General features: G+C 39.8%; 1 protein-coding gene across 1 annotated transcript; it reads left to right on the forward strand.

The window, feature by feature from the left end:
* Positions 1-44,836: 44,836 nt before the first annotated feature.
* dll4 (delta-like 4 (Drosophila)) lies at positions 44,837-57,389 on the forward strand. The gene is made up of 11 exons (XM_022203284.2): positions 44,837-45,310; positions 45,445-45,705; positions 46,076-46,133; positions 46,754-47,017; positions 50,750-50,810; positions 52,936-53,066; positions 53,236-53,405; positions 53,494-53,713; positions 54,187-54,916; positions 55,164-55,272; positions 56,185-57,389. The coding sequence occupies exons 1-11, from the start codon at positions 45,257-45,259 to the stop codon at positions 56,188-56,190; spliced, it is 2,064 nt and encodes a 687-aa protein (XP_022058976.1). The 5' UTR covers positions 44,837-45,256; the 3' UTR covers positions 56,191-57,389.
* Positions 57,390-63,923: the final 6,534 nt, after the last annotated feature.

Genomic DNA, 63,923 nt, shown 5'->3' on the forward strand with positions numbered 1-63,923 from the left:
TAGCACTCACCACGAGTGTCTACAGACCGAAGTGGTCTGCGGTACCCACCAACCCAACCACACGTACCTACAGATCAAAACTCATTAAAATGCAATCAAATGATCACACACAGAGGCACCAGGGCGGACTGATCACAGATACCAGCCGCCCAGACTAATGATGTGGTTGCAGGTATATAGCCTGCAGGTGTGGTGATGGCTGCATCTGGTTGGTCAGAGGTGGAGGGGAGCTGGAGGGTGGCCCAATCAGGAAGGTCTGAAGGTGGGGAGAACCGGATTGCAGTGCAGGTCGTCAGGTCTGGTGTCATCAGCTGGGGTTCCAGAGACTCTGGAACAACCACAGCTGAACCCACACATGTAATTTTCCCCCACACAATGGCCCAACAGGACATCACCCCAAAAACCAGACGGCACACCAACACTGGTGGCCGTAACAGCATTACTAACTGTCTCTTTCACTCCCTGCAACTGAGATCAGTTTTACACAAAATAAGCTGTTCTTTTCATTTGTTATATAGACACATTACACATATTAACACCAGCAGCTTTGTGAAGCTTTCAAGGAATTCATATTATGCTTTGTTGGTTCCTTCTTTGCTTCAGCTGCTTTTTTGTGCATCTTAAATGTCTGCACCCTTAGCAAATCCACAGTAAAGGGCATTAATGTCAGAAAACATTGATCTTTAAGTGTCTGAAGTTCCTGGTTTGAAGTCCAGGTTATTTTCCTTTACTTATCTTCATCATCATGTCACATATTTGCATAATGCCAAGCTAGCAGCTAATTTGGCCGACTAGTCTGATATTATTTCTTCATTCAAGCTACTTCTGTAGGAAATGCATCTTTTTGTATATACTCAGAGATCTGAGGCTATTAACCAACATCTGACTTTGGTCGGGCCGACTGACCAATCAGAGCAGACAAGGCTTTCCAGGAGGCTGAAACAAGGCGTTTTCAGACAGATGCTGAATGAGATGCTGCAGTAATTACACTATGAGAAAAAAATAATGTGATTTTGACCATTAAAGCATGAAAATATGTTCGAGCAGACCCCAAAAATAAAACTACAAACCTGCAAATGAGCATAATATGGGATCTTTAAATGTAAAAACAAGAAAACGGCTCGAATTGTTCTTTTTAAAAGTGAAAAAATGCACCTTTGCGGTTTGCAGACTCACACGTTTGTATTCTGACACTCCTGAGCTGTAAATTTGCTTGCACCTCCCACCACATATTAGAAGAACATTCATACAGATTTCAAACTCAGAAAGCACTGATGTCCGTCAAAATAATATTTACAAGTTTTGTTTAACAATCGCTAGCGGGCTCAAAATTACAAGCAATTGACATGAAGTATGCGCTAGAAAATAAATCATAAACTTGATCATCAAAGGAGGATGTGGTCAGCTGTCTCTAAACTGCAGTGAAGTGTTCTCAGTAAACACACCGGTTGTTTATGGGAAAGTTGGAGATACCAGATGGAGACAGAATCTCAGCAGGATTTAGACTTGGAAAATAAACTGATCAGCCACAACATTAAAACTGTCTGACTGACATTGTGTTGAACTTCAATTTCGATTGGTCAAGGATTTTACAGACCTCTAAAAGTGTTTTTTGGTTTCAGGCACCAAGATGTTTGCAGAAGATCCTTAAAATCGTAGAAGATGCGAGGTGGGGCCTCCATGTACTGGTGTTTAAATTCCAGAACATCCAATAGATGCTCAGTCAGACTAAGATCTGGGATTGTGGAGGTTGATGAACACCTTAAACTCTTTGTCATGTTCCTCAAATCTTTCCTGAACAATTTTTGCAGTGTGGCAGATAGTATTAAGGCTAACAAGGAATACCGTTGAGATGAATGAATGTAGGTGATCTGCAGCAATGTTTAGATGTCCAAAGAACATCCGTGCGAATGCAAAACTTAAGGTTTGCCAACAGAACATTCATCAAAATATCATACTAACTCCACTGGCTTGCTTTTCTCCCATAACACATCCTGCTGCCTTTTCTTTTTCAGCTCAACAACCTGATAAAACAAGCATGATTCATCGGACTAGGCCATCTCCTTCCATTGCTTCATGGTCCAGTTCTGATGTCCATTGCAGACCATATGGACCAGCCTTCGTTCTCCATGTCAACAATGAGTTTTGTGCATCCATGACTATGTCTCCAATTCACTGGTTGTCCTTCCTTGGACACTTTTGGTGACCATTGCAGACCAGGAATACTCAACAACACCTTCTGTTTTGGAAATGCTTCGACCAAACTGTCAAGAACCAAGAAACATGATCACATCACTCCTATTTCTTTACACTGGCTCCCCGTTGTTTCATAGGGATTTTACGATTTTACTGATTACTTTATGGTCTCTTCCAGTTATAATTCTGACCTTTTAGGACTGTATGCATCATTACACTCTGAAATTTTAGGGCAGAGATCTTTTGTCTGTTCCAGGGTCTTGGCTGAAATCAAAAGGAGACAGAGCGTCTGCAGTCGATTTGCCCGAGGAAATCAAAACACACTTTTATCGGAGAGCCTTTCCTGATTTTATTTGAGTTATAATTTCCTTTGAAGGGTCTTTTATTTCCTTCTATTTCCCTCAGTAAAATTTCCTCTCAATTCTTACAGTGTGGTGGTTTTATTACACCATGTTTTGTTGATACTCAAAACGCTTTACAACTTGGATTTTGTAAGACATTCTAAAAATACGGATTATTACTGGTATTATGGGCTTCACAGTTTGTCAAAATCTCTCAGATCCTCACACTGCACAATTACTTCCAAGAATTTACATTTTTGGCTACAGGTTAAAGAGAAGAGTGAATAATAAAAGGATTAAACGAGCAAATGGCAAAATTGATTGTTAGACGGTGCATACAGATGTTCGGTGGACATTGCTTCCCTCCCACAGTGATGCTTTATATGTATAAAAAAAATACTACAGTTGACTTTTATAAGGTCAGGGGTTAAAAGACGGCTTCACCTCTTGGTAAATTTAGCTCACCTTGGTTCCCACATCGTAAACAACCTCGTGATGTCAGGGATGATCCCAGGGCCAGGACGAGGGCAATAAACAGGAAGTGGCTCAGCAGCAAGCTGCATCCCATAATAATCAGGGCAAAAACAATCCCAAATCACCACAAGACACAAAGTGACAGATAACACAGACAGGCGACCCCAAAACACAACACAAACTTACAACAACCCCCAAAAGCAACACGCGAGAGGAACACAAACGTTCCTGCAGAGCGAGAAAACAGAACTTCAAATGCACCAATCAAAGGCCTGCAAACCCAAACAATCAGGAAACAAGCAGAGATGCGTGCAGAGAAGGATACAAACAGACATAAACAGAGGATAGTGTGACAAACATTGTAAAACCAACTGTGAGCAAACCTCACATCTTTCATGTCAGACTTGAAAGAGTGATCCTCTGATTTATCATTAGCAAATATGTCACTCTGCAGCATCGTTTTCCATTTTATAAGGAGCCAGCAATGGTTAAGACCTGCCTTTGTGCTTCATTTCAACAGCAAAACTCCCTCTGTAGCCACCTGATCTGTGTCAGGACCCCATAAATCCATGTGGAAGCTATCGCTGTGCCTGTAAACACATGGAGACAGTGTTTTAATGTGCTGCAAACACACCGATAGGAACATACTGTAGGGAATCCTCTACTCTCTCCACCCTGAGGATGACAGCAACCTGACAGAAACCATCTGCGCTGTTTCTTTCTGCAGTAAATGTTTCCATCTTAGCTTCTCTTCATCTCTAATTTATGAAACAATATCACAACCTGATCTGTAACTTAACAGCTAGCATATGAAGTTACTTTCTACAACATTGGAGGTGCAGTGAAACTTACTGATCGCTGTTTATGCAATCAAAAACAACATTTTTATTGTGTTACTAACTGTTCTGCTGTGCAATGGCAATCTGAGAAGCCCACAGCCTTGACTTAAAAGCATAATTACTATGACTACATTTACATAATTATCAAATGTTAGCATGCAAATACAAAAAACTAATATGGTAAACATGGCATTCTCTCATTTACTGAGAGCACGCCAATGTTAGCATTTAGTGCTGCCATGTCTAAACACAACCTCGCAGGATACTATTAAACAGTTTGCAGTCAAATGCAATTTGCCAAAACCACCAGGATGTCTTTCTACTTCCGGTTGCATTTTGAAGTTTGCAAGCTAACGTGTTTTTGTAGCCATTCTGACCCCCAGTGCTCTGCTCAGACCACAGACTGCAGCGAATATGAGAGCAAAATGGTCAAAGATTAAAGGTGTATACTGCAGTAATTTGTAAGCAGGGGAAACGTAAAAGTATGCAATTTGCAACGCAGCTTTAAACCTTAATTATACTCTCTTACGGATGCTCACACAGACGGCTGCAGTTTTACTAAATTATATTTTGTCTTTACATGTGCAGTACGTCATCGTTGCACACTGCCACCCTTGTAGTGTCGCTGTACAGACACAGATTTTGTTCTGTTTTGTTAAGATTACAGCTTGTAAAAATTACAGAAGAAAAGTATTAGTTTACATGTTGACTGTACAAAAAAAGATCTTAAACTGTTGTAAACAATGTCCACATTGAAATTTTTCTCAGAATGTTTGATCATAAACTTACAATATTTTTCTGTATAATATTATGTATAATATTTTTTTATGTTTGCTGTTTCTTGAAGGAAAAACTATGGATCAAGAATTAAAAACTGATTTTTAAAATATTACAGCTTCTCCTTGCTTTGTTAGTTTCAGATAATAACAAACATTAATTGTATTTACATGTTAACGATGAAAAAAACGAGCCAAAACTGTAAATAATGTCTACATCAAAGATCAGTATTTTGACAAATATTATATATTTTGACAAATAGCATTTTCATTCTTTTACAAAACTGGCCATAAGACAGGACAATATATCTGTCTACTACACTGTTCAAAAAATTAAAGGAACACTTTTTAATCTAAGTATTGCATCAAGTTAGTCAAACATGTGGAATACTGATCTGGTCAAGTAAGTAACAGAGGAGGTTTTTAGTCAGTTTCAGCTGCTTTGGTGTTCATAAAATTAACAACAGGTGCACTAGAGGGGTAACAATGAGACAACCCCCAAAACAAGAATGAGTTTACAGGTGAAGGCCACTGACATTTTTTTCCTTCCGAATGTTTTCAGACTGTTTTTCACTAGTTTTGCAGTTGGCTAGTCAGAGTCACTTCTGGTAGCATGAGGCGATACCTGGACCCTACAGAGGTTCCACAGATAGTCCAACTCCTCCAGGATGGCACATTAATACGTGCCATTGCCAGAAGGTTTGCTGTGTCTCCCAGCACATTCTCAACAACATGGAGGAGATTCCAGGAGACATGCAGTTAGTCTAAGAGAGCTGGACAGGACCGTAGAAGGTCCTCAACCGATCAGCAGGACAGCTATCTGCTCCTTTGTGCAAGGGGGACCAGGATGAGCACTGCAATAGCTCTACAAAATGACCTCCAGCAGACCACTGGTGTGAATGTCTCTGACCAAACAATCAGAAAGAGATGTAATGAGAGTGGTCTGAGGGCCCAGCGTCCTCTAGTGGGCCCTGTGGTCGCTGACTGGCACCGTGGAGCTCGGCTGCCATAGAACACAGGAATTGGCAGGTCCACCACTGGTGCCCTGTGCTTTTCACAGATGAGAGCATGTTCACCCTGAGCGCATGTGACAGACATGAAAGGGTCTGGAGAAGCCGTGGAGAACGTTATGCTGCCTGTAACATTGTTCAGCATGACCGGTTTGGTGGTGGGTCAGTGATGGTGTGGGGAGACATGGAGGGACGCACAGACCTCTACAGGCTGGACAATGGCATTCTGACTGCCATTAGATATCAGGATGAAATCCTTTGACCCATTGTCAGACCCTACATTGGTGCAGTGGTCGTGGATTCCTTCTGGTGGACGACAATACCCGGCCTTATGTGGTAAGAGAACTCATGCAGTTCCTGGAGGATGAAGGAACTGATACCATTAGCTGGCCCCCATGCTCACCTGACCTGAATCCAATAGAACACCTTTGGAAAATTATGTTTTGTTCCATCCGACACCATCGGTTTGCTCCTCAGACTGTCCAGGAGCTCAGCGATGCCCTGGTCCAGTTCTGGGAGGAGATACCCCAGGACACCATCCGTCATCTCATTCAGAGCTTCTCTCGGCATCATCAGTCATGCATACAAGCACATGGAGGCCATACAAACTACTGAATACCATTTTGAGTTGCTGCCAAGGAATTTCAGCAAGATGGACCAGCCTGCCACATCAGTTTTTCACTTTGATTTTGGGGTGTCTTGAATTTAGCCCTCTTGGCGGTTGATACTTTTCATTTCCATAAAACAATGTGGCATCTTTTCATTCCTAACACATTATCCAGTCCATATCAATATACATATTCAGTTTGTTTTTCCCCACATTGAAATAATGATGTTTTCAAAGTGTTCCTTTAATTTTTTTTGAGCACTGTATTTTACACATTTTTGACATTATTTGTAACAATTACATTGACCTGGAAATGATAAGGACTAAAAAAAAGTATTTTCTAACTGTTATCATACAGATTTTACCTGTTTTGTTAAATTACAGTCAACATATCTACCTCACAGAAAAAAATATGAATGTGCATGTTGTCTGGTAAAAATAAAAGGCCAGAGCTGAAAATAAGAATAAGTAGAACAGCACTCAGAGAGTGCAGTACTCCACTAAGGCTGCTCGGTTCACTAAAACATCATAGTTTAGACATGTTAAACTATGATGTTTCTTTACACATTTTGGACGACAAACTGAATTATGACGTTTTTTCCAAAATTTTGGACAACATACTAAACTATGAAATTTTTTTAAAAGTTGCTTTTTTGGGGCCTTTTGTAAGTTTTATTCAAAAGGTAAGTAGAGTGGAAGATGAAGTAAAGGGTCACAAGTCTGAATGGAACCTGCGTCCCTGACAAGATTCTGTTTATGGGTCACCTTCCCAGTTGAGCTGCCTGGACACGTTTTATTCAAATGTTGAATGAACATATTAAGTATGACGTTTATTCAATTTGGAACACATACTGATCTATAACCTTTTTTCATATTTTGGACGACATACTAAACTATGACGTTTTATTGGTATTTTCGACGGCATAGTAAACTATGATGTTGTTGTCAGATTTTGGATGTCACACGAAATGATGACGTTTTAGTAACATTTTGGACGACATAATAAACGATGACGTTTTTGTCATATTTTGGATGACAGACTACAATATGACGTTTAAGTGACATTTTGGACGACATATTAAATGATGAAGATATAGTCATATGTTGGACGACCTACTAAACTATAATGTTTATGTCACATTTTGGATGACATGCAGAACTATGACGTTTTTGTCATATTTTGGACGACATAATAAACTATGACTTTTATGTCAATTTTCGGACGACATACTACATTATGACGTTTTTTTGTCTGTTTTTGGATGACATACTAAACGATGACTTTTTTGTGCATTTTCGGACGACATACTAAACTATGACGTTTTTTTCTCAATTTTCGGAGACATACTAAATGATGACGTTTTTTTGTCCATTTTCAGACGACATACTAAACTTATGTTTTTTTGTCCATTTTCGGATGACAGACTAAACCATGATGTTTTTGTGTATTGTTGAACGACATACTAAACTATGACCTTTTTTTGTCTATTTTCAGACGGCATACTAAACTATGACGTTTTTTGTCCATTTTCGGACGACATACTAAACTATGACGTTTTTCTCAATTTTCGGAGACATACTAAATGATGACGTTTTTTGTCCATTTTCGGACGACATACTTAACTATGATGTTTTTGGTTATTTTCGGACGACATACTACACTATAACGTTTTTTGTCCATTTTCAGACGACAGACTAAACTATGACATTTTTGTCCATTTTCGGATGACATACTAAACTATGTTTCTTTTGTCCATTTTCGGACAAAAAGCACGTTTTTGACCATTTTCGGACGACATACTAAACGATGACTTTTTTGTCCATTTTTGGACGACATACTAAACTATGACGTTTTTTGTCCATTTTCGGACGACATACTAATCTATGAGGTTTTTTGTCCATTTTCAGACAACTTACAAAACTATGCCATTTTTGTCCATTTTCTGAAAAAAATGAGATTTTTGTCCATTTTCAGATGACATACGAAACTATGATGTTTTTGGCCATGTTCAGACAACATACTAATCTATGAAGTTTTTGTCCATTTTCAGCTGACATACTAAGCTATGACGTTTTTTTTACATTTTCGGATGACAGACTACACAATGATATTTTTGTGTATTGTTTAACGACATACTAAACTATGACGTTTTTTGTCCATTTTCGGACGACACACTTAATTATGATGTTTTCGTCCATTTTCGGACAACATACTACATTATGACGGTTTTTTTTCTGTTTTTGGATGACATAGTAAACGATGACTTTTTTGTCCATTTTTGGACGACATACTAAACTATGACGTTTTTGTCCATTTTCAGACGACATACTAAACTATGATTTTTTGTCCATTTTCTGACAAAAAATGGCGGTTTTTTTTGTCCATTTTTGGATGACATACTAAACTATGACGTTTTTGTCCATTTTCGGATGGCATACTAAACTATGTTTCTTTTGTCCATTTTCGGACAAAAAGCACGTTTTTGCCCATTTTTGGACGACATACTAAACTATGACGTTTTTTTGTCCATTTTTGGACGACATACTAAACTATGACGTGTTTTGTCCATTTTCGGAAGACATACTAAACTATGATGTTTTTGTCCATTTTCGGCCAAAAATCACGTTTTTGCCCATTTTCAGACGGCATACTAAACTGTGACGTTCTATGTCCATTTTTGGACGACATACTAAACTATGACGTTTTTTTGTCCATTTTTGGACGACATACTAAACTATGACGTGTTTTGTCCATTTTCGGAAGACATACTAAACTATGATGTTTTTGTCCATTTTCGGCCAAAAATCACGTTTTTGCCCATTTTCAGACGGCATACTAAACTGTGACGTTCTATGTCCATTTTTGGACGACATACTAAACTATGACGTTTTTTGTCCATTTTCAGACGACATACTAAATTATGATGTTTTTGTCCATTTTCGGATGACATACTAAACATACTAAACTATGACGTTTTTTGTCCATTTTCGGACGACATGCTAAACTATGACGTTTTTTTATCCATTTTCAGGTTTGTCCATTTTCGGACGACAAACTAAACTGTGGCGTTTTTTGTCCATTTTTGGACGACATACTAAACTATGAAGTTTTTCGTCCATTTTCGTACAACATACTAAACTATGATGTTTTTTGTCCATTTTCGGACAACATACAAAACTATGCCGTTTTTGTCTATTTTCTGACAAAAAATTACAATTTTTTTCCATTTTCAGACGACATACTAAACTATGACGTTTTTTGTCCATTTTTGCTCTACAGACTAAACTATGACGTTGTCTGTCAATTTTTGGACGACACATTAAACTATTTTTTTTTGCCCATTTTCAACAACATACTAAACTCTGACATTTTTGCACAACATGCTGAGTTGTGACAGTGTTAACAACATACTACACTTCGGATGACATTAGTTGTCATGAGCTGGAATTGAACCTGCGTCCCTCATACAATCCTGTTCACGAGTCACCTGCTCAACCAGTTGAGCTACCTGGCCACCCTCTTTCTGCTTGTTGGACAACTGACTAAACTATGACGTTACTTTTATTCAGTTTGGAAGACATACTAAACGATGAGTTTTTTTGAAAATATTTTGGACGTAAAACCAAATGATGACGTTTTTGTGAAATTTTGTACGACATGCTGAATTGTGACAATATTAACAACATACTGAACTTCAACATCTTAGACAACATTAATTGTCATCAACTGGAATCGAACCTGTGTCTCTCACACACTCCTATCGATGAGTCACCCTCTCAACCATTTGAGCTACCAAGCAACCCTCTTTCCATGTGTTGGAAAACTTACTAAACTATGATGTTACTATATTCCAATTTGGAAGACATACCAAACGATGACCCTTTTAAAAAATATTTCGGACGTCATACTGAACTATGACGTTTTAGAGATATTTTAGACGACATACTAAATTTTGTCGTTTTTGTAATATTCTGGACAACATACTTTTCTCTGACATTTTTGTCATATTTTGTACGACAAACAAAACTATGAATTTTTTCTCATATTTTGAATGTAATACCAAACGATGACGATTTTGTGATATTTTGGAGGACATAGTAAACTATGATGTTCATGTCATACTTTGGATGACATGCTAAACTATGACGTTCTTGTCATATTTTGGACAACATCTTAATCTTTGATGTTTTGGTGATATTTTGAATGACATACTAAACTATGACTATTTTGTCCATTTTCGGACGACATACTAAACTATGATGTTTTTGTCCATTTTCGGACAAAAATCCCGTTTTTGCCCATTTTCAGACGACATACTAAACTATGACGTTTTTTTGACATTTTCTGACGACATACTAAACGATGACATTTGTTTGTCCATTTTCTGACAACATACTAAACTATGACGTTTATTTGATGTTTCAGACGACATACTAAACTATGACGTGCTTTGTCCATTTTCGGATGACATACTAAACTATGATGTTTTTTGTCCATTTTCAGAAAACATTAGACACTATGACTTTTTTTGAAAATATTTTGGACGTAAAACCAAATGATGGCGTTTTTGTGAAATTTTGTACGACATGCTGAATTGTGATAATATTAACAACATTCTGGACTTCAATATCTTAGACAACATTAATTGTCATCAACTGGAATCAGACCTGTGTCTCTCACACTCTCCTGTCCATGAGCCACCCTCTCAACCATTTGAGCTACCTGGTGACCCTTTTTCTGTGTGTTGGAAAACTTACTAAACTATGATGTTAATATATTCCAATTTGGAAGACATACCAAACGATGACCCTTTTAAAAAATATTTTGGACGTCATACTGAACTATGACGTTTTAGAGATATTTTAGATGACATACTAAATTTTGTCGTTTTTGTAATATTTTTGACAACATACTTTTCTCTGACATTTTTGTCATATTTTGTACGACAAACAAAACTATGAATTTTTTCTCATATTTTGAATGTAATACCAAGCGATGATGATTTTTTGATATTTTGGAGGACATAGTAAACTATGATGTTCATGTCATACTTTGGATGACATGCTAAACTATGACGTTCTTGTCATATTTTGGACAACATCTTAATCTTTGACGTTTTGGTGATATTTTGAATGACATACTAAACTATGACTTTTTTGTCCATTTTCGGATGACATACTAAACTATGATGTTTTTGTCTATTTTCGGACGACATACTAAACTATGCCATTTTTTGTCCATTTTCGGATGATATACTAAACTATGACGTTTTTCATCCATTTTCAGACAACATACAAAACTATGCCGTTTTTGTCCATTTTCTGACGACATACTAAACTATGACATTTTTTGTCCATTTTTGCTCTACAGACTAAACTATGGCATTGTTTGTCAATTTTCGGACGACACACTAAACTATGTTTTTTTGTCCATACCAAACTCTGATATTTTTGTGCAACATGCTCAGTTGTGACATTATTAACAACATACAACACTTCGGATGACATTTATTGTCGTGAGCTGGAATCGAACCTGCATCCCTCACAAAATCCTGTTCATGAGTCACCCTCTCAACTAGTTGAGCTACCTGGCCACCCTCTTTCTATTGTTGGACAACTGACTAAACTATGACGTGACTTTTATTCAATTTGGATGACATACTAAACTATGATGTTTTTGTCCATTTTTGGACAAAGAATGACGTTTTTTGTCCATTTTCCGATGACATATGAAGCTATGATGTTTCTTGTCCATTTTTGGATGACATACTAAACGATGACTTTTTTGTGCATTTTCGGACGACATACTAAACTATGACGTTTTTTCTCAATTTTCGGAGACATACTAAATGACGACGTTTTTTTGTCCATTTTCAGACGACATACTAAACTTATGTTTTTTTTGTCCATTTTCGGACGACATACTAAACTATGACGTTTTTTGTCCATTTTCGGACGACATAATAAACTATGACTTTTTTTGTCCATTTTCGGATGACATGCTAAATTATGACATTTCTTGTCCATTTTCGGACGACATTTTCAGACAACATACTAAACTATGACTTTTTTTGGACATTTTCGAATGGCATACTAAACTATGACATTTTTTGTCCATTTTCGAACGACATACTAAACTATGACGTTTTTTGTCCATTTTCGGACGACATACTAAACATACTAAACTATGACGTTTTTTGTCCATTTTCGGACGACATGCTAAACTATGACGTTTTTTTATCCATTTTCAGGTTTGTCCATTTTCGGACGACAAACTAAACTGTGGCGTTTTTTGTCCATTTTTGGACGACATACTAAACTATGAAGTTTTTCGTCCATTTTCGTACAACATACTAAACTATGCCGTTTTTGTCTATTTTCTGACAAAAAATTACAATTTTTTTCCATTTTCAGATGACATACTAAACTATGACGTTTTTTGTCCATTTTTGCTCTACAGACTAAACTATGACGTTGTTTGTCAATTTTTGGACGACACATTAAACTATTTTTTTGCCCATTTTCAACAACATACTAAACTCTGACATTTTTGCACAACATGCTGAGTTGTGACAGTGTTAACAACATATTACACTTCGGATGACATTTATTGTCGTGAGCTGGAATTGAACCTGCGTCCCTCACACAATCCTGTTCATGAGTCACCTGCTCATCCAGTTGAGCTACCTGGCCACCCTCTTTCTGCTTGTTGGACAACTGATGTTACTTTTATTCAGTTTGGAAGACATACTAAACCAGGGGTGTCAAACTCAGTTCCCGGAGGGCCACTATCCTGCATGTTTTAGATGTTTCCCTCTTCCAACACACCTGATTCAAATGATCAGCTTATCATCAAGCTCAGCAGAAGCCTGATAACGAGCCTGATCATTTGAATCAGTTGTGTTGGAAGAGGGAAACATCAAAAACATGCAGGATAGTGGCCCTCCAGGAACGGATCTTGACACCCCTGTACTAAACGATGACTTTTGTTGAAAATATTTTGGACGTAAAACCAAATGATGATGTTTTTGTGAAATTTTGTATGACATGCTGAATTGTGACAATATTAACAACATACTGAACATCTTAGACAACATTAATTGTCATCAACTGGAATTGAACCTGTGTCTCTCACACACTCCTATCAATGAGTCAACCTCTCAACCATTTGAGCTACCAAGCAACCCTTTTTCCATGTGTTGGAAAACTTACTAAACTATGATGTTACTATATTCCAATTTGGAAGACATACCAAACGATGACCCTTTTAAAAATATTTTGGACGTCATACTGAACTATGACGTTTTAGAGATATTTTAGACGACATACTAAATTTTGTCGTTTTTGTAATATTCTGGACAACATACTTTTCTCTGACATTTTTGTCATATTTTGTACGACAAACAAAACTATGAATTTTTTCTCATATTTTGAATGTAATACCAAACGATGACGATTTTGTGATATTTTGGAGGACATAGTAAACTATGATGTTCATGTCATACTTTGGATGACATGCTAAACTATGACGTTCTTGTCATATTTTGGACAACATCTTAATCTTTGATGTTTTGGTGATATTTTGAATGACATACTAAACTATGACTATTTTGTCCATTTTCGGACGACATACTAAACTATGATGTTTTTTGGACATTTTCGGACGACATACTAAACTATGACGTTTTTGTCTGTTTTCGGACGACATACTAACCTATGACATTTTTGTCCATTTTCGGATGATATACTAAACTATGACATTTTTTTTGGAAATTTTCGAATGACATACTAAACTATGACGTTTTTGTCCAATTTCAGATGACATAGGAAACTATCATGTTTTTTGACCATTTTTGGACGACATACAAACTATGTTTTTTGTCCATTTTCGGATGACATACTAAAATGTGACGGTTTTTTTGTCCATTTTCGGATGACATACTAAACTATGACGTTTTTTGTCCATTTTCGGACGACATACTAAACTTTGATGTTTTTTATCCATTTTCAGACAACATACTAAACTATGACGTTTTTGTCCATTTTTGAAGGACATACTAAACTATGACTTTTTTGTCCATTTTCAGACGACATACTGAACAGTGATGTGTTTGTCAATTTTCGGACAACCCACTAAACTATTTTTTTTGTCCATTTTCGGACAAAATACTAAATTCTGACATTTTTGCGCAACATGCTGAGTTGTGACAGTATTAACAACGTACTACACTTTGGATGACATTAATTGTCATGAGCTGGAATCAAACCTGTGTTCCTCACACAATCCTATTCATGAGTCACCCTCTCAACCAGTTGAGCTACCTGGCCACCCTCTTTCTGTTTGTTGGACAACTGACTAAACTATGACGTTACTTTTATTCAATTTGGAAGACATACTAAACGATGACTTTTTTAAAAAATATTTTGGATGACATACTAAACTATGATGTTTTTGTCCATTTTTGGACAAAGAATGACGTTTTTTGTCCATTTTCGGACGACATATGAAACTATGATGTTTCTTGTCTATTTTCGGACGATGTACTAATTTATGACGTTTGTTGTTAATTTTCGGATGGCATACTAAACTATGACGTTTATTGTCCATTTTCGGACGACATAGTAAACTATGACATTTTTTGTCCATTTTCGCTTGACAGACTAAACTATGATGTTTTTTGTCCATTTTCTGATGACATACTAAACTATAACTTTTTAGGCCAAAAAAAGTCTTTATTTTTACAGACAATAATTTTATCTTTCATAATGTGTGACCATAAAATAAACTGTTTCAATGTATTTAAATGAGCTAATATATATATATATATATATATATATATATATATACATATTTACAGATATTTGTCATTATTTATTCATTACAGTTCTTTTAATTCATTGGTTTTTACAGATTTTAAAAAAATGTTTATAGTGCGCGGCCAGAACTTCAGGCACCCCATCTGAGCGGATTCTTCCTCTTTGGGTCTCGGTGGTTTCTTGCAGTCATGTTTCTCATTTTCTCTGTAAAATAAATTCCACCGGCAGACCTCTGTGGTGGTCTCTGGTTATGATATCGAGTCTGCACGAAGCAGATGTTTGTCTGGGCCGATTCATAGCTGCTTCCTTCATCTGCGGCCTGCTGCAGCTGTTAATCCCTCCCATCTCCGACTGCCGACTGCCGCCGTCATCACACACACCAAGGGAAGCAGGACTTGAAAGGCAACCTCGGTGACTGTACTTCACACCTATTTCTCTGCTTCACACACACCTCGTCTGTCTCGCCTCTTTTCACACAGACAAACACGCAGCTGCCTGGATGCTTAAGATAAGGAGCTGCTGGAGGACGGAGGAGGGGGATGAAGTGTACATGTTTGTGTCTGTGTGTGTTTTGTGTGCGCTCGACAGGACGTCCTGAGAACGGGCCAGAAGAAATACAAATGAAACACCCCCCGAAGGCTTAAAAACGCTCCATCCATCAAAACAGACATTAAATATCAATAAGTTAATGACTGAGGGGATGTGACAGTTAAATCTCCATTTGGCAGATATTCAAAAAGCAGCTGTTTTTATGTTAATGAGGAGCGGGGGATATGAAGCCAAAGAGCATCGGAGGGCCTGGAGACGTTTTTAGCAGCAGGAGCTTTGCTGCCGGAGCTCCATTTCCCTAACGATGGCCGCCATAGGAAGGAGAAGCAAGGTCTTCTCAGCACTGATTTTCCTCCTGGGTCTGGGTTTGAGAGTGAATGAGGATCTCAGCAGCAGCCTTTCCTAATGGGATGTGTTGTATACAGGCAGAGGAGGAGGAGGTGGAGGAGGGGGTGCCTGGGAAACAACAGTGTAACCAAAGGGAAGAGCAGAAGGAAAACAAGGACCCCTCCCTGTCCGAGTATGGGACAAACACGCTCACACATTAACACACTCCTTTCAGGCCCATCTGGAGCGCAGCCAGGTTTCCTTTTTGGACACTTCTCGTGTTCGGTGGAGGTTTTTGATGCGGCTCGGCTTTAAGTTTCAGATCGATGGCTATCTCTGCGTACACTTGCTTTTCATCTCGCTCATTGGCTGACTCGCCCCGCCATCCTGGGAGAAGTCGTCCAATGGCGAGGTGGGGATGGGGAGCTGGCACGGTGCCCCGGCGGAGCAGGTGCAGCCAGAAGAGGAGATAACGGAGAACATGCTGACAGACCTGACGGTGGAGATCGAGACGGCGGCTGCGAGGTTGTTACCCGCGTGGGCGTGGGTGGCCCTGTTTGCGTGGGATTAGAGGAGGAATAGTGCTGCTGCAGTGCCAGGGCTCCTGTGCGACATCGTGGAAAATCCTCCTCAGCAGTTTCCTGTGGGTCTCCATTATCAGGCCTCGTTGATAGACCAGCTTTTCCCCCCTACTTCCTGCCTCTCTTCCTCCCCTTCCACCCCACTTCCCCTCCCACACTCTTCTCGATCACATGAATCATGGAGAGGGCGAGGGGCTGGCAGCGACTGTAAACCACACTCACAGATTAGTCGGTACACTTTTCACTGTGCACTGGGCTAATTTCTCTTCCTTTGACACCAACGTAAAGAAACGCCAGTTAGCCGCTCACACCGCTGCATCATTCGGGGACCTAATTTTGTTATCATGCTGCAATCACTGACATTGTGGAAGAGAAATTACTTCAGACAAATGTTGAGTCATTTGAACATGAGGTCATTCCTCCCCTTCCCTTCCCTTTGGATGTGAAACCAAGATGCCAGTTAGGTTAGAGTTTGCATGTTGTACGTTTTTGGCAAGCAATAGTGTAGCACAGTCTACCAATACCAGGAAAGTGTTGCAATACCCTCCTGTTATAAACAATACTATGCCTCATTTTTTTAGTATCTGTACTTTAAAAAATGGCCGTGTTTTCAGGGAAGCTGTATTTTCTGCAGGTTGCATCAATGTGCGACACTCGGGCATTGGTGTTGCAGCGCTCTGCTTTCACTTTCTGCAGATATCAGTGAACACAAGCTTTTTGTTCTCTTGTATGAAAACTACAGCACTACTGCAAGAAAGTTCAGAAAGTAGATGCACAAAGCAAAATCTAGCATTAGTTTGCTTACAGTTAAGAGCCATGTCGAGCCCACAGACATCACAAAGCAGTCTGTAAAAGATGTTTTACCCAAACAAACCAAGAGTCCACTTAAGACGTGTCTGTTTTCCTTCAAGGATTCAAAGAGCTGCAGGGTAATGAATGTAGTAAATAACATAAGTACACCCTGTCGTCCTCAAATATAAGTTGCAATAGTGATTTTTTGTGACACGTTAATTTTTTTCACCATCTGAATTCAATGAAATGGTTAAGAACAATGGCGACTGTTTCATTTACCAATGTGGCAAAGATCTCTGTGCGCAAATGCAGCTTCAAACTTAAAATATTAACTAATTTTACTGCAAGCACCCAAAAATCAAGCCTCATAATCTGCAGATCAACAACAATACATAAATTCTGAGTTGTACTTCTGCAGAAAGAGTGAAAATAGGATATTAAAATGTGCACTCAAGTTCTACTGCACCGGATCTCTGCAAGGATTTAACTTTCTATAGCTTTAATGGACAGGAAAATGTTCCTTATGATTATTTGCAGCCATTGTTTAATGGCTTCTTTTCACATCTTGCCCTACCTTGCATTGAAGCTGTAAAAATGTTTTTTTTTACATTAAAACATACTTTTTTCAATTAATACATACACAACTAATTTTAAGTTCCATGTTCTGTTATTCCATGATTTGTTGTGACGTTTTAGGTTTTTCCTGTGGAGTCGTGTCAATATGCGTATTAAAATTTGGCAAAAAATGAAATGCAAATTAGGCTGGTTAGCGATTTAGGGCTAAACTAGGCTGAGCAGCTTTGTCAGAAGGTGTTGCTAGAGTCTCTGTTAGATATGGCTTTAAAAACAAAGCAGAAGAAGCAGAAGTTTTTCAATTATGAGAGAAGTCTTGAGCAATTGTTTAATTATTCCGTCATGTCAGCTGGTACCACTTTCATGATGACTGAAGATGAGAAACAGCTGATCACCGTTGTGAGGTGAATGTTTGCGGCATCAGAACTTACAAATGCATTCACTTTGAAGAAAAAGTCCCAAAAAATGCACCAGAAAGAGCTTTTTTTTTGTCGGTTTCATCAACTTTTTCAGATGCAATGCTTAAAAAATATTCCTAAAAATGCATTATGGAAACACAGCTGCTGCTTAGTCTGATCATCCTGACTGCGAAGCCTTAAATGTTGCAGTTTGAACATTTATTCTCTCCTGAATCCCCTCTGATCAGACACTTTGTTCTTGTGAGTTGTGAGCATTTTGGAAGCACAAAGCTTCGGGGGTCTTGATGCTTTTCAGCAGCAGCCGGATGACTCTTGGCAACCCATGTTGTTACTAAGACAACATCAACAAACACAGTCGTACCTGATGATGATGGCGGCTGAAAGACGGCTGCAGGTCAATAAACACACACAGACTGAGTCGAAACGAGAGCGAGCTGCCAATTTTTTCTTTAATTTCAGATTACTGGGGGATGGAAGAGCGAGGAGGAAACAAGACGAATGCTTCTGTAAGTGAGTCGTTGTAGGTGGAAATGAGAAGGAAAAGGTCTGAGAGGCAGCAAGAGCATGACTAATCTTGCTGTCTTGTAAAATACGCGCATATAAATCTTTCTGCAAGCTTTCAGTCATCTCAGAGGATTGATGTATAGCAGGGTGATCGTGCCTTCCAGGGAAGGCCGAGCTGTTGTTTGGCTACAGGACGTGACACAGAGCATGTGTGGGGGGCCTGATAGAGCTGCAGAGGCCGATGAGAAAAGGAAAGAAAATAAAGAGAGGGAGGAAAGGGAAGCACTTAGGTGTGCTTGATATCCTATCAGCGTCCAATACCCATCACAGGCATGGAAAAACACCACGAGTGTCCAGAGTGGGATTCAAAATTCGGTTAAAACCACAGAGAATGAGCGCTTTTCGGGCCCGAGCGGAGATCAAATGATGGACGGATAAAAGCCTGGAAACAATACCCAGCTCCCCGTGTGTCCCAGAGCCAAATACGCAGCGGCAATACAGTTCCTTTTTGTTCTTGAAAATGCTCTTTAGATGTTTGACGCAGAGTGGAGATGGAGGTGGAGGGGAGACAAAACAAACAGCAATTAAGGTAGTTTGTGGATCCGTTTGAAAGGCCTTGTGATCCATCCTTTAGGAAACATCTGCCATATTGATGTACGAGTCCAGGAAAAAGACGAATTCCTTCTATCCCAGTAAAACAAACCTCAGAAGTGATGAGTATTTATCCATTTCCAACCTGCACATTTACATGCACCAGACTCCAACACAGGGTCTGTTTTTTGCTACACTCCAAAATGTATCCCTCATAAACATTTACAGTCTAAACACAGATAACAGCGCCCCTATCACTTCGCTCTCTGCTGGAAATTCCAGACAGCCGTCCGATAGGGAGAGGGGATAAGAATGTGTGTTTTGAAGCAGAAAGAGGGAAGAAACATTTTGCAAAATCCCCACAAAATGTTACAGAGTTTATCTCCCGGCTTGATAAAACTGGAATGAAAAAGTTCAAAAGTCCCTGAGAGGAAGCAGACAAAGAGCAAACTATGAGATTTGCTGAGCAAGATAGACGAGAAAGATACATGAAAATAGTTTCCAAGCACGAATGACAATAAAAGTGTTCGGGGAAATCATTGCCTTTGCATTCGTCAAACTGTAAATCTGATAAATGAGGCTGCTTAAAGTGAAACCAGAAGATAAAAATGTGACCCTGCGTGTCCATGTCACTCTGCATTCACAGACAGAAGTCAATATCGGAGATGAAACCTCATCAGACAGAGGAAAAATCCAGCATGGCACTGCTTTACGTGGCTTGTTGTGCAGTAAACAAGAGGAGCAGGCTGCAGTGTGCCTTTGTTTTCATGTCAACACTGAGCTGTTCATCCACACACACACTTATACGCACCTTTCTTTGTTTTCCCTTTGACCCATGACAGCTACTGTAAACGTGGTAGAAATAAATGAAAGGATTAGTTTATTTTGGAAAATATGCCTCTTGTTTTTGCATTCTTGGAAAAAAAATGATGAGAAGACACTAATACCTGTTTAGCAAATGTGAGGCTACAGTTAGCTTCTGGCTAACTTAGCTTAGCACAAAAACCTCCAAAGAGAACAGTGGAGATCATTAAGCTTTATATTGCACTACCTTACTATAGGAAAAATAAAGGTATCTTACAGATTTCCCCTGTTTTGTTGAATACAGACAGTATTAAGCAAAGTCAGAGAGAAAAAAAAAGTCAAGTTAAGCATTAGAATGGCTCTAATAATAAATTCTACTGTCCAAAGTAAAATAAAAATAATGCACAACTTAATCAGCAACATTAACCAGCAGCTATGGCAAATTTTAATGTGTATAAAAAAAACTAAGGTTACACTGTCTTTTTGCTAAATTTCTAGCATTAAGTAGAAACAATGGAGGGAAAAAACACATTATATTGCATGTAAACCCTAAAAATCAGGGCAAAATTGTAATTAATGGTCACTTTGAAAGATTAGTATTTTTTTAAATGATAATTCATTCTTTTACAAACATTTGACCAACAAAAAAAATACAGTCTTTGTATTTAAAACAGCAGAAAAAGCTCATTTGACAGATATTTGCTGTTATTTGAAAGAAAAATTACAAATATTTAGGTTTGGAAAATAGCAAAGATTTTTTTTAAACTGTTTTGCAGATTTCTTCCTTGTTTTGTTAAATTAAGGATGTAATGATCTTACAGTGTTCTTATATATCTTTAGAGTTATACCTCTTGGAACTAAAGAAAATTTTGCACTCGAAGCATCACAAGAACTTTCTCAGAATGCGTTTAGAACAAAAAATTCTGGCTGAGCAGTTGTCTGTATACTAACCTAAGCTAACCAGCTGTTCGGTGATATCTTCATATTTAGTACTGATCTTATTGTAGCTTTTGGCAAGACAGCTATGAAGCTGTTTCCAAAACTTTTTTTTTTCTCTCAGGTTACCACAGTATTCTGTAAAAACATTTTACAAGTGACTAAATGTGCATATGGTTAATACAAACTTCCTTTAAGAGGGCAATCAAATAAAACTTTGAAAAATCAATAAATTAAACAGGAAACATGTAAAAGAACAATGGAAACAATGAATAAAGCATCACATGGCAGAGATCCAGCATTCAAAGAAAAAATTCATTTCAGCTATGAGTAATAAAACCTTCTTGACTGAAACTCAAACACAAATTCGGCCGTACTTTGTCCTAAGTTGTGACGCTACAGAGTGAGTCATGTTTTATTATGTTTCTCTGGAAAGGAGAAATCTATCAGTGTTTGTTTATAGGCTGTAAAAATAAAGAAATAAAAAGAAGCCTGAGCCGCGGAGCTTAAAGAATCCCAGTTTTTGGACTGAAAATGCATTTTTGAGCGAAGCTTTTCTTCTCCCTGGTGTTTACAGTAACATCCAGCAATCAAGATCCGAGCTCACTGCGAAGAAGCTGGACGAAGCACCGAATTTAACGCTGTAAACATTCACAAATGGAAAAAAAAATTCACACAATAACCCAAGAAAATGTTGTTTCTCTGACCTTGCAGACAAATACAGATTTTTGGACAACTTTTCCAAAATGCAGAGTTTATGAACCAGTTAAAAGCACTAAAGGTGGACATTTTATTTGACGTCTTGACACGTCAGATAAAAAGCTTTATTTATGTGGAATCAACATGTGCGAGTGCGTAGCGACAGAACAAAGCCGCCATGTTGTTTATGTGACGCTTCTTTCTTGACATGCGATCACATTAAATTACATTAAAGTAAACAGCCAGACGCTCCAGATGCTCGATGTTGATCATATATAACGTGCGCTTTAGCTGCAGATCTGTGCGCATTTTTCTTTTCCTGCAGCTCTCTAGTTAAAAGCGGGTTAATTTACAGGAAAAGATGCAGAGTAATTTGGCTCGCAGCACGACTGTACAGTTAGATCAGAAGCCAGACGACGTTGGCCAAAGCAAAGATCCATCTGTCTGTTCCTTGCTGAGAGGAGCGTGCAGGGCAGGGAGTGCATGCACACACACACACACACACACACACACACACACACACACACACACACACACACACACACCTCCCATCGCCAGCTGGATCAGAGAAAGCAGCACTTGGGGAACAGTTGACACGCTGATCTCTTTAATGGTTACATCCTCCACACCCAACACCCAAGACGCTCAGAGACACACGCTTTCATTAGCTAAAACCGACTGACAGAAAAAATACATATTGCAACATTCCTGATCCACAACACACACACACACACACACACACACACACACACGCTGACACACAACTCCCTCCTGCTGTATACACACTATCCTGTTAACCACCCCCACCTCCATGCAATCAGAGGCTCAGAATAGGAAGGAGGGAGAGGAAGCGGTCCTGCATTCACAGGCTGGGAACAAGGAGAAGGAAAAACAGCCGGAACCTGGAATTTACGGAGGAAAAAACAGCAGCCATCCAAAAATACCCCCACAAACCATCTCCGCAGATAAACAGAAATATCATTACTCTCATCCTCCGGCTCAGGAGTTTTCCTCACATGCTTCCTTCATCTCATCCTCGGCTCTTCAGCTCTCAATCAAGGAAGTGTTCATCATAGCAGCAGGGCTGTTTTTTTTTGGTGTGTGTGATTTGCCCCAGAGTGATTGCTCCTCAGAGCCTTCCTTGGCTCGCTCAGGTCAGGAAAGAGCCACAGCTAATCAGCGTTAAGTGGGGCTGCTCGGTAGCTACCAGACACCCAGCCGGTGGGCAACAAGACCACTCTCTGATCGCCCTTTATCCTTTACAGTAACAGCTTCAAATGTAGAGGTGTAGGAAGAGTTTCAGCTGCATCGTAAGCCAAATTCTGGCTGACAAACCAAGATGTCAGTCATGATGAAGCCTGTCCTGTTTGCAAGGTTTTGGTGATAGCAGCTTGTTTCCCCCAAAGCAGAAACAGCATTTACCAGGATTTTAGGAAAAGGCGATGACACTAGCCTCATATCGATATAAATATCAAGCAAGTGAGGCAAAATTTATATAAAGTAAGAAAAAAAATAGGCTTGTTTCCATTAACTGCTTTGGAGCGAATAAACAAGGCTGAACGTTGATGTCATAGACTACATGACTGTAATAAACACAGCAGAAGAAGCCAGAAACAAAACCAGGGGTGTGTTTAATATCCAGAAATTTACATTACAGCAGCTAGAAAGAGGACCAGAATGACAAAAGTACAGTAAGGGTAAAAATAGAGACATAATGAAGGCAATGTACAAGGCATGATGAATATGAACCATACTATGTTGTCTAACACATACACCACCATACTGTAAAGTTTACCAGAGAAAGATTCAGTAGGCTCCAGTCTTGAACAAGTTTCCATACACTTGTAAAGACCACATATATCATGGTAGTCTTGAGTTTCCAAAGCCTCCTACAACTCCTCATTTTCTATTAAAGGACTCATTAAAACACATGAATTTTAGTCATAAAAAACAATTGTGCATTTTGGTTCTTTCATAGATTCATTAAGGGTCTTTTGGAGACTTGACAGAATCTACAAGAGTCAGAAAATTAGGAGTTCTGGGATTTGTTGGCAACTCAAGACTGTTGTGATATATGTGGTCTTTACAAGTTTATGTAAGCTTTTGTTCACAACTGTAGTATGTCGAATGCCAAAAGTGTTACGGTTTTTCGTAGGAGCTCAGGTGCAGGAAATGAACAGACACACTGAAGCAGTTTAACAGTGTTTATTCACAGAGCTGTGATCTTACAACAAATCAAAGCAAACAGGAAGCTAAGTAAAACAGCTTAGCAACTCAAGGTTGGCACTCTAGCACTTCTAGTGGTAAGGGGGATAACTACAAACAAAGTCGCTAACTCACTGAGGGGAATACCCAAGCAAGAATGGATTACGAAAAATATCTTCAATACTAAGAGAACTCTAAACTCTAGCAAGAACAAAGGCGAGACTACAAACTCCAGTTACAATTGACAAACTAGTACTCAACTATTGGACTCAGGAAATATACTAACTGTAGTGAAAAACGAGTCACTACTAAAGCTGAACGGATGCTCGGACTGGGCTCACACTGGAGGAACCTCAGGTTGATGGACTGCGGGGAAGCTTGTGGCGGCAGGCAGGTGTGGAGGTGACGCCCAGAGACGGCTTCAGCAGATGAGCCCCATGTGGGAGAGGCAACGGAGAATCCAGGTAAGATCATGCTGGAGCAGGCAGACCAAAAACTAAAACGAAGGAGAAAAAGCATCATTACTAAAGGTAAGAGCAAAAGCAAACTCTTTGACTCTGATGTGAGTGAAAACCATTACAGGCTGAATTACAATCCAGCACTGAGAGGTGAGTGGTGTCTGGCTTTATATGCAGTGAGAGTGAGGTCTGATTGAAAGCGCTCCACCTGCTCCAGGATGATGCAGAACACCTGCCGCCGCAATTACTCTGAGAGGAGAACCTAAAAAGGAAAAAGGGGAGGAGAGGGAAAGAGAGAGAGAGCACTATCTGGGTCTGGCAGCAGCCAGCCTTACAAAAATACCAGGATGTCCAGCTTTATCTAGTCTTTTCTGTTCTGCATCCTCTTTACTTTTAAGTTACTTTGTCTTTCTTGGTTATAAACAAGCTTGATCCCACAAGATCGCATTGACAGATTTTGCACTAGAGATGTTGATGGCGAAAGTTTAAGGTGCAGATTTTACTGAAGCAGTCCATCTAAATTGTAGGATACTGTATGAACCAGGACGCACTTTCTGAACTGAAAGTACAAAGACAAAGTTTGGATTGAAGCCCAACTGTTTGCTAGCTGCCAAAAAACCTTGAAGACGAAGAAACACACAAAACTTTCTCCATCTGGATTCTTCTTCTATTTTAGCCGGTAGCAGCCATGTTTCAAGCTGTCCGGTGACATGGACAATATGCTGTTTTTCCACTGCAGGAGCTTGTAGGACATTTTAGGGTGACTTCAGCTTTTGTGCATGCCCATGTAAAGCATCTTTCAGGGCTGTTTCTACGGGGAGAAAAAGTACCAATGCCAGGGTAAGTGATTCTGAGCAGCCCTGAAAATCTTGGAGACCAGAGAAGACAAAAAGCAACTTTTCTGCAGTCATCAATGACGCAAAATTTGGCGTAAAACTAACATTACAAACCTTTATTGCTGTATTTTCTACGTGCTCGAAGAACCGTAGTTACATTCAGTGGACTCAGGGTTACTGTCATGGTTGAACCTTTTAGACTGAGCGTCACAAAGGAACAAAGAGGTTGAAAGAGCCGATTAGAAGGGCCTGTTCCTGTAAATACTGATGTAACCTGGTGCCTGATTCAGATTTCTGCAGTAGAAAACCACCTAATGATGGAAACAGCTGATCAGTCAGGAGAGTTAAATGTCCACTCCAGCAGATTTTATGCAGAAAAGGGGTTTTCCTGTCCTACATAAAAAACTTACCTGAAAATTGAGGACTTCTTTTGTTTTATTTTATAATTCCATTAGCCTTTCTGTAGTGCAACTTCAATATCTGCATAAAAATACATTATGGAAACACAACTATTGTCACACAAACCTGTTTCTAAAGGATTTATGCATACAAGTGAGACATGAGTGGGAAAACAAGTATTCTCTATGATATAAATCTTCTAAATCTAAATGTTCTATAAGTAGAATTAAGATTTAAAATCCCAGAAATGGCCACAAAGAGAAGACTGACATTAATTAAGCAGACTAAGAGACTGTATAGTGCAATATATTCTAGTATGATGATAAAATGCTTATCTCTAATATACTATCATCATTCAGATTTGTCTCTTTCATATAAGTGAACCAGTGGACAGCAGTGACTGAGTCCTTCCTGTGGCTGAGAGGTGGAGGTCGCTGACCTTCAGGTCATTTCCTCTAACCTCCTCTTCCTAATTGATTCAATTTCCAAGCCATTGGTCTCCTATTAGGATGTTCTAACAGACCCATACCTCGTGTTCAACATCCTTTTCTTTTGTCTCCTAAAAAGGACACATTTTCACGGCCATCCACTTGGGAACACTCACTTTGTGCTGCTAAATTTTGTCATCCAATCCACATGTGATGTCAGTTAAACGGGTACTTCCCCTAGAAATGCCCGTAACCTTTGAACTACACGCTTAACCTTAAAATGACATCGTCTGCTGAACTCGAGTGGAGCGAAGTCAATGTGGGAGTGTAAATGAAGGGGGGGAAAAAAAGGAAAATGTGATGAGTGAGTCATCATGCAGCTTACCTGAGGAACATCTTTCACCACTTTTTACACTCAAAATCTTTCAGAACAGTCCAAAAACATCGATTTCTGCAGCTGGGGTCATGATCAAGTAATTTCAAGTGTTTCTCCTGCTTTACTGTGTTTGCTGTTTGTATCTGGATCTGGTTTCTACTCCTGTTTTGCCTCAACTGCATAAGATTTAGTCGTAAATTCTTAAACTTCCATCTCTGTGTCATGATTCACATGCCACTAATAACAGGCAATATTTCCATGACAATATAAAGAACATCTAATGAAGTTAGAGATTCTGCTGCAGCCTGCTCTTCAGTGTTTACTTCCCTGCTTTCTTATGTAATCCGATTACTGTAAACGGACATCTGATTATTTGCTCATCGAACCATGAGCCATAAGCTGCAGACGGTCCAGTGTCGGGCACCTTGGGACCACTATTTTGCCTCCAGGCGCTTCTTGTTCAAGGCTCCAGGATGACTGTTAAACAGGACAGGCAGCGGGCAGATAACAACACTGTAGCACCACGAACACGTGTCAAATCTACATTTGACAGTTTTTAGGTATTAATAAGGCAATAGCAATCATTTTAAGTATTTTTCTGACTGTATAAATCTGAAAAAGATGCATCCCTCCTTATGCACACTACCTGTCTTGGTCATTGGCATTGGTTGGACAACATCTAGTGTTACTTTCATAGGGAGAAGTCTGACATCAACTCCTTTCCAGGATTAAACTATTATTTCTGCTGGTGAGAACCTAATGGAGACACAAATACTTTGATATTGTAAAAAACTGACATTTTGATATTTCATTTTCTGGCTGAAAATAATTCAAGATTTTTTTTTTAAATGCTTGAAAACACAGAAAATTAGTTCTTTGTTTGATGCAAACAGTAATATGGGAGATGCACAGACAAAATAAAAGTTAACAAATTAAAATTCCTCCTACTTGTATTCAGGCATTGCTATTGGTTCCAGTTTTGGTTGTTTTGTTTTTCATCTCGTGTGTTTTGTTATCTCTTTTCCTGTCGATACAGTATCTTAAATAAATCAAATACATTATTTAAAATCAATTAAATATACACTACCAGTCAGAAGTTTGGGCACAATTCCTCATTCATTTGAACGAGAAGCTGGTAGTGCATACTGAGAAATGTATTTAATGAATAATATTTGCAGTGGCTGATTGAGTGGTGCTGATTTAAATGGTCAAACTAATTTGTGGAGGCATTAACAGCAAAAACACTGCAGACAGAAAACCTGTGTTTGGTCAACATCATCCTTTCTATAGCTGAAATTTTTTAAAATAATGACTTTGCTTGTCTTTTTGCAACCAAATATTATTTTTTTCTGCTGTTTCTCACTCGTTTTGTTTTGAACATGTGAGTCCTGCATGTCAGTGTATCTAGGAAGACTTAAATCAGAGTAAATGATGTTTTACCAGACTTCTCTTGTCAATTAGTCATCGTAAATAAGCAAGATTTCTTTTTGTATTACCCAGCAGGAAAAGTTGTATCATAATGTATTGGAGTAACTTTGCTTGAAACTTTCTGCAGCGTGACTATTAAGCATGCACATATCATGATGTCACTGCTGTGACGACACATTGTGCAGCCCTAAAGGGACACAGCTTCAAAGTTTTGTTCAAATTGATGGAGAAAAAGTGGAGCGTAAACTTTACAAACAGTACTTTGTGTATCACAACATGCAGGTTATGTAAAAACAGCAGCTAACTTGTGTTTGTAACTTGTCCTGTCCTGAATGACCAGTTCATATATCTATTATCATTTCAGTAGGAAATAACCAGGTCAAAATGGCTTCATTTGATGCAAATCATACAAACTTTATTTGTTGATTGATGACAACATGGCTGCATATAGAACACTTAGTTCGTCTACAGATAACATGGGATTTTGTTTATACCTGCCACAGACTGATGGGTTGAAGAGTAGGTGTGATTTCCAAGATTTTCCGTGTGTTAAAGCTGCTGCTGGTTTGGTGGTCCCAACGGTTGGTCATCCTCCATAATGAAAAGTGAAATATAAAGAGACACCCCGAAACAATCCAGCCAGAGTCAGACTCTCAGTGTGAATGTAAACACGGCGTGACATCAGCGTAATTAAACTACTTACTCTCCTTCTGTCTGTTTATTCATTCTTTTACTCTGTTTATGCGGCGACTGATCAAATTTGACAAAACCTCTAATGGAGATTAAATATCTCACCAGTGCAGTTGTATAATCTTCTGCATTTGGTGTTTAATTGCATGTCCTGTAGTTGCGACAAATTAAGCATCTCGCACGTTATTTTAGTGCTGTAAAATGAAAAACCTGCTCCGTACTGGAAAAATCTAACAAAAATTTTAGCTCTTATATAAGGCATCTCACCAAACCAATTTTCTTTTTAAAAAATCATCAAAAAAGTAGGAATTTTTACTTGAATAATCAAGAAAAAATGTGACAGATTAATTAAAAAAATATCAATATTTGCATCCCTACACCAAAGATGACGAGATTTTTGTAATTATTTAAAATGATTAAGTTCGGATTCGCATTACTTTAACTGTAAAGCTTTTACAGTTTGATAACTGTGCAATATAAACAAAGTTTGGTATTACTCTCATTATATTCAGCAGATCATTTAAATGGGGCTCCTAACTCTCATCTTGTCTTTAATGTACAGCTGCAACGATTAATCGATTAGTTGTCAACTATGAAGTCAATTGCCAACTATCCTCTTAATAAATTAACGAGTCTGACTAAATTTTTAAAGAAAAACACATCGAAAAAGTCAAAATTTGTTGAAATCAGCCTCTTGAATGTGATTTTTTTTTCTTTCTTCCTCTGATAGCAAACTGAGTATATTTAGGTTGTGAACAAAACAAAACATTCGCCATCTTTGGGAAACACTGATCAACTTTTTTTTTTTTACCTTGTTTTGACGTTTAATAGACTGGAAGCAATCGAATAATCATGAAAATTATTTACAGATGAACAAAAAAAATGAAAATAAGCATTAGCTGCACCTCCAGTTCAGGTTTTTATGACTTTTATTAAATGTTTTTACTGTTTAACAATTAAGTTTTTTTTTTCAGAAGAGTGCCATATAAATGGAGTTTGGTATTAATACAATAACATTCATCAAGTCTTTGTAATGACTGTAACTGCATCAATTTGATATAATTTGAGGGCTTAATAAAAGTACACTGACACAGATAATGATCCGTAAAAATGTGCTCCTTCAGCAGAAGCAGGCTGCTGCCAAAAATAAACAACAACTGCATTAGTTTCTCTGCTGGCTCTGAGCCTGAAGAGCTGAAATCATTTCTGAAGGTTTGAGGTAATTACAGGAGATGCTTCCTAAAATACTTGTGTTTGCTTAGATACGCTGGACTTACAAACATTTCTGGGGGTTGTTGATCAAGTCTGGAACTTCTGGAACCTGAAGTGAGCCTTGAGCAGCCGCTGACTCAGCAGTTCCCCTGATTGAGCTCTTTTCTTCCTCTAAGTGGCGTCTTCATCTGCAGCAGATTCTGTTTATTAGTTTAAGTGTTTGACGTTTTCCCAACGCAACATCTTATTCAAACAACCCCGCTCCGAGCTCGCTGCTTTAATCACAAGCTGCTCTTTTAAGGTAAATACGTCTGTCAGGCTGCCACACAGGCGTCTCACCGAACCCCAAGTGTGTTTGTTGGTCATTTCATACATGTTTGTGCACATGTTCATATGTGTTTTTATGCTAGTCTGTTAACCCCACCGAGAGCGTTATTACAAAGAGCCAATGGCAGCAAAGGACCACACTCCAGCACATCCTGTTTGACTTGACCTCAGAGGATATTCTCCTTTCCCAAGCAAACAAACCGCTGGCTTTTTGGATCGTACCAACGTCGGAGGGGAAGGGAGGGGACGGCAGCCAGGAGGTGTCTCTGGTGGGGAATCAGCGGGTAGTTTTTTTAACAGGATGGAGAAGCAAAAAGAGCCAAAACAGCAGCAACAGCTGCAAAAATGGTGGTGCGTTAGTGGTCAAAGCTGACACCTCCCACGAGAATTTACTCATTCCATATTAATAATAATATACAGTATTCATATGCACAGGCCGACCACAACATTTAAACCACTGACAGCTGAAGGAATAACATTGATTATCTTGTTAGAAAGCGAAGTTCTGCTGGGAAACCTCAAGTCCTACCTTAAGATTGCTGCAAAACCAAGAACGCTTTCACTCAGCAGGACAATAAGACCACAGAATTACACAAAAAAAGCTCCACAATAACTTGAGGAACACGACCAAGAGACAATATCCTTGCCTTAATTTAATCAAACATCAACAAGAGAAGTGCCAGAACAAGTTTGATCTACGACACTATAGTGCACCCCCGATGTCCTGTGTCTGTGTCTACCATGATATTGTGGAATTTCAGATAAATAACACGTCACTTTTGGCACTTTTTGCATGTCATTTCTACATTTTTAAACATATATTCATTGATTTTACATGTTTTACACATTCAGCAACAACACATTTTGAATACTGAACAATACCACAATAAACCTTCCCCATAAACGACTAAGAGGCAGTCTGGAAAGTAATATTAAATAATAAATCAGATCCTTGCAAATGGAAAAAAAATGGGCTGACATCATGTTAAAAGGGATGAGGACTTACACTGACAAAAATGGATACTGAAAAAGTAAGCAAAAAATAAGAAAAATCACAGAGTTGTTACGCAATGGACCACCGATCGTTTCTTTCACTGTAAACTCACTCATCCAGTGCTTCCTCAATGTCGCCATTCATGCCAAAAAACATCTCCCACATGTCATACAAATCAGAATCTGTCTTACTAACAATATAACTGATTTTCTCAGGAGCCAAAGTTGATGTTAAGTTGGCCAAGAGAGAAGAAACTGATATTCTTGTAGTACAAAGAAAACTTTTTTATGTCATTTTGCAGAGTTAAAAGAACATGCAGGACGGTTCATTTATCATAACTTCACAGAATGCAATTATTATTATTATTATTATTATGAGTTTATTTAAGAAGGGACCATGTACAATATTAAACATAAATGTTTCCATTCGATGCATTGTACCAGAGATAGCTTTAAGCTAATTTTCATCTGCAGTCCCCCAGCAAGTCACAATAAAAACATCACAACATTACATTATAAAAAGTACATAATCATGAATCACTAAATGAAAAAGATGCATTCCAGTTAAAATTATGCCTTTTCCTGATACCAGGCAGTCATATCTGGACAGGTCAAACCTTTTTTGGCAGCACAAGGAGAAGACACGCAATATCAGACAGCTGGTTTTATTATTGTACGTGAGATTTAGGTGCAGCTTCTCGCTTTGCAGTCCTTTCAGTCACAGCTTCTAGTCCTTTTTAGCAAATTAAAGTTTGTTAAATGATGCAATTAAAGTAAAGAATCACACTGAAGAGACGCAAACACCTCAACCTGATCATTTCCTCAGTCAGGCAATGAACCATTTTGTCTTTCAAATGGAGGAAAAGAGAGAAAATGTGGTTTTCCTTCAGATGGATAATCAGCTTATTCTGTCTCTAAATGGTAAATCCTATGACAAAAGGATTCTTAAACAGTCTGTCAATATCCTCAGTGTTTTGGGATGTGGAACATAAACACATAAAAAGCACTCGCAAAGCAGAAGATATAAAGATCTGCCAAAAGTTCAGTTCAGACACAACAAAACTGCACGTTTTAAGGGAAGCTCCAGGTTTCTGTTTCTGATGGATCACAAATACTGCTTTAAATAAACAAATCTTTGCCAAAACACACTTTAAATTTAAGAATAAATATCCCAAACAAGACCCAAAGTCCTGTCTTTTGGGATAAAGTTTTGTTGCTAATTTTCCAACTATGTCACACCCTTATCCTTTGGAGAGAAAATACAAAAATACCTTCAAAACATAACATAAAATGCAGCTTAGTAGCACAAAACCTCATTTTCAGGAGACACTGTTGTAGACACACATCACAAAACCATCATTTTTGGGTGTCAGTGTCATTTTTAAGCCCATTTTAGGGCCACACCCTAAAATTAAAACACAATATTTTACTGCTGTATCATCAACATCCCTGCATTTGTTTTGTTTTACAGATTATTTATGCAGACGTCTCCACATTTAGGTGCATCTGATCTGGTTCCGGCCCGTTCCCCGCTGTCTCGGCTCGGTGTTTTCCTCGGCGGGCCGGCTCGATGCTGCTGCCGCTGCTGGGAGACTGTTAGGATTAATGCTGTCGACTGACACTAATCTCATTGTGGTTAAAGCTTTGGAGAGGCTGTGTTCACCCACTTCACTCTCACTCCCAAACACCGGCATTTGTGGCACCAATCTGCTGGGACGTTCGCGCCCAGGGACGGATTTATGCAGCGGATTCTGTTGCTCGCTGCACTTCTCATGGCTGCTTTGATTGAATTTTTAAATATCTGGTGTATAAAAGTAGAGTATAGATTGAAAAAACACAAATAAATTGACAAGAATCATATTAAAACACATAAATACTTTCTAAGTTTATGTGTTTTTACTTGGATTACTGTTATGTTCCTGCAGGGTTTCTCTCCAAGCTTTTCATTTTAAGTGGTGTGAGTCCTCATCTGAATGAATAATGAAGCCTTTCTGTTCATGGTGAATGATATCCGCTGCTTTTATCAACTTCAGAAGCTGCTGTCACTATATTTAGCCTATATAGCCTGCTGTGTTTCCATGGCTACAACAGTTAAAGTGAGCTGAAGGCAGCAAACCTAAACAATCTACACGCTCTGAAATCTTAGCGTGTCCACACCTGGGCCTCATTTCCACCCACAACCTGCATCCCGTTTAGAGAAGTTTTCCAAAACAGTGCGAGTTGGTCTTGGCGTAATGAGTATTTTTACCATCAACCAGTTTTATTTAAATACCTGAAAATTTAAATCTCTGCAGGTAACTCAAACCAGACAGCTTCAACTCAGAACAAAAGGATAATAAAAGTTGACTCGAATAAAAACCAGGGGTGTGACTCAAGATTTAAAGGTCGGAGAAAGAAAAGACTGCAATTACCGAAACTGGACACACAAGAAGTTTTTAAGATTTGTTTACAGATTTTTAACTGAAAGTGGTACAACAAAAGAAGGTGAAAAAGTCAGACAGCGGAAGAAACAAATCAAAGTTAGGGCTGCACAATTCATCAAAAATCACGATTTTAGCTTCCCACAATTAAAATAAACACAACCAACTTGCATTATGGATGTCTGAAATGCTCCACACATAGAAAATAGCTCATAAAATCCCTTGGTTTCAGGTAAATCTGACATGAGAATGATTTATTTCACTCTTTTTAAAGTAATTTTTGGTATCACAGCTGTTACACTGCAGTAACTGAGTGGAGACTAGAAGTTTCTCTGGGCACAGTCGACTAGCGAGATGCATGTGAGACAGATATGAATAAACACTGGTAAATAAAGATATTATTTACTGATATGTCTGTAATAAGTCTGGTGGCAGATCCACCAGACTTACTACTACAGGTGGCAAGAGAAGTTTGACTCCGGAGTTGAAGGTCTTGTGATAAAACTGCAGAACAATGCACCTCTAGACTCCAAAAATACTACTCAGGAGCAGCTTGAGGAACATCAGAAAGAGCCCGGGGTGTAGACTAATTCCTTCATACTCCCCAGATCCCAATCAGATTGAGCGTCCCAGGGAACAACTTCAAAGCAACTCTCTAATGGATTAAAGCTGTTTGGGCAGCATGAGGGCACCCACACAAAGCTAGGCTGATGGTTTTATTGGTGTATAAACACAATTAAGACTCAAAGTTTTGAAACAACCTGCGTTTTGTCCCCAAAAGGTATGACTGTAGTAGGAAAGGTTGCCAGTTTGAAGTCAATGCAAGATGGTAGGAGGAGAGGATGGAGGTGAAAGTTGGCAACAGAACCTTAACACAGCAGACCAGGGTTCAAGACCCGTATAGGAACATTACTCTAAAATTTAAGTACTTTTCATTCACTGTTTGGTTTGATTTAGGCACCAGAACTACACTGTTTGGGTTAAAATTTGACTCTTTTACAGCATGTTTGAAGTTTCTCCTCCATTTTCTGGGTTACCACGGTGACAAGTAGCTTCAAATTGATGATTGGTTGGCTGGAAAAGAGCAACAGTTGGACAGAAACACAATAACAGGCAAAGACAAGCTGATTAGAAATGTATTTGTGATACGTCACAAACAAATATAATCCAGCAGAAAATACATTTCAGTCTAAACTTAATTGAGAATGCAGTTCATTTGTATAAAAATGTAATTTCTGGAAGACAGGACTAAGATTTAGCTCACAAGAACACCTGATATTGTATTTCTAATCTATAAATTGAGTTTGATTTTCACTAAAAAAGGGCTCATTAAACTCAGACACAGTTTCTCAGCTTTACTGTCTTTTAAATGATTAAACTCGAGGCTAACCGTAAAACTAAATTTGCACCACATGTGAATTATTTAAACCTGACCTCAGCAGCGTCCCTCATATCACAATGTTCCCAGAAAATAGCTGAGCTCAGAGGCCGATGACGACACTTTTCTCTGCAGCTTTCAGCTCCGTCGGTTCATGTTGCCAGTGTCCCCGTCTAAAGGCCAGGTCAGTGCTGGTACAGAGCTGTTTGTAGTAAACAGCCGAGAGACGGAGAAAGAAAAACAAAGTTCCAAAACAGAGCATGAGGGAGCTTTGAGGGGCATTACGCTCCTGTGACTTCCAAATGTCACCAGGAAACTATTGAACTGTCGAAGATTGTGCAAGAAACTTTATAAACCCACAAATTATCTGCAGTAAGTTCCAGCTTCTTGAATGTTATTCACATCAAAAATAAAGGACGTTAACTTTCACATTCATTTGGCTTTAATCAGAGGAACCAGCAGCTCTTAACTGCTTGACCTCCGCAGGTCATTTCCTTCACCTGCAACTGGAGAAAATGAGAAATCCAGAGAGACTCGGAGCTTTTCTCTTTTATGTAGGTCGACTTCCTCGGTCAGGTGTGGCTCGGAGGGATCCAGCGAGCAGCCAGGATCTGAACCGGTGCCTCCGAGGAGCAACTCATAAATCCTCCGTCCACCTCTGGTCTTACCGTCGACGTCACTGTCAATCTGCTGCAACACATCGGCCTCCTTTCACTTAAAGCAAGATTTATATCACATTTACGATAAAGCCCAGCTGGACTTAAAACGTAAAGCAGCAGACTGAGGACGACGAACGTGACCGGGGCCTCCTGATCAATATAACAGCTGCTAACTGCTAACAGGCCGACAGGGATCAGATAATATGAGCAAATGTAGCATAAAATTCGCCTCAGTCTGCTCTCATGTGGCTGTAACGTGAAGTCTAAATGAGTTTCACCTGATGCTCCTCTGGTTCTGTAACATAAGACGTGCTAAGTCTTTAAATGAATCGTCTTTTACCACCTTCTGTCTGCAGAAACCGTAAAACGGAACATTTTATGACGTTATGTCTGCATCAGAGAGAGTTTTCTCAGTATTAGAGTCTTAATTCTGAATGTTGTTGTGCTTTTTGGTAGCCTAGCCGCGCTAGACAACCCACGGCAACGAATTTAATTCTCTGCCAGGGAGGGTCTAGTTACCCTCCATAAGGCTCGAGGCTGGATTCTCCTAAAACTGGCCGGACCAATCACCATGAAGCGTAGAGTCAGAAGGCGGGCGTAACGAAGTGACGACAGAGGCGTGACGATTCTGACAGAAACAACCGGTGCACAATAAACAGTTATCTTTCGACTCGGCTTTGGCCACAGCCCTTAAAGATTTGAAGCTAAAATTCAACTTGAAAGATAAACAAAGGACGGCACTGAAGTGTTTCATTGAGAAGAAAGACGTATTTGGACTTATGCCGACGGGATATGGCAAATCCTTAATATACCAGTTGGCTCCGTTGGTTGGGAAGCTAATGGGACTTAGCCACAATCCGCCGGTGCTCTCGGAACTACGTCAGCCTATTCGTTGCGTTGATTGGTTGTATACTTACCCAATTGCTGCAGAGGGATTTGATAGACAACCTTTTAGCCCGCCTCCCTCCCTGTCGAGCTTCCCTAGACCCTTGTGCCATCAGAAACATGGGTGTAGCATGGCTAGGCTAGCTTTTTGGTGTAAAGAAAGAAAAATCAAACCAAGGTGCTCCTTAAAATGTCTTCATCATCCTGCTATGTTGTAGCTGGACTAATAAAAAGGAAGGGTGTAGTTCAGTGGTTTTGCTCCTGCCTGAGTAATTACCTGAACATAGACTATATACATAGAACTACAATTTTCAAAGTCAAAGTGAGATTTATAAGGATTTTTTCTTTGACCAGAAGGTTTCTTCTGGCTGGAAAAGACATAAACCAGAGAAAAAAAATCCAGTATTTTCTCTATTTTTTATTCTTTTTTCTACTCTAATCTTATTTAACTCGGTTTATTTTACTTGCAATGACGTGTTTTATTTATATCTTATTGTTTTTCTTCTCTTTTCTCATGTTATGTTATTTTGTTTTCTGAGTAATATCCGGAAAAACTATTTACTTTGGGATTAATGACGTCTTATCTTATCTAAAACATTGTTCTTAGAGATGTTGGTGATGAATTTAACTGTTTCCATTTTCTTCTTCCTCTTTTTAAATAAAAATGGAATGCCTAAAATCATTCATGCCCCTTCCAAAGCCTTTATTTACCTTCACATCAATCAAACAGTTATTAAAATTGCTATCGAGCTTTCTTCGTGACTCCACTGGGATTTCGCTTCACTCCTCTGTGTGTTTATCTCCAGCTCTTTGAGGTTTACAGGCTTCCTCATCATCACTCTGGTCTTCAGTTGCTCCACAGTTTCTCGATAGGATTCAGGTCCAACATCTTCACTTTGTTGTTCACCACTTCTTTACCACATTGGTTCTTTGTTTCAGATCATCGTCTTATTGGAAGCTCCACTGCTGTCCAAGGACCAATTTTTCTGCACACTGCTTAATGTTTTCCTCCACAATCTTCATGTCGTCCTCTTTTCTCATGAAGTCGTTTACTTTGACAAGGTTTTCTGGTCCATCGGATCACAACCAATATATGTGTGTACTTGGGCTTGAATTTTTCTTCTATGTGTCTAAACAACGATCTTTATCTGATCCAACCACAGAACTGATGAGCAGCAGCTTTCTTGTTTGTTCACATAAGTTTTTGTGTGTCTGTCATGTAGACCAGCATTGTTCAGTGTCTGACTGAGATGTTTCAACCTGAAGTGCTCACATTCATGAGGATGCTCTTGGTGCTCATCCTTGGATTCATCTTCTGTCTACTTTTGTCCTTCTACCTCCATTTGAGATTCTTAAGTGTTGAACTCGTTGTACTCCTACTACTCAACCTTAAAAACACTTGGATATGACCTTACAGCCTTGAAAGGTCTTGTGAGCAGCAACCATCTCACTAAGCTCTTTGGTTTGAGCCAACTAGAGAACTTCTGCTTCAGCTGTTCTCCATTTATAGTGTATTAGAATACTTAAAAACATGGTTTAACTTACTGGGGTCAGTTGGAATTAAGTGGAGAAGCTGCATTTCCTCAGGAATAATTTTGGACTCTCTAACAATAAAGTCATTTGTTTATGTCATTTCCAGCCAGCAGAACCCTATTGGTCAAATAAATATTTACAATAAATCAGAATTTTGCTTGAGTATGAATAATTTGGGGGATTAACTGTACATTCCTCAGATCCTTTGCACCGAGCCTTGGAGAAGATATAAGCTCCTACACTTCTTAACAGTCCAGCAAGGAAATATCACTACAATAAAGACAGTCTAAATTAAGGTGTGCCTTCAAGACAGCTTTGTATTTTGCTCTACATAGTTTATTTTGCATCGGAAATTGAATTTGCATTGCACAAAAAGAGTAACGCTAACAAACAACGGCTTAAGTGAAAACGGGAAACTTTCTGGATCACAATTTGACGCCATTTTGAAAACAAAGCTTGTACTTTGATCTGTTTGTGCAGCTACATATGAGCCTAATTCTTAAGATGGACAACCAGAGTTCAGACTGATATGATCTTATGGTTTGTTTTGCAGAACAACAGATGATATTGGAGCCAAAATATGTGAATGTCTCATCCATTCGGCACACTGCATTCTGTTAAATAATGTTTCCCACATTGTTCCTGTTTTCACAAATTCAGAAAGTGTTAACACCTGCTTCCTCGGCCCAACCGTGAGCAAGTATTTTAAAAATATCTGGTCAGTTCTGGGGCCAACAGTTCTAAATATCAATGATTTCATACTTTGAAACACTGACAGTATGATGTCTTTGTGATGCATTTCCATTTGTCTGGTCCATGTGTAAAATGAAGCCGTTTCATCACTGATTTCTTCAAATAAATATACTGTGCGTGCTTGCTTTCCTTGTCGTCACTGTCGACGTGTGGCAAGATCATTAACTTCTTTCACTTCTTCTCTTAAAAGAGTAGAAAAAAAACCTTTCTGTTGTAAAGAAAAAAACAGGCAAACCAAGTTAACCCTCCGTGGTGCTAAGAGAAGATAGCATCAGCTACTTTTCATCATTTTTCTCATTATTTCTAATCTTATTAATAGGAATGACGCTAAATAGAATTTATTTCAGTGTTGTATAAATGTTGTATTAGTCGACACCACACAGCTATGTTGTAGTTTTCACACTACTGTTCCTGATATTTTAAGACTGCTGTCTTTGAACCTCAGTTAAAGTTAGTTTAAGTCATTTTACACTGATTTAATGTTTACATTTAGACCACATATTGAAAATTTCCATCCTGTAATGTGCAAATAAACAATTTTGGAATGTACCAACAACAAGAAAGAGGTCTAGTAAGGAGAAGCAGTAAGAAAACTGATGGTCCGATCCAGGATCAAACAGCTTAATTATTCACCTGCATCCCAAACCACTGATCTAACCTGCTGTTTCATATAAAAACATGCTTCTTATACTGGCAGGGCTGAGGGAATGCTCAACATTTGAAGTTGTCTATAACCTTTAAGTATTTGCACATTACAACAGCAAGAACAATTTCTGATTTTACATTCCTGTACAAAACTACTTTTAGTTTTATAAGCTTCTTGTTGGCAGCAAACAGCCTATATAATTCCACTTTTATGGGATTTTGTGTGAAACATTAAATGCATTGAAATTCAATTTTCATGTAGCCCAAGCCCAGTCTAAATAAAAATTATTACAGCTACATTGGTGGGTATTATTGTCACAAAACTGCTGTAAAATTGTAGGATGTTTTTAGAGGGTTATTGTTGCGATGGGACTTTTTATTTAGCAGAAGTGTATTGGCAGTAGTTTTGGTGGCTAAGCTTGACTAAGTAGTGCTATAGGGTGAATAAAAGGAAGCAATGACAGAAACCAACAGAAAACAGGGACTGAAGTTGCAACAAAACAACAGAACCCTGTCTCCTGGGCTAAAGTCTTGTGGTTTGAGTCTCCTCTGGCCTCCTAATGTGGACTTTGTTGCTGCTTTTATGTAGAAAATGAAAGAAAATTGACATAGTAAAAGCCTTAAACTGTCTTTTAAGGTTCTGAAAAGTTCTTTACAATGTCTGTTATTCACTCAGTCACACACCAATGGTGGCAGAGTTGCCATCAGGAGCAACTTTGGCACATCCGTCCGCTATCTATACACCAATTTACCCTCATTAGGGTCGAAGGAGGCGCTGAAGTCGATCCCGGCAGACTTAGGGCGAAGTCAGCTGGGATAGGCTGCCAGTCTAGATCAATACATGCAGAGACAAGTACTCTCACATTCATACCTACCAACAATTTAGAATTACTAATTAACTTCAGCATGTTTTTAGACTGTGGGAGGAAGCCGGAGAAAATCCACGCATGCACAGGGAGAACATGCCACCTTTGGCACGTGTAGGTCAAACCAACACTGGTCAGACTACAGGATAACAAAATCTACCCAAACAAAAAAGGATAGACTAAGAACACATAGACATCCTTCAATTTTACAGGCTTTGTGGTTAAACTCGTATGTTTTTGTGTTGTGGACCATTGTAGCTGTTGCACAATTTGGTGAGTTTACGGAAACATCCCCAGACTGATCAAAAATTGTGCTTCTGAACCTACTATGAAACTAAAATCCTAAATAGTCTAATCAGATTTGGGCTTTATGACATGTTGAAGTTGTATTTAGCTGCTTGGAAAGACATTCAACAACACATTTATTAACTGGAAATCAACATAGAAACTCTGGTCCACGCTCACATCCACTACTGGGCATAATCAAGGCCATTAGGACTGACAGTAGGCGGTTTTCCACTGCAAGTATTCCAGAAAGGTGCAATGTGGTGTGAAATCTTACTAATTAACTCTTTTAGCCTCCACTGCAGTGTATAGCCTTGTAGATTCTTAGAATAGTTTCGACAACAACATTAACTTTAAGTGCAGCAAAACAGCAACAAATAGCAGTTAATGGTGCTGCGGTTTTCACTCGTTTTATGTAGAAAAGGAACAATGGAGGTTTGTTATGTTGGCCTGTATGATGAATTTCACGATGTTGATGGCAGTTAGAGAGCAGAAAATTGATACTCAGTGAAGGCTTTTTGTCCTTGAGTTTTACCAATCGACATAAAGAATTGCAAAGCAGTTCTTCAGGAGCGTCAACCCCGGAGTCGGTATTTTGAAAAGAGGTTCTGCTGGGACGGTTCCTGCAGTCCGAACACCCACGAAGATTCAGGCCACACTAAAACAGCCTAATGCTGCATGTCGTACAGGCTCTAAATTCCCTCAAGGCAAATGTGTGATTAAGAGCCGTACTAGCATAAATAAAGTTGACTTGTCCTAACAAAGAGGCTGCATATTTATCCAGGACTTGATGTCATTAATTTCAACTTGTATTACAGATGCGTTCACATCCACGGTAGCTTTCCGTCTTTGTTTTCAGATGACTCATAAAAGGAATGAGATAAACCCATCAGGCTGACGTCACCGCAGCAAGTCCTGCTTCATTTTTATTGCGGCATTCTTCACATTCCATCCACAACAATAGATATTCTCGTGTCCGCTCTCTGACCGATCAACCTGTTTACACTTCCTCGTCGGATCACAGTTTATTCACGAGAAGCGGCCAGAATGGTGAGAACAGGAACTGTGGCTTTCTCCAGCAGCGTCCCTCGAACCCACAAACAACTGGACGGGCATCTGAGGGACAATCTGAAGCTCAGAGAGGAAGCAGAGGAGACTTATATGCTTTCTTCGACTTCCAATGACACCCACATACGAGCTCGCAGCCGCACAAACGCACGCATGCACTCACATCAAAGCTTTTTGGACCAAGGCTTGAACTAAAATCTGGTCAGTCGGTGGCCTTGTGCTGCTGGAAAGCAGAAGAGCTTTGATGCAGCTTCTTAATATATGCAGGGTCCCAGCTTGTGGTTTGAAGAACGAGTCCAAATAGCTTCGGGATGAGCCGCACCAAAGCAGTTGGTTTGTTGCAGGCTCCAGTTGCCGCCTGGCATTGCATAAGAGTGCAAGAATACAATGTTTTTTCAGCGAGGCATGTTATAAATAAAACCGCAGAAAGCATTTGTTGACAGCAGCTTAACTCGGCCTCAGCTCCTCCACGGGAAATGTATGTGACTGCAGACATGGTGCGACATGTGTTTTTAAGTTTTACGAAGCGCGGTTTTACAGTTTCTCCCCCACATTATTCACATGTGTTCATATATTTCTTTCATTTTTTCGCTATATTGAACATTAAATGGGTCATTTGTGGGTAAATATGTATCTAGAGCCGCAATAAAAGCCAGAACCATCTCACACTGACAGCATTATGATATAGGAGGGTTTGATTCAGCTGCGTGAAAAAGCACATACATGTTTTCCTCAGCAGAGTTTTGTGTTATCAGCTGTGCTCACCTGTTATAAACCGCAGTTGTCACACTTTTTATAGCAGCTTCATGCAGGCTGAGCTGGAGACATGCGGCTATAAAAGGAGATAAGCGAGGTAATATTCATGATTAGGAGCCATTACTGGCAAACCTGCAAGAACAGTCTTAAATCAACCATCCAGAGTCGAATCCAAACATGTGAACGAGGCACAAAGATTCTGTTTTTAATCACCTCATTAAATCACAAAGAATCATGAACACTGCAAAGTCAACAAGTAGCAGAGTCGGAGGGGACATGGACACAGAAAAAAAGAGGCCGATGCCATTGTGTCTCTCTGGGCTCTTTGGAGACACAACAGGTGTGTCAATATGACAAGCATTCAGCCGATCCACCGTGTCTGCCTCATATAAACACTGAATAAATATAGATGCTCTCCATTTTCACTCTCGGCAGCGCACAGCTACCACACGAAAACAAGAGGATGGAGTGCAAACACTTGGAGAGCATGTAGAGTTCAGGGGAAAATCACAGAAAGGGAGGCATGATGGTGAATTTTACACCAAGTTTCTGGCCTTCAATTCACAGAAATGTCCGTTAAAACTCGTATTTCTGCTTTTGTTTGATTTACTGTGACAGATTTTATCAGATGGATCAAATATCAAACCACAAATTAGTCAGTGTCACTCAAGCAACTGAGAAAAATGGATGGATTTGTGTTTCAAAGTATTTTTAACACAGAAAAAAACACTTCCACAGTTCATCAGCTCAACACTAATTACAGTATTCAGTGTTTTGGTGCCTGATTATCATATTTTCCAGAAGCCTCTTGAAGTTTTTTTTTTCTCTTTTTTTCATATTCTCGGTGTTCACAACAAGAGGAAATAATGTTATTACATGATTACTGTAGTTCCTTTTTCTGCAAACTGATGCCAAACAGAATTTAGATGAACCGGTTGGAGAAAATTGGCTCGTCCCCTCCGTGAACAGACGATAGAAAAACGGTGCGTCGGGCTGCCAGTCTCCTCACCAGATGGTAAATGAGAGAGACACGGGCGATCGAATAACAAATACAACCAATCAGATGATCAAAAACAAGCAGTGTATGTGGAGGAAAACACTGAGGAAAAGGCGCTTATTTGACAAATATTCTGACATTTTCTTACATTCTGGGGCTCTTTTGAAATGAAATGGTGATCTTCTCTTGTGCGTAAATACAAATTAATTTAATTTAAGAGGGTTTGTACGAATTTATTAGCATTCCTTTTATATTAAAGAGTGTGTAAAGTTATTTTTCTGCACCACATGGGTTTACAGTGTCAGTTTATTAGCATCTCCGTTGTCAGGTTCAGGCCATCAAATTAAATCTTTTATCTCAATTCTGGGAAGCCGGTGTCATTTCTAATAGCTCTGAAAGGCCACGAGTGGAATAAACCAGTTTCACAGATGCAGGTGATACAGTGTGTGTGTGTGTGTGTGTGTGTGTGTGGCAGAGAAAGAGAGAGAGAGAGAGAGGGAGCTAATTTGCATACAGCTGAATAGTTATGTCTCCCGTCCCGCACATTACACCCGCATGAGGGCGAGAGAGGGACACGCGTCGCAACAATAGGAGGCACGCTGCCATTAACCGTAAAATGCATGGGTGGGCATGAAGGGGCACACGCCACCAACAAGATGAAACACACCCAAAATAGCATGTTTGGAAAAAACGCCAGCTTGGATACGATCTGGGCCTGCGCATCCGTGCGTAAAAGGAAAGGCATTTTTACTGGTGTTGGGTTTATTTCTATGCGTAAAAATTGCATTTTGGGGATTAATTTTCTTGCTTTTAATTAAGATATTTACGCAGATGTATTATTTCCTTTTACGGGAATAAAAAGTAAAATGTAAAGAAAGTGAAATTCAGCATCATCTGGAATTAAAACACCTGGAAAGATTTGTTCCTTTAATCGCGTTTCTCTTCTCATTGTTTGTGCTTCTTCCCGGGGGAGACGCGCACACATAACCCCACGGACAGGACAGTGCGCGCAGCTCCACGCCGTACCAGAGGCTAATTAGGCGTGCAATTGAGTGGAACCAAGGGCAAAAAAGGGTGCACGGACTTGAGGCAGTAATTGAATTTCTGCTTTCTATTCTCGAAGTTTCGGCTCCCCTACATTGTCCTTTCTCACCGTGCGTAATGTGTGCATGTGCGTCCGGCATATTGTGCGCTAAAAATAAGTCAACAGATGTTTGGGGCTTGTTAATAATCGCCCAGTATCCACGGTGGTCAGTCATGTCAGTGCCAGTGGGTATTAAATCTGGATAATTGTTGTTGGGGTGGAAGGGAAGGGGGTTGAATATGTAAAGAGGGCGGTGCCAGGCGGCTGAGTGACAGTTTATGTAATGAGCAGCGCAGTGTGAGTCTATATATCTGGGAGGAGACACACCACGGTTCATTCACTAGTAATAAGACGAGTGATGAACATCCGTGGCGCACTGACGCACCGAGTTCAGCACCAAAACAAGCTCTGAGCCGCACACACTCAGCGGAGGGAACGTTGTGGAGTACAGTACCATGCGAGGAGGGGACGCCTGCTGACAGAGAGACGCACGGCTGTGGATATTGGTCTTCCCTCACCTTTTGGATAAACTTGGAGATTGGAAACCGCTTCCTTTGGACGTTTTTGACGCGCAGCAACAAGGAGCTACTGAGAACTCCCCTGGAGTGGAGGATTTATTTGTGTTTTAGAGATTTTTCTCTCTCTCTCCCTGCACCTTTTGTTTACCTCGGTGTAAATACTTCGGAATAAGAAGCTGCGTTGCTGACTGGTGACGCGGCTGCCCTGGAGAAACGAGAAGGATGGCAGCCTGGTTCACCTTTACCATCGCATTCAGCACCACGTTGATATCACAGGTAGGAGGGAGGATATCCATCTCCCCGGTGGTCCTGCGAAAACACTTGGAGATTGGAGATTTTCCCCCCCCCCAAACACAGAGTAAGATAAATGTAACGACGCTTTCTTAAATAATATTTCCTTCTCTTTTTAGGTTTTCGGATCCGGAGTTTTTGAGCTTGACCTCCACGAATTTAAAAATCACAAAGGTTTGCTGGCAAACGGGAACGCGTGCAAACCCAACTGCAGGACTTATTTTAGAATTTGCTTGAAGAACTATCAGGCTGTGGTCTCGCCAGGTGACTGCATCTTTGGAAGGACAATGACACCAGTGCTGGGGACAAACTCTTTCAGCGCCAAGGAGAGGGGCACTTTACCTAGACCCATTCAGATACCCTTCAACTTTGGCTGGCCGGTAAGGGCGTGGATCCACTTTTCTCTGTTTCTATCACATCCCCCGCCGCCTACTCTGTTGTTTTCAGTGGGGTACTGCTATGCATTTTGGGAGCGCACCGGTTATTGGTCAGCTCATCTAATCCATATCATTAGGTAATGCTGTGCAGGCAAACAGATTGGGCTGCTGCTACGTCGTTCCTGAAGGCCATGCAGTGATATTCTAACACCTATTTGTAATCTCAAAATTTAAATTCCTCCTTTTCTACGAGCAGCAGCCTATTAAATAGGCCAGAAACTTGCAAGATTTACTCAAAAAATTCAAATATTCTGTTTAAAATGCAGCCTAAAGTGCTGATTATATTAATTAACTGCATGTGTTTCCTCCTCAGGGGTCATTTTCATTAATTATTGAAGCCTGGCATTCACCTTATGGAAATCTACCTGTAGGTAAGTGCAATATTTTTAACCACAGGAGGGAGCTATGTCTGTACATTTAACACAGGACACAGGAGACTCTACAAAGCATATTTTAAAAAGGAAAAAAAATGTAAAATTTCAGGCTGTTAAAAGCAGCTCCTCATTTTCTATCTCCACCTCCTGCTAATTGTTCATAATTTCAGACAATTTTCACGCCTATTCATTCCTTTGTTATGAACTTCAGAACACCTTTTTCATTCTTATACCCAATACAATTGAACTTCCTCTGGTTTATTTTTGGCGTGGGAACGAGCTGTGGGCTTTGGTGAGAATACGCAGCAACTGCCAAAAACCCCTGACTACATCTTCCTGTATTTTACACCTTGCTCTGTTCCGCCCTTTGGAAGAGGGGACTGGGCCTGGGAATGTTTTTGCTGACGGAAAGAAAAGAGGAAATTTCAACCTGAGTTTATCTTTCATCTAAGCTGTATGGGATTTGATAAGGGATGCAGCTTGGTGCAGGGGAAGGCTTATTAAAGAGAAAGTGGATGACTTTTGAACCCATTTACGACGCACTTTTTGACCATAAAACCAGAATTATCTTTTGCATTAATCCTGACTTCCTCTTTTGTTCTTGTTCCTCCTTCCAGACACCAGCAACCCAGACTTTCTGATTGGCTTTTTCGCCATCCAGAGACAGATGGGCGTTGGGACAGACTGGTCTCAGGATACTCAGACCGGACAGCAGACAGAGCTGAGATACTCGTACAGGTTCATCTGCAACGAAAGCTACTACGGGGAAAGTTGCTCCAAAAAGTGCACGCCCAGGGACGACCGATTTGGCCACTACACCTGCACCAGAGATGGGCAGTTATCCTGCCTGCCCGGCTGGAAGGGGAAATACTGCGAAGAACGTAAGAAACCTGCATTTTCACACCTGGTTCGGTCACTTTCTGTCTGTTTAAAGTGTGATTTAGTGGAAAGTCTTGTCCTCAAACCAACTTTTTGTTCCCTGACGCACTGAGAAGTCTCCACTCTTGCACGAGGTTGTCTGTACATGAAGCTTTTTGCTGCTTTTACAAGTCAGACATCAGTTCTTATTAAGATGCAGGATGCTAAAGTTGCAGGATGTTGAGGGCTATAACTAGACTTGATGATATCTGGCAGGTCTGATCAGCAATTTTGGTGCCGAATGCATTTCTCAAAGCCTCACATAGTTTGTAATCATGTAATTCTGACGTGCAATTGGTTGTGGGTTTGGGGACAGACAGTTTAGCATGACAACAGGCACATTATACTCATGCAAACCCACTCGGCCAAACCGTGGACCCGCACTCGTGATGCTTTTGGACAGCTCTGAATGAGGCTGCGAGGAGGCCCGGTGCCATTTGGCGCCACAATACCAATAAGGGCCCCCTTTCACCAAAACAAATTAATCAAAGAGTAGATTGGAAGGAGGCACCACGAGAGTCGTAATAGTTACCATGTGCTGGATATGTGACCACACGGGTGACGGCGGATCTGTCATCCATGTCACTTGGCGGTGAAAGAGAAATTGGCATGTAGCTATTTTGACTGTGGCGCCAAATTCTAACCAGATGGGCTCACGTGTTGCAATTACAGACGCATCAATCGTCGGTGACTACAGAAAATATACATGAGAAAGATAGATTGAGCATCTTTCAGACACCATAATTTCCACTTTTCTCTCTCCGTCACACGCTCACATGCATACATGCAAACAAGCCCTGGGCAGGGGAGAGACTTTGGAAGGTTTGAAGGCAGAGATGGAGATTTCAGGAGAATGGCGGGGTGCAAACCCTCAAATATATGACAGAAGCAAAGGATTGATGTTGGAAAAATGGCTCTATACTCATTGTGCTTGAATGTAATGCTTTTCTTTACAAAATGAAGCAACAGTCACAATAAAGTGGTGTAAAAAAGGAAGAAATTGGTGCATCCATCCAAAAAATTAGGTGTCTGCACTGTAAAAAAAATCTGTTAAAACAAAGAAATTCATTAAAAAGACTATTAAATACTGTTGCATTAAAAAACAACTCTAAAAACTGTGAAAATAATAATAAATAAGTGTAAAATGTGGTATTTCAGAGGTTTTAAATAGAGTACATTTAATTTATGGTAACACATTGTAAATAAATGCATTATTATTAAAAAAATATAAAAGATAGATCTGTAATTTAACTAAACAGGACAATGTGGTAGCAAGGCTGTGAGGAAAAATACATTAAAAAAATGTTGCTGTGTTCAAAAACTGCAAAAAAAAGAATAAATGAATTATTTTTAAAAAGTTTGTTGGCATTATGTACAGTTTGGGACGTCTTAACTGATTGGAATCCAGCAAACAGTGTAATTTACTGTTCACATAAAAAAAAGATGCAAAAGAGGAAAAATGATGCAAAAAACAGCAGGATACGTAAAAAACTGCAAAAATAATGAAAAATATGTGCGAAATATTGATATTTTTAGCAGTTTTAAATACAGTAAACAGTGTGATTTTATGGTCACATGATGTAAAAAGAAGAATTGTGTAAACGTTTTGATTTTTGTGGACATTTTGTACAGTTCCGGCTGTTTCTTTTTTACAGTCAATGTGCAATCTCGTCCGATTATACTTGAGGGTGTTGGCAATTTGACAAAAGAGGTAAATTCTGTAAAATAACCGTAAATTGTTCAAATGAGTACAGTTAAAACTGCTCAGAACTTTATATGCCGGTTGTAGTAGCTCAGTTTAAATGTATAAAAGCTCTCCCTGAGAACTTTAGATCTGAATCTGAATCTGAGTCAGAATGAAGCTAATTATCTCTAACTAACAGGAACCTGAGGCTGCATGATGACGTCACACAGGTGTGAGTTCAGCTCAGAGAGATCAGGTGTTTTTGCTCGTTCGTGCTGCACTGCACCGCCCGCCGGTAACATAATCCGGTAGGAGGGACAGAGGGGGGTGCATGCGCGGGAGGCTGCACGCGCCAAGGTTAATCGCGGCATTATTATCCGCCACGCGCCACCAATGCCCCCCCCCCTCCTCATCTCCCCCTCCCTCCTCCATTGTTGGGCGCGCGGCGGTGGCAGCTGCAAACATGGCAGCGGTGGAAACAACAATAGAGGCAGAAAAGAGACAGAAGAGAGACATAAGAACAGACTGAACAGACAGAACAGCCTATAAGAGACAGAACAAACAGGACAGGCAGGCAGAACAGATAGAGCAGACAGAAGAGAGACAGCTGTCCGCGACACACAGCAGCATCTATTCTCATGTGTCCGCAGCCCACAGCGGGTCGACACACGGACAAACGGCAGGACAGCTGGACACGTTTAGATCCTCTGAAGGCTGCAGGAAAGTTGAGCCGCTCCGAGGCCTCATGTATATCAACAGAGAGGCTATTTCCAGACAAACGAGCCTCCGGTAGCCTTGGACATCCTCAAAATGTCTCATGCATGCAGCAGTTGTGCTTCAAACTAAGTGGGACACTAGAACTAAAAAAAAAACAAAAGAGCAGCAGAGCTATTGTGTGTGTGCACTGTAAAAAAAACTAGAATAAAATTTAAAAAATCAGTAGTAAAAGTACCTAAAAAATACTGTAGAGATCTGTGGAATACTGTGACATTCAAAAACTGTAAAAACTTTGAAAAATAACAGCAAATACCTGCAAAATAGTTAGATTTTTAGCTGCTTTAAATGCAGTATAAGCGTTGTTATGGTCACATGCTGTAGAAGAACAAATTTATCTGTAAACATATACATTTTTGATGTGGATATTATGCATCTACAGTTTTTGCCTCTTTTATTCCAGCCAACATGTACATGGCATTACTTACAGTGTCGGGCTGTTTTTTAGGGTTAACATGTAAATAAATGCTATTTTACAAAAGTAAAATCTGTAAAATAACTGTAAATTGTCTTGAAAACAACAGGTAGAAACTGTTTGTGTACAGTATAACCTTAGTTATTTGTGTATAGATTATATGGGTTTATATGGGTTATTTTAATGCTGAAGCTTCACCATAGCTAGTGAATGGTGTTGCATTACTGTCCTTTATTTTACCTTGATCTCAACCATCTCACAAATTATTTTGTGCCATAAAATGGTATTTGAAGAGCTTGAAAAGTGTAGAAATGACACGCAAAATGTACCAGAACAGGGATGATCAATTTTTAGTCAGTAAGAAATTCAGGGAAAAATAGCGGGGTTGTTTGACTCTGCATCACCATCTGCTCAGTTGGGGCTCTGTTACATGTGCTGCAGACAGTGTTTAAAGAGTGGAGCCGCTCTACTGGACAAACTTTGTCATGACACCTTTTCAAAATGACATCAAGAATCTTTTTCTGCAGAGAAACGTATTTATATCAGACAGTATCATATCAGGAGTCTATAGAAAAGTTAAATTAATGCACGAATGAATGAATATGGAGCACTTTACTATTTTACATGCATATTTATGTGCATAACAGTTGAGTAGTGTAATTGCAGTCAACCTGTGTCATTTTTGTTGATGCCTGCCATTGTTTGTGGTGGGACAGATGTCGCAGAATAACGTGCTGCTCTGCTGTGTTGGTGTTGATTAGAGAAGATCACCTGATGGACAAATCAGAGTTTCACATACTGTATGTTTGTCTTTTTTTGCAGCAATCTGTCTGGAGGGCTGCAGCGAGAGGAATGGAAACTGCTCCAGACCTGGAGAGTGTGTGTAAGTATTATTAATTATCAAGTGTTGAAAAATGTGCAGGAAGAAACGCAGAAAAAAAACAGTGAGTTAGACTGGTTGTGTTTCCCTAAACTTCAATTTCAGCATCCCAAACTCCTACAGATTCAGCTTTGCTTGCATCCATGATTCATGAAGAGCATCTGAAATTCACTAAATCAACAAATCACTCACCGACTTCCCTGCTTCCTCCTGTTACTGCTCTGTCTCATTCACTCACACTCTCACCCACTCGCTGTGAGAAATTTTATTTTCCCTCTCGATTTAGACACAAATCCATCATTCGCCCTGCTGAAACTGACCCACATTGAGGATAAACCCTTTAGATACCAAACACAGTGGAGCTGCTCCCATGTCTCTGCAAACTAAGCAAAAAAATGTTCCTTCTAGGTATAATATGCACCATTTCAGCATTAAAAACGCAAAAAAGCAACTACAGCAGAGATATATATGTCGACTTGTGTACTTACATTATCAATCTCAGAGAAATTGGTCATTTTATTACCATAACGGTGCATTTTGCAGCTGTTTTGCTAGAATGAAATGACTTTAATACATTACCTGAGTGAAATGGCCGCGAAAACAACAACTCCCATGATCCTTTGCTACTTCACAGCTTCATCAAACATCATCTTTTGCTTCAGGTTTGACTAAGACCAACAGAGATTACAGTGCAGGTTGCAGACGTTCATGAGAAACAAAGAAAATTGCAGTTAAACATCTTTAAAGCAATATTTTGCATTCGTTTTACTATATTATCCTGATTTATCTTTATTCTACATACCTTTGTGATCAGTTAGACCCCCAACACTGGCTTCCACTTATCCTATAGCTGCTGCATTTCTGTTTTCTGCAATGTAGACGATGATTATATCATAAGAATGTTGACTACATTTTAGAAGTGACTTTCAAAGACGCAGTAAGGTTGTGAAAAAACATAATTGCCAGTTTTATGCACGACTTTATATTACCATTGCAAGATTTATTGGCTTAAGTATCAGGTGAACTTTATCGCCAACACATCAAGGATGGTGCAATTCCAATATGAGGTGAGAAAAAGTTAAAAATACAGTTTCTGAAGGAGAATACAGTGAAGAAATACATAAATGACCAAGTAAATGCTGAGGGGAAAAAAAAGAGGAAAAACAGTAGACACAACAAGAGCCAACTCTTCTCATAATCAATTAGTCATTTGAGTATTTTTTTAAAAGAAAAAAGTTTAAATTGGCAGATTCCAGCATGTTAATGTGAATATTTTCTGGTTTTCTTTCCTCCTGTGAGACCGTAAACTGGATATCTTTGGGTTGTGGTCAAAACAATTGTCATCTTGGGTTTTGCAAAACAACGATCACCATTTTTCACAGTTTTCTGGCTTATTTTACTGACCCAACAAATAATCCCTTAATCTATAGAATAACAAACAACAATTAAAATAATTGTTCCTCCCACTGTACAGGAGCTATTAATCCTGTGTTGCATTATCCATCACTGACTTAAATTAATAGGCAGTTAATCCATAACAGAGATTTCTGCTGTTAAACACAGATGAAAATTAAGAAATTAATCAGGTTTAGTCAACCAAATCAATCAATCAAATTTTATTTATAAAGCGCTTTCCAGCAGTCAAAAGGAGCACAAAGCGCTTAACAGAATACAATAAATAAATACAAGCATTTTAAGAAACACACAGTTCTAAAAGGAGCTAAGCGTCAAACACTACACAGAACAAGTGCGTTTTCAGACGACATTTAAAACCATTTAGTTCAGAAATGGACTGTAAGTGCGATGGAAGAGAGTTGCAGAGCTTAGGGCCAAGAACGGCAAAAGAGCGGTCACCAAACATTCTATATCTTGCCCTTGGGACAACCAAGGAGGTGTGGCTAGACGAGCGTAGAGTCCTGGCAGGTTGGTAAATTGCCAACAGCTCTGAGATGTAGGCGGGGGCACGCCCGTTTATGGTCATAAACACGAACAACAGGACCTTGTAGTGGACTCTAAAGTGTACCGGAAGCCAGTGGAGCGCTTAGGTGCCTGGTTCAGTTGTGTTGTTATATTCTGCATTCGGGGGGAGAAAGTGAATATTTAAGGAACATATTTTGTTATTTTTCAGCTGCAGAGACGGTTGGCAGGGCACCTTCTGCGATGAATGCAGGAAGTACCCGGCCTGTAAGCACGGTACCTGCCAGCTGCCGTGGCAGTGCAACTGCCAGGAGGGCTGGGGAGGCCTATTATGTGACCAAGGTACGCCACACAACTTGCTGTTCCTTTTTAGAACATCCTCTCGTATTACTGGCACACTGTTTTCATTTGAATTAACTTGAAAGCATTAGTAAATTAGTTTTCCTTTGAAGTTTTTTTTTCCGGTGCACCTCCGGGCAGAAAGTGACTCTCCTCTGTTTTCCCCCCACAGACCTGAACTTCTGCACCCACCACCATCCCTGCGTCAATGGCGCCACCTGCATGAACACGGGCCAGGGGAGCTACACTTGCACCTGCCTGCCGGGTTTCACGGGCGTCAACTGCGAGCTCGAGATGCAGGAGTGCGACAGCAACCCCTGCAGGAACGGAGGCATCTGCACAGTAAGTTTGACTCCGATACCTGTTGATTTCTTTCCGTTTTCTCTTTTTTTGTGATTTGCTGACTCATTTTTGTGCTTTTTGCTTCAAGAACCTGGAGAGCGGTTACATGTGCACGTGTCCTCAAGGCTTCGAGGGCTCCCACTGCGAGCACAGCCTGCTGACCTGTGCCGACTCGCCCTGCTTCCACAGCGGCAAATGCCGGGAGAAGGACAATGGCCGCAGCTACATGTGCGAGTGTCCCCGCGGCTACACCGGACTCAACTGTGAGAAGAGAGTGGACAAGTGCACGTCGCTTCCCTGTGCTAATGGTAGCGTCTTCCTCCCCTCTTTGCCCCCCCGCTCACTGAACTTCCCCTCGCTCTGTCTCCCCCCCACCTCAAAATTCCTGCAACTGGAAGCTGAGTGGAACAACAGGAATTGGTGGGAACTTGGTGTCTATTGTCCTCCGTGTAAACACTGGGCAGCTCAGAGCAGCAGCCTGTAAATGTCACCACAGCTCGCTGCGGTTGTTGATGAAAGGGGACAAATATCCAGTGCAGTTCAATTTCTGTCTTCGTGTAAACACGGAGCGTTCTGGGATTGTTCTATGCTGGGAGAACAATGCTGCGGTCGCACTGCGGATTTCATGGCGATGTGTGAACCGAAAGGGCCCCGTGGGAGGGTTTAAGGGGATCGGGTTGCATCTGATTTTGAAATGCCTTGATGTCGAAATGTTTCTCATTCTGGATTCTTTCGAAATCCACATTTGTTGACGCTCATTGTCCTCCTCCTCTCCTCATAGGTGGTCTGTGTTTGATCCATGGCGGCATGCGCGTGTGCAGCTGTCGTGCAGGATTTACCGGCCAGCGCTGCGAAATCAACATCAACGAATGCGCCGGTAACCCCTGCCTGAACGGAGGCACCTGCCAAGACCGGATCAACGACTACACCTGCACCTGTCCTGCAGGATACGGCGGGCGAAACTGCGACAGAATCCTGGACGAGTGCTCCCTCCGGCCCTGCCTCAACGGGGGTGTCTGCACTGGAGGCGGCGGTCCGGGGAAGCCGCCCGCCACCTGCATCTGCCCCCCTGGCTTCACCGGACCTCGATGCGACTTCTTTGAAACCGTCACCACGGCTGAGAGCACCGACAGTCAGGACGGCTTCCAGTGGGCGGCGGTGTCGCTGGCGGTGGGGCTGGTGGCGCTGCTGGTGCTGCTGTGCATGGTGGGCTTGGCGCTGAGGCACATCCACCGGCAGGCCCAGAGGCAGCGCGGCGAAACAGAGACTATGAACAACTTGTCCAACGTTCAGAGGGACAACCTGATCCCGGCGTCGCAGCTGAAAAACACCAACCAGAAAATCAGCCTGGAGGTGGACTGCGACTCTGAGAAATCAAACTTTATCCATAAAAACTATCATTTGGACTCTTACAACTCCAAAGAGTTCAAGGATGAAAAGTCGCAAGAGGATAAAAGTCTTATTTATGACAAGTGTTTAGAAGATAAAATGCCCTTGAGTAGAATGTACAGGTGAGATCAACCAAATATTTCACTACTACAAGAAAATGTCTCTTAGAATTCTTTGTATTTCTACAAAAATGCATGTTTGAAGCCTACAGTTGCTATTTACATACTTGGAAACCTACATTGTTCCTCATTTCCAGAGCTTATGTGTATTAACCCGTTGCTGCCTCACTGCATGTCCAATCTCCTGAAGCACTGCTCTGCCATGTGCTTCTAGTTTGCATTAACACAAGGTGTGATTTGTGCTTTGCAGTGAAAAGCCAGAGTGTAGGATATCTACGATATGTTCCTCGAGAGACTCCATGTACCAGTCGGTATTTGTTATAGCAGAGGAGAGGAGGGAGTGCGTCATAGCGACTGAGGTAAGCCAAAAAAAAAAAAAATCACATCTTGATCAGCATTTCCCTAAATCCTCCATTTGAAATGCATTAGCTGGTCCCCAGTGTGCCATCCCTCATTAGAGCAACAGCGTTTATGACAGGAGATGATGCCATCTGTAGAGGGCCCATTCATGTGCATTATTGGTTTTCTGTAAATTATCCTGGCTGTTCTTTATCTTGGCCATATGATGACCTGAGCTTATAATGATTCCTCACACATGTTTGGCTCTGCTCGGTCTCAAAGGTGCAATGTTTTACCGCTTTGTGGAAGTTTTCAGATGTTTATTTCCAAGTTAAATATAATGGGAAAGCATGTGAGCTGTAACAGCTCAAACAGCTAAGGTGGAAACACTTAAGAGACTTTTTTACCCCCTCTTACTTTTGGATTATTTTGCAGTTTTACTTCATTTAAACCTCTTTCCAGTTGTTGGGATGTTGATTTAACCCGTAAGAACTCATCTTGGTGTATTAAACTTGCATATTTAGAAGTATTTTTCCCACAAAAACAATTTCTTATTGCATAAAATAGCTCTATTTCCGCCCACTCCTCTATCCCTCGCTGCAGCTCTGCGCACTGGCTCACAGAAGTAATTTAGCTGCACACATTCAAACCAGAAACCAATACTGCAAAATAATAATGATACAGGAAGTGCTGTCCTGCAGATGCCTGGTTCTTTAGGTTCGTTACATATAAAACCCTGAAAATCTGAATCTGTGTTTTGTTATTGTTGCACTGCAGCTTCAAGATAGAAATCTACAGCCATGAGTGCCGATTTTGTTCACGATTTGTCTTCTAGCTTATAAAAAAAAACCACCATATGGACATGTTAACAAGGTAAAAAGACTGGATTCTTGCTGTGTTTTTACTAAATTCTTCCTGTTTTTGTCCCCAAGGTATAAACTGTGAGGGGTCAGAAGGCAGGGGAACGAGGAAAAAAAGGACACAATCGAGGCAGAATCTAATATTCTGGATTGTTTACAAATGCTGAGAAGAGACTGGAGATCGTTTTTGATGTTCACTGCTGCTCTGGAACACTTGAGAACTGGAGAGGGCAGGAAACCTACTGCCCTACAGACATTAAAAACAGAACAGAAACTTTATGTTGACCAAGTGTTTGTATGCAAAACCTGTACAGTGAAGGACCTCTCTCAGTTGTGACAATGGACAAACAGACTGACGACACAAGGTGTGAAGAGACTGAAATATTAATTTATAATCTGGGCCATCCTGGACAGTGGAAGGAGATGAAGGCGGATCTTTGCCCCTTGTATCTGACCCGGCCTTGTGCGATAATCATGACTCTGACAGCCAACCAATCAGTAAAAATAAAAAGGTGCCTAAGATTTGAACCCCTCCAAATCTCCCCTAACCCACACTCACTCCTGCCAGCTTCGCCTGCTATGCAAGACTCAGGGTCGAGATGAGTGAACTCACCCGCTGTCACAATCCAACCTCACCAACGCTGAGAGTTATGAATGTCTGAAACCAATCTTCAGCCGTCAATCACGTGGAAGCGACCGGTTGTGGACTCGTCGATGCAAAGGGTGGAGATTGTATGCAGCCCAAATTCACTAGAAGCCTTAAACGAAAAAAAAGAAAAGGAGAAGAAAGAGGGGGTTTGAAATTTGTGCCCTTGTCTGTTCTTGGATCATTTGCACTACGAAAACAAAAAAGGAAAAAATTTTAATCAACAGGGATATGAGGAGGAAAACCACAGGAGCGCAACAGTCAGTGCAGTGCCAGCAAGATCCAAGAGAAAGGAAGCAAAGTGGAGGAAAAAATAAGTGTTTTTTTATGCAACCCAACTGAGAAACACAAAGAGACTCGAAACAAGGAGAAAAGACTGTCACACCACTGCCTGCCTATAATAAATTTCAAAAAAGTACAGAACCAATAATGTAATTTTTTTAAATGATTATTTCCAGAGTTTAATTTAAATATGACACACTGCTCTTTATATGTTTTTATAATATTATTTTGTATATAATGCATATTTATAAGGACCAAACTTCTGAGGAATAAAACTTCATTGAAAACTGTTTGTCAGTAAATGGAAGAAATGATTATTTTTGTGGTAAATAATGACTACAAATGATGATTATATGCGTCTTGTATTTATTCGTAATTCAGTGGGATGTTTTTGAATTTTTACATCTGCAGCAGATTTTCTGAAAATGAAATTCAGTCGTTTCCCAAAACCAAAGATGACAAATGTTTTGTCCACAGCCCAAAGATATTCAGTTTACTGCAGAAACCAAAAGATATTCACATTAAGAAGCTGCAGTTAAAGAATTTAGACTTTTTTCTTCAAAATTACTAAAAACTGAAGAACACATTATTAGAAAATAGCTGGCAATTAATTTAACACCCCAAAGAACCAACATGATGCCATTTACCAAAGCCAGAAACTGTAAAAACAGGAAAAAAATTGTCACCTGATGTGCAATTCCATCAAGAAAATTAACCAAATCTAAGCATAATCATGATATTTTATCAGAATTACTCTATTCTACATGACATGCATTCCTTTTAAATTCCAAAAATAAAGCATTTGCTCCAGACAAATTCTGTAAAAAACTAAAAAATTATTGACTTATTTGCCTAACTGAAAAGCTCTTTCTCATTCAGTTGTGATCAACAGTAGCATGACAACAATTCAGAATTTTCAACTGAACTGCAGGCAGTGTTCACGCAGAGCAGAGAGGAGACAAGTATGGAAAAAATAGCAGTTAAATGTGAGACCACTCTTTTTTCTTTTTTACAGTATTAGTAATGACAGTGGGCTCATGGAAAAATGTTGCTCAAGTTGATTTATATTTACTTATAACTGAATGGGATGTTGTTGGCATTGTAACATCCAAAGGAGTATTTTTCATGAAATTTAGTCGTTTCCCAGAAGCCCAAGATGACAAATGTTTTGTCCACAACCCGAAGATACTCAGTTTACTGAAGAAACAAAAAATATTCACATTAAAAGCTGCAATTTTAGAATTTAGACTTTTTCCTTCTTAAAAATTATTGAAACTGATCAACTGATTATCAAAAAGTGCAGCGATTAATTTATTCCTCTGAAGAACCAAAATGATACCACTTATCAGATTCAAAAACTGTAAAAACACAAAAAATTGTCAGATTTTCAACATTCTGATGGCTCAAGAATTAATAATGTGTGATTGTGCAGCTTCATCAGAGAAATTAACTAAATCTGAGCATAAATCATGACTTCATCAAAATCATTTAATCCTATATGCTTTTTGTTTTTAAAAATAATCACCAAAAAACAAAGCATTTGCTCTCACCATCCATCCATCCGATCATCCATCCATCCATTATCTATACACCACTTAATCCTCAATAGGGTCACGGGGGGTTGGAGTCTATCCCAGCAGACTTAGGGTGAAGGTAGGAGACACCCTGAAAATGTCGCCTATGTATCACAGAGCTACATATAGAAACAAACAATTACTCAAACCAACACTAGAAAAGTAAGAATTTCTCACTTTTCTGAATAGCTGAAAGGCTGTTTCTCATTCAGCTCTGACCATCAGTGACTTGATAAAAAACAGTTTTCAGCTGAACTGCAGGCAGTGTTCACACAGGAGATAAGTAAGGAAACAAAACTGGAAGGAGCAAAACATCAGCCATGTTTTTACTGTATTAGTCACAGCTGCAGGTCCTTGGAAAAATGTTGCATGTTGACTTGTATTTACTCCTAACTGAATGGGGTGTTGATGACATTTCTACATCCACAGCAGGCTTTCTCAAACCACAAGCAGGCTTTCTGAATATGAAACCCAGCTTCAAACGGTGCGTAATGTTTGTGGACGTAAAGCTGCAGCATCACGACCTCGAGTAATTCCTGGAAACGCTGTTGGCTGCAGCCCCGCTCGCCCGCCCCTCATTCTCTCCTCTCCGGCGGCCCTAAATTGGCTTGAAATTCAAATCCGTTTCCAGGGATACCACCCCCTCAAGCTGGAAATGGTGAAACAAAGCCAGGCGCGGGGCAAAGGGGAACGCCCCCTCAGCCTCCCACCACCCTCACCACCACCACCAGCCCCTCATAATGCTCCCATCACGCAGCCAGCCAAACAGATGCCGTGGGGGAGCGAATCTGCGGTGCCATAAAAACAGCAGCATATGCCAGGCCTCTCGCCCCGTGTGCATGACCCACAGGCCTCCTCCCATAAAATAAAATACACTCAACACTCATCAGGCTCCCCAACTGCCTGCGTTTCCCCCCTTTTTTTTCAAGGTTAAGAGCAATATTTCAATGCTCGGTTCTGTACCACCCACTCCTGCAGACAAAGCTGCACAGAAGAACCTGGCACCCGTCAGCAGAGGGGAGGGCCAAACCAGATGGGAGCCAGTGGATCCATGAGGAAAAATAAAAAAGATCTCTTTACATGTCACAGCAGCCTGATCAATCTTGCTGCCCCGGGGCTAAAGCTGCAGCTAACGATTGGTTGTTTGGTCTCTAAAAGGCAAGAAAATGGTGAAAAATGTTGGTCAGTTTTTCCCAAAACCAAAAGATGACAAATGTTTTGCCCACAATCCAAAGATATTCACTTTACTGACATGGAGGAGGAAAGAAACCAGAAAATATTAACATTTAAGAAGCTGCAAGAAGAGAGTTTAGACTGTTTTTCCAATAAAAAAAATAAAATAAAATTGATTATCAAAATAGCTGGTGATTCATTAAACACTCTGAAGCACCAAAATGACACCATTTATCAAAGCCATGAGCTGTAAAAAACTGAAAAAGTGTCAGATTTCCAACTTTCATAATGTGTGAGGTGCAGTTCAATCAGGAAAACTAACCAAATCTGAGCTCAAAGTCACGATATTTCATCAAAATCACCTTATTTTAAAATTTAAAAACGCCAAATTAAGTATTTTCTGTAATCAGATTCTGCAGAAATAATAATAAAAAAATCACTCCTTGGCACAACTGAAAAGCCAGGAGTCACTGAGCTGTGACCAACAGTCTGATAAGAACTGTGAGAGTTTTCGGCTGAACTGCAGGCAGTGTTTCCACAAAGCAAAGAGAAGACGAGTAAGGAAACTAAAGCATGGAAAATATGGAAATGAAAATATAATTGGTAAAACACTCAGATTATACTGTGCCCCCATTTCCTGTAGCATCTGTGGGTACTTAGAAACATTTGGTCCATGCTGATTCAGATTTTTTTCAATTTTTGTGTCAATGAATGAATTGAGTAATCAAAGAAATTGAACTCTCTTTTTTTCCATTTGTTTATGATTTAAGGCATCATAACTGTGGCATACTGCTCATAAAGATATTCATGAGTTCTTTCTGCTTCTAGTCACGGTTGTTCTGTTTTCAAAGAGGTGCAGGACTTTATATTGTTGTGAAAACTGTTGTAGTGAGACCACAGTGAGGAAAAATGTGACAGCAGCAAAAAAACACCCAGAATCCGATCCGCTTGAAGCGCTAAATTTCTTTTTGCCTTTTGGAAATTGATACAAGAGACAATGCCCATGGATCGAATTTCTTTCTTGTCTTGGCAGCGAGTCATCCACATTATCAAACCGTCTCCTGCCTCCAATTAACAGCAATCCTGCAACAGTCAACACCCCCTAATCAGCAGCAATCAACACCCGGCAGAGAATCTGGATGGTTTGTTCCTTCACACACATCCTGTCAGCAGCCTGTTGACCTGGGCATCCTCATCCATGTGTGTGCATTAAAAAAAAACAACAAAAAAAGTTTGGAAGAGGCAGCTTCCGGTCCTTCTCAGGGAAAACACACGTTATCGCAATGATTGATCGTCCAGCTAAAGCCCCCTCATGCTTTCGCTGCGTTACCTGACCCAGCCTGGTTTCTTCCCACCGTCACACCTATGAGCCGACACACACCCTCATTCACACCGACTCTCACAAGCCTCTGCTCTCTGGCCTCTGGGTGTCCATAACACAGCCAGGCATTTTCATTGTGTTATAATCACAGCATCCTGTTTGTGACTCAGTGACATCAGGTCCTGTTTCCTCCCTGATTAAAAAATGCAGAACACACCGACTGCTTTTCTCACGCATTGCCTCCTCGGTTTCTGCACTTAAAGATGACTCTGGGTTTTCAGGAAACAACCTCAAAACAAGCAGGACAGACACACTAATCAGCATTATTTACCCCGAAGTGAGGAAAAGGAAAAAAATTCATGAACCGAAGTCAAACAAAGCAGATTTTAAATTGCAATCTGTTTTTTTCTGCAAGTGAGGAATGTGGAAGTTCCTCAGTCACAATAAGGAGTCTAAAGCTGCTATTTAGCGCTGGTTTCCTTACATAGCTGCAATCATAGGTGTACTTTTTGGGGGGGATTCAGGGCATAAGTTCCCTTTAAGACCCAGAACTGCAAATTTGTCAACCTCAGTAACAACATGCATATGAATAAAATATTTTCCTTTACATAAATAAAGACATTGATGCAGAAAATGAAATATTTGATGCTCAAAGGATATCCCGACCTCTGAAATCTGTGCTAATGATTCGATGAGCTCATGTTTTTATGCATAAATGCTGCTTAACGTGTCCTAGCAATGAAATCTGGGACTGAAGCTGCAACTTGCAGTCCATTTGTTACTTATATTTACAGGATGCAGAAAACGCTCAAATAAGTGCATAAAGTCACCAATATTCAAGAAATTAAGGATTGGAAGCTCAAAATTCTCTGAGAAAGGACCTCTAGACCCCTGAAATATACATTAATGGTTGTGGAAGCTCAGTTTTAAAGCACAAACGCTACTTAATGTGTCCCAGTAATGAAATTAGGTCTGCAGCTGCAGCTGCAGCTTTTGGTCACTTTATTCAATTATTATTATTATTATTTTAATAAATAAAGACAGGGAAGCAGAAAAGGCAAAAATAAGAGCAGAGAAAGTCACGGAAATCCAGAAAATTTAGTGTTTGAAGCTAGAAATTGCCTGAGAGAGGACATCTAGAACCCTGAAATCTACAATATTGGTTGTGGAAGCTCAATTTTAATGCATAGATGCTACTTAATGTGTCCCAGCAATGGAAACTGGGACAACAGCTGCAACTTTTGCTCACTTTTATAATGGATGTAAAGTATTTGGCTTTCAAAATAAGTGACTAATGCTTTTTGAATGTATATAAGTAGATATAGCATTGCTTTTCCATCTCCAGTGCACTCTAAAATTAAATATTTGGGCTCAAAAAACAAACAAAATAACATTTTTGAGTTGTGGCAACCTTTAATGAAATTATGTTTAACCAACAAACCAAATTAAGTTGGTGGAATTTGCTTTTACTTTGCAAAGAAAGGTGTTTTAATTTCCACTTGCTTAATTACTAGTAGCATAAAAACATGTTATTACTCTTAAAAATTTAATTGTTCCAAGTTTCACTTTATTTATTTGGAATTTTGTAACCGTTTGGTACTACTTAATAAATGTATGTACACAAGTTTTTAAGTTGGCAAACGTAAATAAAAGAAAAATAATAATTAAGTTGCTCCAGTGATAAGTATGTACAGGAGTGGACTTTGAATGTGAGTTAAGTCAATGTCATTAAGTTACCTCAACTTAAGTGTAGTTTGATATCAGCTGATGTAGAAATTTGAGTTTAAATTACACAAAATGTTAAGTTGATGTAATTACCTACGTTATTATGTTGCTACAACCCATCAAAATAATGTTTGCAACCTAAAACATTTATCTTAATCAGTAAATTTAAATTTTTACCTTCTAGACATGCATCTAATTAAGTCATGTAGCCTTGTCCTGTCCTTCACTCATAGTTGTCTCATTAATTAACACTAGGTGTCAGTAATAAACCCACACACCTGCCAAAACAAAGCATTAAACAGGCCTATTTTCATTTGTAATTCATTGAATAACCCACAACTCAGTACCTAAAGTACCTCAGTATCATAATCTCAGATACATATTTAGCTAAAACAAACTTGTTTAGCCTCGCTGGTGCTTTCCTGTTCTGGAGAATCTTACTTTACTTTTAGATCATGCTGACCCGTCCCACTAACCTACCATTCAGCTCCTGACCCACAAGTGCATGTTTACATCGTGTTCAAAAACACAAGCAGCCAAAGTTTCTGCTGCAGGAGGGATGTAAGCCAAGACTGTGTTTGTCTGCACAAACATAAACTCCTGATACCACAAAAAAACAGGCCACAACAGGCGAATGTCACACAAGTTGCAAGATAAGTTTAGTCTGGGGCTCGGTGATGATGATCCGCGAAAAATAAATGAATGTTTACTGAGGTCAAAACAACGAAGCAGCGGGTGTCAGTGAAGTCAAACATACTGCAGCAGTGGGTGCACATGTAAAGTCTGTATACGACACAGGGTCTCTCAAAGGCCTGGATTATTATCAGAATTATTCACATGGAGCCTTTAAAAACTGAGTTGAAGTGCTTTAACATATAAATCAAAGGAAGGATTTCTCAAAAGGCAGAAAGTTAGGCTAAAAACAACAAGGAAAATTTTACATAAAGTTTAAACAAGGCAATAAAAAAATGCAAAAATGTTAAATATCAATATGAGTAAAAGCATAAAAGTAAAGAATGTGCGTTGCTTTAGATGTATGAAGAGCTGCTACAGTTGTCCGTCCTCTTATCAAGACAGATAATGCCACCTA

This window comes from Acanthochromis polyacanthus, chromosome 16 (genome assembly GCF_021347895.1).
Source record: "Acanthochromis polyacanthus isolate Apoly-LR-REF ecotype Palm Island chromosome 16, KAUST_Apoly_ChrSc, whole genome shotgun sequence".
Classification (NCBI taxonomy): domain Eukaryota; kingdom Metazoa; phylum Chordata; class Actinopteri; family Pomacentridae; genus Acanthochromis; species Acanthochromis polyacanthus.

Coding starts and splice junctions, on each gene's coding strand:
- dll4 (XM_022203284.2), top strand. CDS start 45,257: ATGGCAGCCTGGTTCACCTTTACCATCGCATTCAGCACCACGTTGATA. Junction 45,311..45,444: donor GCACCACGTTGATATCACAG/GTAGGAGGGAGG, acceptor TTCTCTTTTTAG/GTTTTCGGATCCGGAGTTTT. Junction 53,406..53,493: donor GGAACGGAGGCATCTGCACA/GTAAGTTTGACT, acceptor TTTTGCTTCAAG/AACCTGGAGAGCGGTTACAT.